Source organism: Euphorbia lathyris, chromosome 1 (assembly GCF_963576675.1).
Source record: "Euphorbia lathyris chromosome 1, ddEupLath1.1, whole genome shotgun sequence".
Classification (NCBI taxonomy): Eukaryota; Viridiplantae; Streptophyta; class Magnoliopsida; order Malpighiales; family Euphorbiaceae; genus Euphorbia; species Euphorbia lathyris.
In genome coordinates this window covers 67,329,583-67,401,671 of record NC_088910.1, presented here as the reverse complement: position 1 = coordinate 67,401,671, position 72,089 = coordinate 67,329,583, and the positions used below count along the sequence as shown (strand labels likewise).

General features: G+C 39.2%; 2 protein-coding genes across 2 annotated transcripts; both read left to right on the top strand.

The window, feature by feature from the left end:
- Positions 1–46,114: 46,114 nt before the first annotated feature.
- Positions 46,115–48,066, top strand: LOC136200749 (monolignol oxidoreductase AtBBE-like 15). The gene has a single exon (XM_065991178.1). The coding sequence runs from the start codon at positions 46,228–46,230 to the stop codon at positions 47,869–47,871; it is 1,644 nt and encodes a 547-aa protein (XP_065847250.1). The 5' UTR covers positions 46,115–46,227; the 3' UTR covers positions 47,872–48,066.
- A 3,271-nt stretch (positions 48,067–51,337) lies between these two features.
- Positions 51,338–52,894, top strand: LOC136209178 (berberine bridge enzyme-like 22). Its single transcript, XM_066000610.1, has one exon. It carries the CDS (start codon positions 51,338–51,340, stop codon positions 52,892–52,894), a length of 1,557 nt encoding a protein of 518 aa, XP_065856682.1.
- The last annotated feature ends 19,195 nt before the right edge of the window (positions 52,895–72,089 follow it).

Here is a 72,089-nt window from a genome sequence, read left to right as displayed (position 1 = left end):
CGTTCGCCAACCATTGAGTATAAAGTACCTCCTCAATGGCATCCGCCCGTTGGAGCTTGGTGATCTCTTCTTCTATCACCTTCTGTCTTTCAAGCCCATGGTTCTTTCGCTTCTGAGCTACGGGAATTACATCTTTATCAATGTTAAGCTTGTGAGTGATCATGTCTGGACTGATCCCGGGGAGGATCTCATCCTTCCAAGCAAAGACATCCTCCGCTTCATGGAGTACCTTGGTGATTGCGTCTTTAATTTTGCCCTTGAGCCCCTTGGCCATTCGCACCTATTTTTCATCCGCCATGAGGTACATTTCTGTCTCGCCCAAGGCCATTGTGACGAGCTCCTCCTCACCCTCCTCCTTAGATTGAGGGCGAATCCTTAGTGATGCCGAATACGTCTCCTGAGCCACCTTTTGGCTCCCTCTGATCATTACACCTCCCTTGGCCGTGGGGATGTAAAGCGTTAAGTGGCGTATGGAGATAAGGGCTGCTGCTTCGGAGATAAAGGGCCGTCCAAGGATGATATTGTAGGCTAACTGACCATCCAAGATAGAAAATTCCAGATCCCCTTTCCAAACCTGATCATCGTCTGCAAGCTCGCAATCCAGAGTGACTTGGCCTTTTGTCTGGATGGTGTGTCCAGTCACTCCTAGGATATCTACCACAGTTGGCTCCACTTGGACCGGATCAATCATGAGTTTGGCGAAAGCTCCTCTAGTGATGACATTGCACAAACTTCCAGTATCAATCATCACTCTTTTCATCTCCCAGCCTTCCACCATCATAGTGACGACCAATGCATCCGCATGAGGAGAGATTTCAGGACCTACATCGGCAAAGGGGCGATTTAACGATGTCCTGTCAAGAGCGGTGGTCTTTGCCTTCTTCAGCACTGGTTGATATCCAGGTCCGCCTGCTATGACATTAATGGTACCCTTTCCTTTCTTCTTTTGGTCCTCTCTGGATCTATCGCCATCTCCCTTCTTGCCATCATTTTGGATGAACCGATCCAATTTGCCTCTCTCAATGAGACGCTCGATTTCCCGAGCCAACTCCCAACACGCATCGGTGTCATGGCCATTTTTCCTATGATATTTACAATAATTTTTAGGATTTTTACCAGTATTGGTGTACTCCCCCCCTTTTGGTTCGGGGTATGAAATGCTCCGTTTGTGTTGACTGTTCTCGATCCACATAAGTACTTCACTTTTAGAAGCATTGAGAGGCGTGAAAGAGGTGACAAATGCCGATTTGTTCTTAGAACCTTTTCGCTGACCTCTAGAGGAGGAATCCTGGTGCTTGTCCTTTTCCCTATCTCGATGGCGAGAATCGCCTCTGTCCCTTCTATGCGGAGATAGAGATTCGCGGCGAATGTCATCTACCTCCATAAAGTCCTTGCAGCGCTCTATTAGTTCTGCCATGCTGGTAGGCTTCTTGCGAATTAGATCCTCCTGTAAACTTTTACAAGTGGTATTTTCTACCAGAGATTCCACTGCCATGGAGATATCTACATCCACAATTTGTATACACAATTTGTTGAAGGAGTTTATATAATCTCGAAGGGATTAATTCGCCTTCTTCTTTAATTCAAAGAGCTTCCTGGATTTGACCACTGGAGGGATACAGCCAGCGAATTTAGCGCAAAACTCTCTGCTTAGTTGGTCCTAACTATCAATCGAGCAAGGAGGCAATGATTGGAACCAGCCATAAGCGGGACCTCCTAACGTGGTGACAAACATTTTGCATAGCACTGGCTCGGTTGCACGATTGAGGCGAAGCAATATTCGGTATTTTCTGACATGTGCCTCCGGGTTGTCAGCACCTGTGTATATAGCGAGATTAGGTATTTTAAAATGCCTATCCGTCTCCTCCGCTTCAATCCAAGCCGTGAAGGGCGAATCACGATTGGCGAATGGGTTATGCCTGGCATTCTCCTCATTCATGCGGAGCACCGCTGCTCGAACTCTGTCATCAAAATTCTCCGGATCCGCCCTTGGGCGACCCCTCCGTGGAGATCTGCTTGGAGAAGATGACGAACTGGATCCCGAAGATGGATCCGAGGGTGATTGTCCGTCACGTCCGCCTCCGCCTACATGCCCGCCTCCACCTCCACCTCCTTCGCCTGGGGGAGCCTGACCGTTATCTCCTCCAGCGCCTCCTGAAGGAATATGCTCATTATTTCCCTGGTGTGGTGGTGGTGGTGGCAGCCCACTTGGATGTGGTGTGACTACTGGCCTTTTACTCTTCCTACGTCTAGTAGATGGGGGTGACCTGCCTCTACGGGAAGATCTCGGTTTTCGGGGCGAAGGTGATTCAGACCGCCTACTTTTCTCCTTTCTACGCTTCTTATGCTTCCGCCCTTCTGATCCACCCATGGAGAGGTTTGTCCGCAGTCGCCTTGGGATATCTGATCCGCCTAGATCAATCCTCTGGCTAGTGGATCCGCCCACCAGAGTTTGAGTGGTTCTTTGACTCCCTCCTGCGCCAGCAGGAAATAACTCTCGATTGATCGGTCGTTCTCCTAACGCCGTCGTGGTGGTTAATTGTATGAATCCTAGGCTAATTGTATCCTGTGACATTATCATTCATCTTTAATAATATTTTAGCTCTTATTTTGTTCTATGATTAATTGTTTAATCTTTGTCTTACGCTTTATTCAATTGGTTTAACTATTCAAAATCCCCAAAATCGAGTAGGCACATATTGTGAGCTGAATCTGACCTAGTCAGAGCCTAGGAGATTGACGACCTCTTAGTTGATTAAGCCCAAATTGCTGAGCCTTAGACCTAGTTTCGGCCTTACAAGAGAATCACGCACTAGGAACTTCAGGAGGGTAAGTAGTGTTAATCGCCTTGAATACAAGTGACTTAGATTAGGTTTTTAATCAATAGACCTAATAACCTAACCTCATTATTATCGTTCATACCATGTTCCTTCGGGTAATTGCATTAGTGAAAGATCAATTAGGAGTAGTTTAACTTAATTAGGCGTAGAATAACTTAGTTAGAACTAGATAACTTAGCTAGGAGTAGCGTAGTTCAACCTAGGAGTAGATTAACTTAATCAAAACCAATTCAAACCCCAGAAAGCCTAGATAACACCTGAGACCTAGTAATTCGATACTTGTGGTAAATAAGTCCTGTGGATTCGATACCTGGACTTTCCAGATTTATTACTTGATAACGACGGGGTACACTTATCCCTTAGTGAGTCTTCTGCACCGAAGGCGCATCATAAACGCAAGCCTTAGTTTCACTCGATTAGATCTTAGAAGGTTTAGAGTTAAACTAAGTCAATAGATGCAACCCTTACGGGGGAGTAATTTCAGAAGAATAGGAAAGGTCAACTTTCATGGGAGCTCAACGCTGAGTTCGAACTAAATACTTTTGCCAAACATCAAAATGGGGGAGTTTGTTGAAACACCTTTCCACATGATTTTGTTTTGACAAAATTATTTATGTTAATCCCATGATTAAACAATTAAATTTAAGTGCTTTGGTTTAATTGTACTAATATGTTTGTTCAATGTTGAGTAAGTAAACTGACTAGAACAGGAACTAAGTGTTCATAAAAAGAAAGACAGAACAAAGTCAGCATAAGCAGATCACACAGCAGAAGCTGAGTGGAATACAACTCAGCGTTGCAAGAGAAATGTCTTCTTTAGAAAAGCTTGAAGGCGAAGCTGCGGAGTCAAGCTGAGCAACTTTCAAAGTCGACCGCTAAGTCAAGCTGAGTAAAGATCAAGTCAACGTCAATGATCCGTTTACTATAAGAAAAGGTCCGACAAATCTCTGCAACAAAACAGAAGCCTCGGAAATATGGTCAAGGATCTTTTCGAGACGCATGGACCGTCTGGATTTTGGCTAGAAGACAAACCTGGCACTAGAAGACGAACCTGGCGCAAGAAGACGAAACTAGCAAACCTAGCCCCTGCTAAAAACAGACGACAGGATTGGCCTGCAATTCTGGAAGCTGACCTATCAATGATGAAAGAAGACCGTTTACTCCCAACGGATATGTCGGAATTCAAATTATTTGAAGCTTTAGAATTCACTAATTCAAAAATCCAAAAGAGAAGCTGTCTGAATAGAAAAAGCAAGTTTTTACACCCAATTCCAATCATTGTGCAAAAGTCTAGAGTGAATTGTATTCATCTAAAGTGTTCTTCGTTTTGTGAGAACAATCTTGTATCAATTGTAAAGGTTAGAAGAGTGAAGCTAAGTACTCGGTTATAGTACTCAGTGGTAGAGAAATTCTGGATACTCGGCTATAGTATTCAGTGGTAGATAGGATGGAGTAAACGAATAGAGGACGGTACTCTTGCATACTAAGTTGCTATTGTAAATGGTTTGTGCTCTACCTTTAAAGAGCTCAGTAGTGGATTGAAAAAGCCTGGAGGGATTCTGGGGACTGGACGTAGGCGGCGAGGCTGAACCAGGATAAGTCTGCTGAGTAATCTCTAACCCTTTCTCTTGATATATATGTGTATGTATGTGTTGCCTGCTTAAATTACTCAGTAAATAATTTGTACAAGCCGATGCTGAGTAATCAGAGTGCTGAGTTGGAAGCTGACCTAAAGTGTTACTTCCCAACTCAAAATTGAAACAGCTCTAGTCAGTATCTGATTAAAGCTGTCTCACAGTGCACTCAGTCTTGCTGACCTGAAACTGAGTTAAAATATCAAATATTTAATTAAGTCAGCATTATTAAGCGAAAAGGTTATATTAGTTCCTACCCCCCCCCCCCTTGGAACTAATCCTATTACATTACACGGGACCAACACTTTCTTTCCCTAGGTTGCTTGGTTTTCTTCTTCTTCTTCTTCTTCTTCTTCGAAGGAATCATTTGGTCAGTCCGAGGGTTTTCACCAAGGATGCTGACCTCGGGCATTGGTTGGTCAAGCCGACCATGTGTTTGTTCCTGAGACTTCGAGGAAGTCTCATGATATTCCTGCTCAGCAGGAGATGGAGGATTAATGTCGGAGCGGTTGTCATCATATTGCTCATCAGACATATTCTGGGAATCGTTCGACATGGTGTTCTTGAGGATTTTTGAGAGAGTTAGAAGATTAGGGAATTAAGAGAGAGAGATCGAGTGCGAAATGTTTCAAGTGTAAAGAGGAGTTAGTGGGAATTCTTCCACTATTTATAGCCGGTGCGTGTTGATCTGATAGGTCAGAATGGCGGTTCAATTTTGAATCAATCAACGATATTTAATTCTGACATTAATGACACATTCGGCGCATGGGTTTCTAATCATTACGCTTACGTCATCCTAGGTGGCTACTTAGATATGCGTGCAAGTATTCTACTCAGCATCTAAGATACTAAACGTTTGGTGTTCTGAGTACTTAGTTTAGCGTAGAAGGGGTTCCTATCATGTGGAGTAACTCAGCATTTTATCAATCACTAAATATATATAGCAATTCATCAAATAGTGATTTCATAGCATTCATATCTACTCAACATATGATAGTTACTCAACCTGTAATAACCACTCGGCATGATATAATCACTCAATATACTTAGAATTTTATTGAAGAGGATTAGACATACCGATAGCTTCCCTTAGTATGCTGAACTGCTCACGAGCCAATGGCTTCGTGAAGATATCTGCAAGCTGTTCACCTGTTGGAACATAGGTCAGCTTGATCTCACCCTTGAGTACATGATCTCTGATGAAGTGATGCCTTATGCTGACATGCTTCATCCTGCTGTGTTGGATTGGATTTTTAGATAAGTCAATGGCACTTTTGTTATCACATTTGACTTCAATTGTTTTGGTTTGAACTCCATAATCATCCAGCTGTTGCTTGATCCATAGGACTTGTGCAACACAGCTTCCAGCAGCAATGTACTCAGAGTCAGTTGTTGACAGGGCAACTGACGACTACTTCTTACTGAACCAAGACACTAGACAGCTTCCAAGGAAGTGACATCCTCCTAAAGTGCTTTTCCGCTCAAGCTTGTCTCGTCCATAGTCAGCGTCAGTGTATCCAACGAGTGTGAAATCGTTCATATTGGGATACCATAAACCTGCATTCACTGAGCTTTGCAAATATCTAAGGATTCTTTTTACAGCTATGTAGTGAGATTCCTTAGGGTCAGCTTGATATCTTGCACAGTAACATACTGAGTACTGTATATCTGGCCTACTTACCGTTAGATAGAGTAGAAAGCCTATCATACCTCGATATAATTTGCTGTATACTGACTTACCTTTTTCATCAGCACAAAGCACAGTGTCAGTACCCATTGGAGTAGATATTTAATTACAATTTTCCATATCAAATTTCTTCAATATCTCCTTAGCATACTTAGTCTGACTAATGAAGATGTCATTCTTGCCTTGTTTGATTTGAAGTCCAAGGAAGAAGTTGAGTTCTCCCATCATTGACATCTCAAACTCAGTTTGCATCTGCTTGCTAAATTCCTTGCACATTGACTCATTAGTAGCACCAAAAATAATATAATCTACATATATTTGTGCCAACAGGGTATCTTTACCCTTTTTCTTAATGAATAAGGTTGTGTCAGCTTTTCCTCTGACATAATTTCTGGTCAGCAGAAAGCTGGTCAGTCTTTCATACCAAGCACGTGGTGCTTGCTTCAGACTGTACAGAGCCTTTTTGAGTTTATAGACATGGTTTGGGAATTTTGGATCCTCAAACCCTGGAGGCTGACTAACATAAACCTCTTCATTTATAACTCCATTAAGAAATGCACTTTTAACATCCATTTGGAACAATTTAAAATTCATAAAGCTAGCATATGCACACAATATTCTTATAGCCTCTAATCTAGCTACGGGTGCAAAGGTCTCACCATAGTCAATACCTTCCTGCTGACTGTAACCTTGAGCTACAAGTCTGGCTTTGTTCCTGACTACGTTTCCCTGTTCATCTAGCTTATTACGGAATACCCATTTTGTTCCTATGGTCTTTTGATTCTTTGGTTTAGGCACTAAATCCCATACTTCATTCTCTTGAATTGGTCGAGCTCCTCTTGCATCGCATTTATCCAGAATTCGTCGTTCTCAGCTTCTGAGAAGTTTCTTGGTTCGAGGACTGACACGAAGGCTACGTTGCTGAGGTATCTCCTGAGTTGATTTCTGGTCATCAGGGTGTTCTCAGCGGCATCAAGAATGCTACTTTCTGAGTGTCCTCTTGGAACCTTGATCTCTTTAGGTAGTGTAGTGTCTTCAGGGATAGGTGTTTGAACATTTTCTGCAGGATTATATTGGTCAGCAAAGATAATTTCAGGTTCGTTCTTACCTTTGGTCAGCCCTTGAGGTAGTGACTCAGTGGCTCCATTTTGGTCAGCGGAAGCTGAGCATGTGTCATCTTCAATAGGCTGACTTGTTTTCCCTGCAGGGTCAGTTTCATCGAACTCAACATGTACAGACTCTTCTAAGACCTGAGTTCCTTTATTAAACACCCTATATGCTTTGCTGTTTGTTGAGTACCCTAAGAAGATAGTTTCATCAGCTTTAGAATCAAACTTAGCAAGGTTGTCTTTAGTATTTAAAATAAAAAATTTGCAACCGAAGGCACGAAAATATCCAATATTGGGTTTTTGTCCTTTCCAAAGTTCATAGGGGCTTTTCTTAAGTATAGGTCTAACTAGAGCCCTATTGAGTATGTAGCAAGCTGTGTTGACAGCTTCACCCCAGAAATACTTTGGAAGCCTATTCTCACTCAGCATTGTCCTAGCTATTTCGACTAGGGTTCTGTTCTTCCTTTCAACTACCCCATTTTATTGAGGAGTTCTAGGAGCAGAAAAATTGTGGTCAATACCGCTGACTTCGCAGAATTCATCAAATTGTTGATTTTTTAATTCTCCGCCATTATCACTTCGGATGTGAGCTAATTTTAGGTCTTTGTCATTTTCAAGTTTTCTAATCAGTGTTGAGAACATCTCAAAAGCTTCATCCTTGCTACTCAGCGGGATGACCCAAGTATACCGAGAAAAGTCATTTACAATGACCAAGGAAACTCTCTTACCACCCAAGCTCAGTGGCTGGACTGGTCCAAAAAGATCCAAATGTAGTAACTCTAATGGGCGCTTGGTTGAGACTACATTTTTACTTTGAAAAGACTTTTTGGTTTGTTTACCTTGCTGACAAGCATTACACAGTTGATCCTTCTCAAACCTGAGTTTGGGTAATCCCTCAACTAATTGCTTTCTTGCTAATTTAGCAAGGAGGTCCATGTTGGTCCCTTATAACGTTACAAGTATAGTTCCAAGGGGGGGTTAGGAACTATTTAAAAATTTTAAGTTAGGGCAGACTTCTTTTTCGTGAGAAAAAAGGTTTTAACAGCGGCGCTGAGTGAATAGCAAGATACTGGCTTAGTCAACTGGTGACTAGGTCAGTTTCTTTACTTGAGTCAGGAGATAGCACTTAGAGTCTATTCCTGAGCTCAGATATTCAATGCGCACAACTCAGCTTGACCTCTTTACTTGGTCAGTTTTTGTTTAAGCAAGCAATAAATATATAAAGGAGTTTAAGGTTAGAAATGTGTTACTCAGCAGATTTATCCAGGTTCAGCCTCCAAGCCTACGTCCTGTCCCCGGAACACGTTCCGAGATTTCGAATTCTCTACTGAGCTCTTTAACGGTAGAGCATCAAACGTTTTACAATCTTAGCAACTGATGCGTCCCCACCTGGGTTAGAGATGGGAACTCACTAAGGGATAAGTGTACCCCGTCGTTATCAAGTAATAAATTTCTGGGTTTAAGTCCAGGTTATCGTCCACAGGATTTATTTCTGCAAGTACCGAATTACTAAGTCTCGGATGTTATCTAGGCTTAAGGGGTTTGAGTTGGTTTTGTTTAATTAATCTACTCCTAGGTTGGATTGCACTAATCCTAACTAGATTATCTAATTCTGACTAAGTTATCTAATTCTAGCTAAGTTATTCTAAACCTAACTAAATTACTCTACCCCTAATTAAGTTAAACTACTCCTAAGTGATCTTTTGTCAATGCAATTATCTAAAGGATCATGGAGGGATACGATGATAATGGAAATAGATTGTTTAAACAATTGAATTAAAACCTAAGTCACTTGTGTTCGAGGCGATTAACCCGACCTATCCTCCTAAAGTTCCTAGTTCGTGATTCCCTTGTAAGGCCGAAACTAGCTCTAAGGCTCAGTAATTTAGGCTTAATCTTCTATAGGGTCGTCAATCCTATAGGCACTGACTAGGTCAGATTCAGCTCGCAATATGTGCCAACTTGATTTTGGGATTATCGAATGAGTTAAACCAATCAAACAAAGCGTAAGACAAAGATTCAAAGCATTAAAACAATTGAAGAAACAAAACTATTATATTAATCAAAGATGGAGAACATTGTCACAGAGTTACAGTAAGCCAAAGATTCATAGCATGTATCATAGGATAAACAAGTGATAAAAGAAGAAAAATCCCTTTCAGGGAACCTGTCAACCAATGCAGGCGTCTTCCTAGGACTTAAGGATGGAGCTCGAGCAATCCTCGGTGAATGGAGCTTCGGAGGAGTCTTCAATGGAGGTTTGAAGGTTTATAGAGGAGGTGGAGAGGATTTCTCGAGGTGGAAGATAAGAAAATTACAAAAACAAAAGATTCTGAATTACAATTGAAAAACCCTATTTATAGACGCGTCTCGTGCCTCGTTTTGACCTATATTCGTGTTCTAGTTGGTGTAGGAAGACGTGGGGTCGAATGTGGCTTCGTGGGGGCGGAATTGGTCTTTTTGACCAATTCCCGCAAGTCTGCTCGCCGAGCAGGAAAGGCTGCTCGCCGAGCAGAATTGCGACGACCAGCCCCTGCTCGCCGAGCAGGCGCCTGGTGGCCTGCTCGCCGAGCAGGCGCCTGGCGCCCTGCTCGCCGAGCAGGCCTCTGGCGGCCTGCTCGGCGAGCAGAAATGGCCCGGGGGGCCCTGCTCGCCGAGCGTTTTCGCCCGAAGCGCGCTCGATCCGTGCCGGATGACTTCCAAACCCTTTTTCGTCCGAACTTACACCTGCACACGCATAAAAACTCCAGAAAACATTAGTCCAAAAGCCGAATTGATCCCTCAATCGCTTTTTTTGAGCAAACGCTTCGTTTGGTGCGACTTTTGACGGACCAATTGGCTTCAAAAGATAACGGAATTCTAATATGCGTGTTATTTCGGCCGTATTTGCCTAAATTGATCACAAAACGAGCCTAAACGACGAAAAGTAAATAGAATGCTTCCAATTTCTAACTAACTCACACAAAAGCATTTAAATGCGAGAATTGCTCGCTTATTAGCCAAATAAACCCAAAAACCGTCCTAAACCCGTACCCAAAGATAGGGGTTTTTGACCCCTATCAAACCTCCTCGCACTTAAAACTTTACTTGTCCCCAAGTAAACTAAAAAAAACTAAACCCGCCATCACAAGCAAGCTAGAAAACTTCCCAGTTTGACTCGGTGCTTGACACAATTTCGAGCATCTGTAATTACATGCATTCGGAAATACAACGTAGAGACACGATATCCAAAAGCCGCATTTCAATTACAATAGGTCATAGTTTTAAGTAAAAGGACACATGTTCAATTGAACGAGCTTGAGGGGATCGCTAAGTAAAACACCTCACCATAGGTAGTTCACTCATTCACACAATTTTGGTGGCTAAAGTGTTTACTCTCGGCTTATATTCTTGCTTAGGATTACGTTGATATTGAACGTTCATCCGAATTCCTCTACTATGCTATATGACTCCGATGATATCAAAAACAGCCTCTAATTGGGGTTGTAATGTGGTTAGAGGGTTAAAGGTACAACAAAGGTTAAGTGTTCTAGCGCTACAACAACAAAGTTTAAATGGCTTTAGCAAATATGAAGTGATTGAGCTTTTTATTCGTCCCTTATTGTTTTCTTTTTGGGATGTTTTCTTTGAGACGTTTTTGATTTTTCTAAGAACTGGGGAATGGAGTTCTTCCCTTTTGTTCGTCTCTTTTCTTTTCTTTTTCTTTTTCTGTTTTTCTTCTTCTCTTTTTTTTTCTTTTGGAATAGTGATGCTCATTCACTTCTTAGCCTTTTGGCTTGCTACTATAATGCCATAAACAACGATAAAGCGCTAGAGAAAAACAAAGGCTCAATTTGAGCTTTGCAAAAACAAAGGTTAAGTAGCGAACCAAGTTGTGGTTCGCAAAAACGGGTTAGAACGAAAGAAAAATCTACAAACTACAAAAATGTCGGCTCAAAGGGGCTTCCTAGAGTGGATGAAAAAGAAAAACAAGGTAAAGAAAAGGTTAATTCTAATGAGGCTGATTCATCGTTTATCATCTCAAATCATCGCATGTAGGTTCAACACAGTATTAGGTGCAAAATCTGTAATCTTCCACAAGTCAAAGCATTCACACAAAAATGTCAAGAAAAAGAGCTTTTTGATGTTCGCTCTTAGGCTCAAATTCAGCTCACAATTCTTTGGGTTTCAATTTGTGTTTACTAGTTTTTCCCAAACTCAAGTTTAATATCACATGCCTTCAATTCTTAAGTTATCTACCTAAGTAATGATTTTAGCATTTCTTCAAAAGTAGGGTCTAAATGCAAACTGTAGCTCATGCTTTTACAGATACAAGAGTTGTGTCCTACGCCTAAACTAGTTGTCATGCAATTTTAGATTCGGTTTTCAGCCCTTAAAGACAAATAACGAAGTTTAGATTCGAAGGAGGTTCACGGTTTTAGGTCCTAAACATGCAAAAACATAATAAAACGCCAAAACGCAAACCTAAACTAGACACGACGTGGCAAAAATTTAAAAATTTATACAATTTTTGTAAGTTTGTCTACCCCTCCTCCTCACACTTAAAATATGCAATAAGTTCCAACATTGCATTATAGATCATGAAATACGTGTGTAAAAAGTTAGGGTGGAGGAGATAACTTACTGATCGACCGGGGGGTAAGGCCAAGGCATGTTGTAGCGCTCGCAGTAATCAGCCGCTACGTATTCAAGACCCGAAAGCCTTCGGTCCATATTCTGCTCAAAGTTGGTGAACCGTTGGTCCATCTGTTGAACAGTGTTAAAAGTCCAAAGGTTAAGATCCCGCATTTCTGCCATCATGGTGTTGATGGCTTGGAACTGGGCCTCCGTCCCCGATGCTTGGTGTTCCCTTTGGTCTCCTGCCGTTGCAGGTTCTTCTTCCTCAGGTTCTTTATCCCTTCTCTGTTGTGGAACTCGTGCTCTTTTTCTTCCTCCTCCGCTGGAGCTCGCTCCTCCAGTTGGGTTCCTGTTTAAAACTTCTTGAAAAGTAGATTTCCCCAAAAACTTGGAGTTTAGCAGAGTAGGATAAATAGCAATTTCGGGATTATCTAAGTTCTTTGAATTGGCTCTCAAGCAGGTTGGTCACTAGATGCCCAAGGCCTAGGGAACCACGTTTTCTACTTGTTTGGCTCGAGAAGCCTTCAAACACGGCCTTGACAGTGTCCACGGGTTTGTGGTTGGCCACACACCATAATATGAGCAATTCCGTCTTTGAGACTTTATTGCTCTCGTTTTTGCCCAACAAGTTATGGGCCACAAACTTGTGGACGAGATTATAAACCCCCATTAAGGCTGCTAGTGTGGTAGCATCAATGCGGTAAGGTTTACCGTTTAACCTAAAGGAATGCTTCCCACCGCCCAAGGGTAGCTCCTTTTTCCAAGTTGTCAAGAATTCTATGGTGAAATTGTGATAAACCGGAGTCTGGGTTGTGGCTAGTCTATACCAGCCGTGGAATTTGAGGAGTTCATTGAAATCCTTCTTTAGACCTAGACTCGATAAATAGGTTTGATCGACAATTATATGTGTAGCAAGGTCTTGCTTGGAAAACCTATCATACAAAAGACCCTCACGCTCATCAATAAGGCCAAAGGGTGGATCATACTTAGCTTGGAGGCTTTCATCGAACTCGACCTCCGATTCGGCTTCGTTCTCGACGACGATCTTAGCTTTTCCTTTCCGACCCATATTTCCTGAGGAATAGACCAAAAATGGGAGAGTTAGAAAATATTCTCAAGCTTCAACATAAACCCCCAATAAATCATTCATAGGCATAATCATAGCTTTAGGCACTTAGGGACTAAATCATAAGCATTTGGTCTTCTAAGTGTTTTACCCGAAATTCACAAAATTCATGCAAAATTGGAGATACCCAATGACTAAAACACAAAAAGAATGCAATTCCCAACCTTTTTGACAAGTTTCTAACTATAGATTGAATAGTTGAACTTTGAGCTTAAATGAGGATTTTGCCCAAATTGAGCAATTTCTCCAAATATTCACAAATTAGGAATAAAAATCACACCCAAACTACAGATTAATCATTATGTTAACATAAATTGCAAGGAAATCAAGAATTTAGAAGCAAACAAGACATTAATTTGAGAAAAGGGGAAAAAAAACCCAAAACTTAGGTTTTCCTTAAATCTCAAAAATTATCACCCTAAGCTAAAATCTAGGCCTATAAACATGTTAGAAATAAAAAAAAAAGTAAAGATTCATACCTTATATCTTGAATTCGGGTTAGAATGAAGGATTTGGGGGGTTAGGTTTTGAAGAAGCAAAAGAGAAGGAGAAGAAAAATGGTGGAATAAAAAGAAAAGAAAGAAGAGAGAAGGAAAGAAGAAGGTGGGGAAAGGGATGATGAGTCATCCCCCCCCTTTTTTTTTCTTTTCTTATTCTTTTCCTTTTTCCATCTCTCTCTTTTTTTTTTGGCTCGGGATTTTTTTAAAATCCCGAAGAGCCCTTGTCGGCTGAGCTGGCTGGCTCGGCCGACCAACCCGGTGAGTTGGGCAGTGCCCAACTCGCCCAGGCTGGGCGAATTTTTTTTTTTTTTTTTTTTATAGAGTACGGGGGAAACAAAGTTTGACAATTAAAACAAACAAGATCAAAATTCAATTAACCAAAATAACAAAAGGAAATAAGAGCAAAATAAAAGAAGAGAAAAGAAAATTGCAGAATCAAATTGTTCAAACTTTGGATTAAAACCGAGGAGAACCCGATTTCTCCCCCTTACTCAATCATTTCTCAGGATCTTTGGATTCTTCTCCGTTGTGCTCGGGAGAGAACCCTGTGGCCTTTCCTGCCTGTCCCTATTAATCTGAGCCACCTGATTGCTCAAGTCCTTGCAAAAGGCTTCGTTGTTGGCAAGCCTAGCTGAGATCTCCTTCAGAAGGGTGATCACTTCGTCAGATTCCTTAGGGTGTTGCACTGGCCCTTGATTATGCTGTTGGTATGGGGGCATGCCAAGCCCCTGCTCTCTATGCTCTTGAACAAATCCGTTAGGAGGTCGAAGCACATTCTGGTTTGAATTCCCGTAAGAAAGGTTCGGGTGCTGAGCCCTCCTGTAGTTGCCATTGTTGTTGTAGGAGTTGTAGTTGTTGGGGTTACCGTTGTTGTAATTCTGATTGTACTGCGGCTGTCCCCCAACGTAATTCACCATCTCCACCCCATCTCCAGCGAAAGGGCTACCTGCTTGACAATCCTTACCATTGTGTTCGCCGCCACAGTGCACACAGGTAGGAGGTCGGCTAAGTGTAGCCAACAGTACATCCATCTTCCTACTCAAATCTGCAACAACTGGATTCTGCTCCTGTTCTTCCACAGCAAATACCCGCTGCCTAGTGGGGCCGGCGAGCTTCTGTTCTTGCCACTGCACACTCTTTCTGGCCAGCTCATTGATCATGTCATATGCCTCTGCTGCTGTCTTCCTAAACAAATCTCCACCCGATGCGGAGTCAACAATGGCTCTGTTGGTGGGTGTCAGTCCGTGATAGAAGAAGCTCACTAACTGATGCTTGGGTATGTCATGATGAGGGCACATGCGCAGCATTTTCCTAAATCGAGTCCAAGATGTGTGGAGCGCCTCATGTTCAGGTTGGTGGAAGGATGTGATCTCACCCCTGAGCATTGCTGTTTTCGAGGGAGGGAAGTAGTAGGACAAGAACTCTTTCTCCAACCCTGCCCATGTTGTGATTGAACCAGGCTCTAGTGTTCTCAGCCATTCCAAAGCTTGCCCTGTCAAAGAGAATGGGAAAAGTTTCAGCCTAGCAGCATCTTGGGGGACCCCGTTGGTCCTTGCAGTGTCTGCGCACATTAGGAAGCGATCCAGATGATCATTCGGGCTTTCATGTGCTTCTCCTCCAAACAATCCAGTCTGTTGGATCAAGTGAATTATACCAGACTTGATTTCGTATGTGTTTGCCGGAATGTTTGGAGCAGCAATGCCTGACAGATGCTGATGTCGGTGGGGTGCCAGGATCTCACTCATCAGACGAGTGTCGCTCTCTGGTCTGGTGTTCTCATTGTTCCGTTCATTGTCAGTCATCTTGACGGGCTCGATAGGCTCGATGATCTCGTCTTGCTTCAGCTTTCCGATCTGTTTGCTCCTACGAAGAGTACGTTCAAGTTCAGGGTTAAGAGGGACAACCGGTATTTTTGCTGATCTCGTAGGCATACGCTGAGAAAAGATAAATACAGAAATAAATGAAAGCTGAAAGAAAATCATACAAATCATACAGTTTTGTACAAGTATAAGAATGGTACAGATAAATATATACAGACACGTATAGGTGAAGTTGATAGCTACATATTCGTACAAACAAATATATACAAGCGTAAGTATAAATAAGGATGGCTATCATAAATGAATATATATAAATAAGTGTATACAAACAAATATAATCGGTATAGGTATGTAGTACAAAGAATCATGATTATAAACAAGTATATATGATATTAACAAGGAAAGTATTCACAATGGAAGGTTTGAAGGTTTTTGGAGGAGGTGGAGAGGATTTCTCGAGGTGGAAGATAAGAAAATTACAAAAACAAAAGATATTTAATTTACAATGGAAAAATCCTATTTATAGATGCGTCTCGGGCCTCGTTTTGACCTAATTTCGTGTCCTTGTTGGTGTAGGAAGACGTGATGCATGCGATTGGAGGAGGTGGAGAGGATTTCTCGAGGTTGGATTGCACTAATCCTAACTAGATTATCTAATTCTGACTAAGTTATTCTAACCCTAACTAAATTACTCTACCCCTAATTAAGTTAAACTACTCCTAAGTGATCTTTTGTCAATGCAATTATCTAAAGGATCATGGAGGGATACGATGATAATGGAAATAGATTGTTTAAACAATTGAATTAAAACCTAAGTCACTTGTGTTCGAGGCGATTAACCCGACCTATCCTCCTAAAGTTCCTAGTTCGTGATTCCCTTGTAAGGCCGAAACTAGCTCTAAGGCTCAGTAATTTGGGCTTAATCTTCTATAGGGTCGTCAATCCTATAGGCACTGACTAGGTCAGATTCAGCTCGCAATATGTGCCAACTTGATAGGGGTCAAAAACCCCTATCTTTGGGTACGGTTTTAGGACGGTTTTTGGGTTTATTTGGCTAATAAGCGAGCAATTCTCGTATTTAAATGCTTTTGTATGAGTTAGTTAGGAATTGGAAGCATTCTAATATACGTGTTATTTCGACCGTATTTGCCTAAATTGATCACAAAACGAGCCTAAACGACGAAAAGTAAATAGAATGCTTCCAATTTCTAACTAACTCACACAAAAGCATTTAAATGCGAGAATTGCTCGCTTATTAGCCAAATAAACCCAAAAACCGTCCAAAAACCGTACCCAAAGATAGGGGTTTTTGACCCCTATCAAACCTCCTCGCACTTAAAACTTTACTTGTCCCCAAGTAAACTAAAAAAAACTAAACCCGCCATCACAAGCAAGCTAGAAAACTTCCCAGTTTGACTAGGTGCTTGACACAATTTCGAGCATCTGTAATTACATGCATTCGGAAATACAACGTAGAGACACGATATCCAAAAGCCGCATTTCAATTACAATAGGTCATAGTTTTAAGTAAAAGGACACATGTTCAATTGAACGAGCTTGAGGGGATCGCTAAGTAAAACACCTCACCATAGGTAGTTCACTCATTCACACAATTTTGGTGGCTAAAGTGTTTACTCTCGGCTTATATTCTTGCTTAGGATTACGTTGATTTTGAACGTTCATCCGAGTTCCTCTACTATGCTATATGACTCCGATGATATCAAAAACAGCCTCTAATTGGGGTTGTAATGTGGTTAGAGGGTTAAAGGTACAACAAAGGTTAAGTGTTCTAGCGCTACAACAACAAAGTTTAAATGGCTTTAGCAAATATGAAGTGATTGAGCTTTTTATTCGTCCCTTATTGTTTTCTTTTTGGGATGTTTTCTTTGAGACGTTTTTTATTTTTCTAAGAACTGGGGAATGGAGTTCTTCCCTTTTGTTCGTCTCTTTTCTTTTCTTTTTCTTTTTCTGTTTTTCTTCTTCTCTTTTTTTTTTCTTTTGGAATAGTGATGCTCATTCACTTCTTAGCCTTTTGGCTTGCTACTATAATGCCATAAACAACGATAAAGCGCTAGAGAAAAACAAAGGCTCAATTTGAGCTTTGCAAAAACAAAGGTTAAGTAGCGAACCAAGTTGTGGTTCGCAAAAACGGGTTAGAACGAAAGAAAAATCTACAAACTACAAAAATGTCGGCTCAAAGGGGCTTCCTAGAGTGGATGAAAAAGAAAAACAAGGTAAAGAAAAGGTTAATTCTAATGAGGCTGATTCATCGTTTATCATCTCAAATCATCGCATGTAGGTTCAACACAGTATTAGGTGCAAAATCTGTAATCTTCCACAAGTCAAAGCATTCACAAAAATGTCAAAAAAAAGATCTTTTTGATGTTCACTCTTAGGCTCAAATTCAGCTCACAATTATTTGGGTTTCAATTTGTGTTTACTAGTTTTCCCTAAACTCAAGTTTAATATCACATGCCTTCAATTCTTAAGTTATCTACCTAAGTAATGATTTTAGCATTTCTTCAAAAGTAGGGTCTAAATGCAAACTGTAGCTCATGCTTTTACAGATACAAGAGTTGTGTCCTACGCCTAAACTAGTTGTCATGCAATTTTAGATTCGGTTTTCAGCCCTTAAAGACAAATAACGAAGTTTAGATTCGAAGGAGGTTCACGGTTTTAGGTCCTAAACATGCAAAAACATAATAAAACGCGAAAACGCAAACCTAAACTAGACACGACACGGCAAAAATTTATACAATTTTTGTAAGTTTGTCTACCCCTCCTCCTCACACTTAAAATATGCAATAAGTTCCAACATTGCATCACAGATCATGAAATACGAGTGTAAAAAGTTAGGGTGGAGAAGACAACTTACTGATCATCTTGAAGCCGGAGGATTTGGACACCCGAAGTGTCTTTACCGAGATAAAGTTTAAGTCGGTGTCCATTAACTTTTTGGGTGGTTCCATCTTTCAACATGATCTCAACCATACCGGAGGGATGTGCGTCAAGAACTGAAAATGATCCATACCATCTACTCTTGAGCTTGCCTGGGAAGAATCTCAATCGGGAGTTATAGAGTAGCACTTGGTCGCCTTTTTGGAAGGTTTTCCGCTGTAACTTTTTATCATGCACCCGCTTGGTTCGTTCTTTGTACAATTTGGCATTCTCGTAAGAGTTATATCGGAGCTCATCCAGTTCGTGCAGTTGTGTTAACCGTAGATCACCTGAAAGTTTAGGGTCAAAGTTTAGAAATTTTAGCGCCCAATAAGCTTTGTGCTCTAATTCAACAGGCAAGTGGCAAGATTTCCCAAAAACCAGACGGTAGGGGGACATTCCTATGCGAGTTTTGAATGATGTCCGGTATGCCCAGAGAGCATCGTACAGTTTAAGACTCCAATCTTTTCTAGCATTCCCTACCGTTTTCTCAAGAATGCGTTTTAGCTCTCTGTTTGACACTTCTACCTGACCACTTGTCTGAGGGTGGTAAGGTGTTGCGACCCTATGGGCTACGCCATACTTTTGGAGCAATGTGTCAAACTGCTTATTGCAGAAATGGGATCCCCCATCGCTAATGATAGTCCGGGGTGTACCAAATCTGGTAAATATATTCTTTTTCAGGAATTTTATCACTACTCGAGCATCGTTTGTGGGTAGGGCTTCAGCCTCTACCCATTTAGAGACATAATCAACCGCAACAAGAATGTATTGGTTGGTGTGTGACATAGGGAAAGGTCCCATAAAGTCTATGCCCCAAACGTCAAATAGCTCACAGACGAGTATGCCTTGTTGAAGCATTTCATTTCTCCTAGAAATATTCCCTACTCTCTGACATGCATCACAATATTTAATATAATTATTGACATCACTATGCATTTGTGGCCACCAAAGTCCACTTTGGAGAATTTTAGCCACTGTCCTATCTGGCCCGAAGTGGCCGCCTGGTTCCCTAGAGTGGCACATGTTAATCACTGACTCTACCTCTTCCTCAGGTATACATCTCCTAATCATGCCATCAGTGCAGAATCGAAATAAATAGGGCTCTTCCCAAAAATATTGTTTGCTTTCAAACAAAAACTTACGTCTTTTGTTTGTATCTAAATCAAGAGGAAGAATGTTACCGACTTTGTAGTTCGCGATGTCTGCAAACCAGGGGAGAGTTTTTACCGAATATAGTGTTTCATCCGGGAATACTTCCTTTATTGCCCCATGCTCTAAGGATTGCTGATCTGACTCTAACCTGGATAGATGGTCCGCTATCACGTTTTCTACCCCTTTTTTGTCTCTGATCTCGATGTCAAATTCTTGGAGTAGTAAGATCCAACGGATCAGCCTAGGTTTTGCATCTTGTTTGCTCATCAGATATCTCAAGGCTGCATGGTCAGTAAAAATAATTACCTTAGATAACACCAAATAAGATCTGAATTTGTCAAAGGCAAATATTACGGCTAGCAATTCCTTTTCAGTTATTGAATAATTCTGTTGTGCATCATTTAAGGTTTTGCTAGCATAGAAAATTGGGCGAAAAAGTTTATCCACCCTCTGCCCAAGACAGGCTCCTACAGCCAGATCACTAGCATCGCACATTAACTCAAAGGGAAGGGACCAATCCGGGCTTACCATAATGGGTGCTTCAATTAATTTCTTTTTCAGCAATTTAAATGCAAGCATACATTCTTCATTGAAATTAAAATCAGCATCTTTTAGCAATAATTGAGTGAGGGGTTTAGTGATTTTTGAAAAGTCTTTTATAAATCGTCTATAAAACCCCGCGTGTCCTAAAAAGCTCCTAACTAATTTCATATTAGTAGGAGGTGGCAGTTTTTCAATCACCTCATTTTTTGCCGGATCGACCTCGATCCCCTTTCCCGACACCTTGTGTCCTAATACTATGCAGTTTTGGACCATGAACTGGCACTTTTCCCAATTAAGTGCCAAGTTCTTATCTTCACAACGTTCTAAGACTCGGTCCAAGTTTTCAAGACATTGGTCGAAAGTAGGTCCTACAACATTAAAATCATCCATGAAAATTTCTAGGAACTCCTCGACCATGTCAGAAAACATAGCCATCATACAACGTTGGAACGTGGCAGGGGCATTACATAATCCGAAAGGCATCCGTCTATATGCAAAAGTCCCATAGGGGCAAGTGAATGTTGTTTTCTCTTGATCCAAAGGGTCCACAGGGATTTGCATATAGCCAGATAGCCCATCTAAAGTGTAGAAAAATTCGTGCCCTGCCAATCGTTCCAACATTTGATCAATAAATGGTAAGGGAAAGTGGTCTTTACGGGTGGCCTCGTTTAATTTCCTATAATCTATGCATACACGCCAACCCGTAACCTTTCTAGTTGGGATTAATTCTCCTTTTTCATTTTCCATTACCGTTGTTCCCCCTTTTTTGGGCACACATTGAACCGGGCTTACCCATTGACTATCAGAAATTGGAAAGATGATACCTGCGTCGAGGAGTTTTATAACCTCGACTTTTACCACCTCTTTCATGTTAGGGTTGAGCCGTCGTTGAGGTTGGGCAGATGGCTTGATCTCCTCCTCAAGAAAAATTCTATGTGTGCAGATTTTGGGGTCGATACCTTTGATGTCGTGGATTGACCATCCAAAGGCTCCTTTATGTTCCATCAGCACCTCCACCAATTTTTCTTCCTGTTCAACTGTCAACAAAGAAGAAATAATAACGGGTAAATCTGTGGGAGGTTGAAGAAAAACATATTTCAGGTTGTTGGGCAAGGGTTTAAGCTCCAATTTTGGAGGTTCCTCCAACGAGGTCTTAGGTTTAGGTTTGATCTCACGATCAAGGTCCTCTTTTCTACCCTTAACCCAATAACATTTTTCAGGTGGGAGATCTTCAAATGGCTCACTTGAGTTTTCACATGTCTCACCACCTAGACCGAGTTCTAAAGAGGCATTTCTTATATCGAGATCAACTTCCTCAACACATTCATCTATAAGTGCATCCACAAAGTTACAACTTTTGGAGCGTTCTTGAGGAAATTTCATAGATTCATAAACGTTAAATGTTACCTCTTCGTCCTGCACCCTTAGGACCAATTTACCTCCATGGACGTCTATTAGTGTCCTACCGGTTGCAAGAAACGGTCTCCCGAGGAGAATGGGGACGGAGTCATCTTCTTCCATGTCGAGGACCACAAAATCGACCGGGAAGATCAGTTTGTCCACCTTTACAAGCACATCTTCAACTATGCCTTTAGGCCGTGCAATTGACCGATCCGCTAGTTGCAGTGTCATGTTTGTTGGTTTAGGTTCTCCGAGCCCCAATTTCCTGAAAATTGATAGAGGCATAAGATTAATACTTGCTCCTAAATCACATAATGCCCTATCTATGTGCATGTTGCCTATCCTACACGGCATGGTAAAGCTCCCTTGATCTTTAAGCTTGGGGGGTAATTTATGGGTGATTATGGCCGAGCATTGTTCTGTTAAAGCCACTATCTCGTTTTCCCCAAACTTCTTCTTTTTCGACAACATGTCTTTAAGAAATTTTGCATAGTTCGGCATCTCCTCTAGTGCTTCCATTAATGGAATATTTATTTCTAATCTACTAAGGATTTCCGAGAACCGGGCAAATTTCTTATCTAGGTTGGCCTTTTTCTGCTTCTGAGGGAATGGCAGTTTTGGTGTATAAGGCCTAACCACTTTTCCTACAGCTTTTTCAGAGGCTGAAGTTTCAGATGCGGGATCGGGGTTGCTTACCACTTCCGGTTCCCTACTTACCTGAGGTGACAGAGGTATTTGCGATGGAGATGCCACGAGTGTATCCACTTCCTTGCCGCTCCTTAGGGCGATGGTTTGAGCCGCCTCTTCTTGCAAGAGGAACGCCTCGTGGCATTCCCTTTCTTCTTGTCTGATTGTGGCGAGTTGGTCACTCAGGGTCCTGCATGCCTCCTCGTTGGCTGCCAGTCGGACGGATATCTCTTTTAGGAGAGTCATTATTCCTTCTGAGTACCCTGTTTTCCTGCCATAAAAATCAGAGTTAGAATGAGGACATGGAAGGGTATCCATAGGTGCCACGTAGGGTGCCGGTGGATATCGTGTATGCTCCTGATCGTAGTAGTTGTAAGTTGAGGGTTCAGAATTATACCTTTGATGATTACCCAAATAACTTACATTCTCACCTCTAGGTACGTAATAGTTGATGTGGCATACCCTACCGGGGTGATTCTGGCCGCATCTCTCGTAGAATGGTATCCTTGGTTGGTTATTTTGGTTGTATGAAGCCACCAGGAAGTCCATTTTTGTGTTGAGATCGTTCATGGACGGGTTTGATGCTCTGTTGTCCATAATTGCTGGAAGAACGATCCAATTTAAGTAATAGTATATCAACAAGTATATATATCTATACAAATATGAATGATATTAACAAGGAAAGTATTCACAACGAATGCCTAAACTAACAAGTTGACCTTTGGTTCGATATTGCAGAAGAAATAAATCCCCGGCAACGGCGCCAAAAACTTGATGCGTCCCCACCTAAGGTTAGAGATGAGGACTCACTAAGGGATAAGTGTACCCCGTCGTTATCAAGTAATAAATTTCTGGGTTTAAGTCCAGGTTATCGTCCACAGGATTTATTTCTGCAAGTACCGAATTACTAAGTCTCGGATGTTATCTAGGCTTAAGGGGTTTGAGTTGGTTTTGTTTAATTAATCTACTCCTAGGTTGGATTGCACTAATCCTAACTAGATTATCTAATTCTGACTAAGTTATTCTAACCCTAACTAAATTACTCTACCCCTAATTAAGTTAAACTACTCCTAAGTGATCTTTTGTCAATGCAATTATCTAAAGGATCATGGAGGGATACGATGATAATGAAAATAGATTGTTTAAACAATTGAATTAAAACCTAAGTCACTTGTGTTCGAGGCGATTAACCCGACCTATCCTCCTAAAGTTCCTAGTTCGTGATTCCCTTGTAAGGCCGAAACTAGCTCTAAGGCTCAGTAATTTGGGCTTAATCTTCTATAGGGTCGTCAATCCTATAGGCACTGACTAGGTCAGATTCAGCTCGCAATATGTGCCAACTTGATTTTGGGATTATCGAATGAGTTAAACCAATCAAACAAAGCGTAAGACAAAGATTCAAAGCATTAAAACAATTGAAGAAACAAAACTATTATATTAATCAAAGATGGAGAACATTGTCACGAAGTTACAATAAGCCTAAGATTCATAGCATGTATCATAGGATAAACAAGTTATAAAAGAAGAAAAATCCCTTTCAGGGAACCTGTCAACCAATGCAGGCGTCTTCCTAGGACTTAAGGATGGAGCTCGAGCAATCCTCGGTGAATGGAGCTTCGGAGGCGTCTTCAATGGAGGTTTGAAGGTTTTTGGAGGAGGTGGAGAGGATTTCTCGAGGTGGAAGATAAGAAAATTACAAAAACAAAAGATAATGAATTACAATTGAAAAACCCTATTTATAGACTCGTCTCGGGCCTCGTTTGACCTATTTTCGTGTTCTAGTTGGTGTAGGAAGACGTGGGGTCGAATGTGGCTTCGTGGGGGCGGAATTGGTCTTTTTGACCAATTCCCGCAAGTCTGCTCGCCGAGCAGGAAAGGCTGCTCGCCGAGCAGAATTGCGACGAGCAGCCCCTGCTCGCCGAGCAGGCGCCTAGTGTCCTGGCCCTGCTCGGCGAGCAGGCCTCTGGCGGCCTGCTCGGCAAGCAGAAATGGCCCGGGGGGCCCTGCTCGCCGAGCGTTTTCGCCCGAAGCGCGCTCGATCCGTGCCGGATGACTTCCAAACCCTTTTTCGTCCGAACTTACACCTGCACACGCATAAAAACTCCAGAAAACATTAGTCCAAAAGCCGAATTGATCCCTCAATCGCTTTTTTTGAGCAAACGCTTCGTTTGGTGCGACTTTTGACGGACCAATTGGCTTCAAAAGATAACGGAATTCTAATATGCGTGTTATTTCGGCCGTATTTGCCTAAATTGATCACAAAACGAGCCTAAACGACGAAAAGTAAATAGAATGCTTCCAATTTCTAACTAACTCACACAAAAGCATTTAAATGCGAGAATTGCTCGCTTATTAGCCAAATAAACCCAAAAACCGTCCAAAAAGGTAGAACCAAGTCCACTATCACATGCATCACTCGAGGTAAGTGAAGAACCAGAAGCGGTAAGCAACCCCGGTTCAAAATCTGAAATTCTAAATCATGTGGTAGAGATAAAAGATCAAATCAAAACTTGTGTATCTCAAGTACCTTTTCCTCAAACATTAAAAAAGTTTGGTTTGCTCCCTTTTGGATTCTCTTGGTAGGTCGAAGAGAATGAAAACTTCTGAGCATGAAACAAACCTAAACTTTTCTAATGTTTGAGGAAAAGGTACTTGAGATACACAAGTTTTGATTTGATCTTTTATCTCTACCACATGATTTAGAATTTCAGATTTTGAACCGGGGTTGCTTACCGCTTCCGGTTCTTCACTTACCTCGAGTGATGCATGTGATAGTGGACTTGGTTCTACCTTTTTGTCATTCCTCAAAGAGATGGCTTGAGCTGATTCCCTTTGTGGGATTTCTATGTTTTCCTTTATGCTTGGGAGAGCATCTCGGGATTGCTTTTGCATCTCTTGGTTTATTTGAGCCAGTTGGTTGCTCAAGTCCTTGCAAACCTCCTCGTTGATTGTAAGTCGGGCTGATATTCCTTTCAAAAGGGACAGCACCTCATCTCGTGAGCTAGAGGGTTGTGGAGGAACTTGGCTTGCTTGTTCGTAAGGGAACATTCCCAATTCGTTTTCCCTGTGCTCATTAACAAACCTATTTGGAGGCCTCAATATTTTAGGGTTCCCGTAGGACAAATTTGAGTGTTGAGGTCTACCATAAAAGCTGTAAGAATTGGGGTTAGAATTATACCTTTGGTGATTACCCACAAAACTTACACTTTCATTGGTGTTGAGGCTCAGATTTGCCATCAAGATATCCATTTTCTCATTTAAGTCGGCCATGGAGGGATTGGGAGCCTCATTCTCCAGGGTATGAATGTATTGTCTTGATGGGATAGTAAACTTTTGAGCTTGCCACTCGACTTTTTCTTGCCAATTCATTGATCAGAGAATGCTGAGAAAAAGTGAAGTTCTAGCACAAAAGTTGATAAGTAATAGTATACAGATATGAACAAGTATAGAAACGTATAAAGAAATCATATATCAACAAGTATAAACGATATAAACAAAGATATTCACAATGAATGCCTAAACTAACAAATCAACCTTTGGTTCGATATTGCAGAAGAAATAAATCCCCGGCAATGGCGCCAAAAACTTGATGCGTCCCCACCTGGGTTAGAGATGGGAACTCACTAAGGGATAAGTGTACCCCGTCGTTATCAAGTAATAAATTTCTGGGTTTAAGTCCAGGTTATCGTCCACAGGATTTATTTCTGCAAGTACCGAATTACTAAGTCTCGGATGTTATCTAGGCTTAAGGGGTTTGAGTTGGTTTTGTTTAATTAATCTACTCCTAGGTTGGATTGCACTAATCCTAACTAGATTATCTAATTCTGACTAAGTTATCTAATTCTAGCTAAGTTATTCTAAACCTAACTAAATTACTCTACCCCTAATTAAGTTAAACTACTCCTAAGTGATCTTTTGTCAATACAATTATCTAAAGGATCATGGAGGGATACGATGATAATGGAAATAGATTGTTTAAACAATTGAATTAAAACCTAAGTCACTTGTGTTCGAGGCGATTAACCCGACCTATCCTCCTAAAGTTCCTAGTTCGTGATTCCCTTGTAAGGCCGAAACTAGCTCTAAGGCTCAGTAATTTGGGCTTAATCTTCTATAGGGTCGTCAATCCTATAGGCACTGACTAGGTCAGATTCAGCTCGCAATATGTGCCAACTTGATTTTGGGATTATCGAATGAGTTAAACCAATCAAACAAAGCGTAAGACAAAGATTCAAAGCATTAAAACAATTGAAGAAACAAAACTATTATATTAATCAAAGATGGAGAACATTGTCACGGAGTTACAATAAGCCTAAGATTCATAGCATGTATCATAGGATAAACAAGTTATAAAAGAAGAAAAATCCCTTTCAGGGAACCTGTCAACCAATGCAGGCGTCTTCCTAGGACTTAAGGATGGAGCTCGAGCAATCCTCGGTGAATGGAGCTTCGGAGGCGTCTTCAATGGAGGTTTGAAGGTTTATAGAGGAGGTGGAGAGGATTTCTCGAGGTGGAAGATAAGAAAATTACAAAAACAAAAGATTCTGAATTACAATTGAAAAACCCTATTTATAGACGCGTCTCGGGCCTCGTTTTGACCTATTTTTGTGTTCTAGTTGGTGTAGGAAGACGTGGGGTCGAATGTGGCTTCGTGGGGGCGGAATTGGTCTTTTTGACCAATTCTCGCAAGTCTGCTCGCCGAGCAGGAAAGGCTGCTCGCCGAGCAGAATTGCGACGAGCAGCCCCTGCTCGCTGAGCAGGCGGCTGGTGGCCTGCTCGGCGAGCAGAAATGGCCCGGGGGGCCCTGCTCGCCGAGCGTTTTCACCCGAAGCGCGCTCGATCCGTGCCGGATGACTTCCAAACACTTTTTCGTCCGAACTTACACCTGCACACGCATAAAAACTCCAGAAAACATTAGTCCAAAAGCCGAATTGATCCCTCAATCGCTTTTTTTGAGCAAACGCTTCATTTGGTGCGACTTTTGACGGACCAATTGGCTTCAAAAGATAACGGAATTCTAATATGCGTATTATTTCGGCCGTATTTGCCTAAATTGATCACAAAACGAGCCTAAACGACGAAAAGTAAATAGAATGCTTCCAATTTCTAACTAACTCACACAAAAGCATTTAAATGCGAGAATTGCTCGCTTATTAGCCAAATAAACCCAAAAACCATCCTAAAACCGTACCCAAAGATAGGGGTTTTTGACCCCTATCAGCAACTGAGTATAACAAGAGTACCTTCCTCTATACCTCTACTCAATCCTAATCTCTCGCTGAGTACTATAACCGAGTACTCAGCCTCTCATTTCTAATCTCTAGAAATGATAAGCGTTTGTCCTAAACAATGATTGCTAAGACACCTTAGATGATTGAATAATCACTCTACACTTTTACACAAAAGATATGAAATTTAGTGTAAGATTGCTTTGCTTTTTCTTGCAGAACTTTGCGTAGAGATTTGCTCAGCGTAATGGATTGATCAAGTTCTGTGTGGAATGAAGCAACTGAAGGGGTCTATTTATAGAGACGTCTGAGGCATCGGTCATTTCGAATTTCGAAATAACCGTTGGAGGGAAACGACTTCCTGTCGTTGTCATCCTGTCTTGCTCAGAGCTCTCGACCAATCAGATTTGAGTATCTTCTGTCCTCGGTCAGCTTTTGGTCAGCTCGGCAGAATGTCTCTCCATTTATGGTAAGGTCAACTAGACAGCATTCTGTGTCGTCTGAACTTTACCCAAAGTGGAAACACTTTGTCTGGAAGTTGTTCTTAGCTAGCTGCTGTCTTGTACTCTTTGTCGAATCAACTCATCAGCTTCGTCCCAAAGTTGTTCCATGAAGGTCTTCTAGATCCTTCTTCCGCTGAGTTGCGTTTTGTACATAACGACAGCGTTTTGACATACGCGGGCCGAGTTGCCTTAAACTGTTTGACTTGGGCTTTGACTTCCGTATTGGGCTTTGGGCCTTTTAATCTTTGTGTCTTATAAACAATTTAACTCAACATTGAACAAACACATTAGTAGAATAAATCAAAGCATTTAAACTTAGTGTGTTTAGAATATGTTTTTAATTATACTTAAACAATTTTGTCAAATCAAAATTATGTGGAAAGGTGTTTCAACAAACTCCCCCATTTTGATGTTGGCAAAACTATTCAGCGAAGAACTCAGTATTGAGCTCCCCCATGATAGTTGACCTAATCTAACTTAGCAAACTCCCCCGTCAGGGTTGAGCTACTGACTTAGTTTTACTCTAAACATTTGAAGGTTTAATCGAGTAAGTCTAAGGTCAGTTTTCAGATATAGGTCAGCTAATGGAACATATTCTATTTTACTCAGTGTTTAAGCGGAAGTTATAGCATTCAGAGGGCGCTGAGTAATTTGTTGTTCAATGAGTCTTATAAGACAATGTTAAATAAACATACAAGTCAATGTCAAACATGTTATCAGCATTAGGTTCAATCAATAAGTTTTATAAGCATTAACCATAGCTGATGTAATTGAAGATACATAATGACTTAATACTCAGCATCATAGATAATAACTCATAACTCAGTTTTTGGATAAAAAGATGCAAGTATTGATATTACTAGAAGTAGTCAGCGTATACAACAAAAGAAAAGCATAAACATAGAGACTACAAACTTAGCATAACTGAGCTAGCCTAATTTCTATTTCTTTTTCTTTTGCTTGGACTGACTATGCTCATGCTGTGTTCTAGCTTGTTCTTTCTCCCCCGTTTTGTCAGCATTGGGAGGAGGAATCCTAAAGGCGTCGGTTAAGACGGCTCTGGTCAGTTCCGTGGACAGCGCCTTAAGTCTATCGGCTCTTTCATTGACACCATCAAAAATAGCAACTCCATCATCTGAGACCTTGGCGGGTATATTAAGTGCAGCAGCGCTGATCATGCTTACTATGAAAGCTTGAGATTTACCTATCCAGGTAAGTGCTTCGGACAGACCAGCAACGACTTGATGAAATGTCTTCAGTAAGGATGTGTCGTAGTATTGACGCTGAATATTGCTGTGACGTACATGGTTGAAAGTTTGTCTGGTGACAGACAGTATTTCATTTTTCTTCATGGCGTCAGTGTCCATCTCTTGTTTGTTCAAGTTCAACAGTCGAACAGCCTCATCAATTTGCTCCACTGAGCATTGAGAATAGGAGACCATTTGCTCGTTGGTCTTGATTTGCTCGGTGTGAAGCTGAGCAAAGAGCATTTTAACTTCATCAGAAGTGGCATATCGCGTGTTCGCAGCAGACAGGGTCTGAACTTGACCTTGAAGAGAATTGAGATGTTGAACAATTATCAGCTGGAGCTCAGCCAGCTTTGTGATGGAATCCTGCTTAGGTTGTTGTGCTTGAAAGGAGACTATGACACTCAGCAAATCCTTGAATCCCTTAACTTCATTGAGAAGCTGAGTTACTTGGGAGAGCTGAGTTGTCTCAACAGTAGAAGACCCAGCAGCAGGTGGAGTGGTTTGATGAAGGTCTTTGATTAATGTTTGCACCGAGTCAATGATTCTTTTACCAGACTCGGTGGCATGCAAGTAGCTGAGAGAGCCTTCATGAACTTGCCTAGTTTCCTCAGTATGACCGGTTGGAAGAGGAGTCAGAGGAATAACATGGTCAGTGACTGGAAGTGTGTTTCCAATCTGCACTTGAGTCTCGGGTAGAACTGATTGATCGACAGAAGTGTTGATTGGTGAAGAAGTAATCCGAATGCTGTCTGTGCTGACTGGAGCAGGAATGTCCTGAGTTAGCACAATGCTTGTTGTAACAGCATTGACGGGAATTGGCTCCACTTGGCTTGTAGAGTTAGCAGAAGCATTCAAGTCGGCGTGTTCCTTTGGTGAAGAAACAGAGGCTTGATTTTCAAGGGAAGCCGATGGAGTAGAAGATGGTTGTTTTCTGAAAAATTTCAGCTTGAGTTTAGAAGGGTCTTGGGTCGGCTTCTGGATAACAAAGTCAGGGACAGTTGGTTTCTGAACAGGAGGGTCAATGACAGAGTTCTGACTTGCCTTGATTAATCTTCTTCTTGGAGGAGGAGTGTCAGCTTGTATAGATTCTCTTGAGTGAGAGGGAGAAGTTTCCTCTTGATCAGCATTAAGCTAGTCAGCTTGTTCTTGTTCTTGATTAACATTGGATTGGTCAGGTTCTTGTTCATTTCCAGCAGCCAACTCAGTATTGGTTGGCTCAGCTCTAATCTCACTAGCTGTCTCCTCAGTGTCCTCAGCGTCATCCTGACCGCTTGCTTCTTCTTGTTCTTCATCTTCTTCACTATCGCCATCTAGCTCTTCCTCAACTTGTGCAATGAACTGATCGTCCAGATGCACATCATCTTCTTGATGCTCAGCTACAGTTCCTAGACACTGTGTGTAGTGAGAATCACCAGGAACAACGACGTCAGTAGGAATAACATCAATAGGAGTCAGTGTAGAAGACTTCTGCTTCTTTTGAGGTTGCTCATCAGCATTTGTTCTTTCCTCAATTTCAGGCTCATCTTGCCTGCTCCTTTTCTCAGCTGACTTAGGTCTCTCCTGACCTGGTTCAGCAGCTGACTTCGGCTTCTTGGCCTGAGGCTCAGCCTTCTTTGAAGGAGTCCCAACAGCTTTCCTCTTGCGGGCAGCTGGAGCCTTTGTCCTTTGGCTTTGCTTTGGAGCTGTTTCCTCAGCTTGTTGTTCAGCAGCAGCTTTTCCTTTCTTTAGTGGCTGATTGAACTTCAAAGCCCTCAGTGAAGCCGCGGTTATCTCAGATCCTCTAGCCTTAGTTTCCTCAGATAGATCAATTTGATGATCTAAGAGGATTCTGGTGATGAGTGATCCCAGCCTGAGAGTTCCAGTGCTCCTTAGGAACCCAGCAATCAAGAATACTGGCATGTTGATCGGCTTGTATGTCAGCATATGCCATATGAAGCATTGCTCAAAATTCGTTGCTGAGGTGGTGCAGTTGATCTTGGGATAAATGAAGTAGGTCAGCAGATAGTGAGCCATCTTTTGGTGCTGACCCATTGAGGTACTTGAGACTTCTCCAGAGTGGCCATAGGGTTTACAGAAGGTGGTATCGTACCCAGTACCGTCATGATCTCCAGATCGCCTCAGTTTTGTTCCCTCATTCTTTAACTTCAGCAAGTTAGCGAGATAAGTAGGGTTTATGAAAATGGTCTTTTCCTTTACCATAGTTACCAGATAGTCCTGGTTATCATCAGCAACTCGGAGATTGTGGTAGAACTCCCTTACTAGGTCAGGATAGGTGTGATCTCTAATGGAGAACAGCTCTGTCCAGCCATTCTTCGATATCCATTCGCAGAAGGGTTGCTCGGATGTCACAAAGGCCTCAGAAACCCATCGTGAGAAGTCTACTTTCCATTCGCTAATGTCTTCAAATACCTTGGTATAGGTTCTGGCCTTGGTCGGCTTACCCTTAGTTGAGGTAGCTTGGCCAGCTTTGCCTTTGCTCGGCGTAGTGACCTTGGTAGTTTCAGGCACAGTAGTTTGCCTGGAGGGTTCATCAGAGCTGGTCTTAGGGTGACCGGCACTGGAGATGTTAACGGAAACTTTAGTCATAGTTTCAGAACAAGATTGGGAAGCTTTGAGAGTTTTTTTTAGAGAGAGAATGCTTTGCCAAAGAATTCGGTAAGTGTAAAGAAAATAAAAAATGGGGATTTACCCATTATTTATAGCGGTGAAGAGTGGATCTTATCGAATCCATTTGTCATTTTTGCCTTGGGATTGTCAACCGACAAAGATCCTGGCTTTTATGACACATTCGGCGCATACGTCATCCTAGGTGGCTATTCGCGTGCTTTTGCATTTAATGCAACGGATCTAACACTCAGCGTTTAGAATACTAAGCGTTTTATATTCTGAGTGGTCAGTAGTATATGAAAGGATGATTTCTCAGTTTGAGATTACTACTCGGTGTGCATATTTACTCAATATAGATATGTATTTTGCGTTAAGTACTCAGCATAACAATCACTCAGCATGCATTTGCATAAATCATTCAGCATAGTAATTCACTCAGCATAAATTTACATTTTAGAACAGGAATTTACTGAAAAGGATTAAACATACCAATGGCTTCTCTCAGTATGCTGAACTGTTCACGAGCCAGTGGCTTTGTGAAGATATCCGCAAGCTGCTCATTTGTTGGGACGTAGGTCAACTTTATCTCACCCTTGAGTACATGGTCTCTAATGAAGTGATGTCTTATGCTGATATGCTTCATTCTGTTGTGTTGAATTGGGTTCTTTGATAGATCAATTGCACTTTTGTTGTCGCATCTGACCTCAATTGTCTTTGTTTGAACACCATAGTCTTCAAGCTGTTGCTTAATCCATAGGACTTGAGCAACACAGTGACCAGCAGCAATGTACTCAGCTTCAGTGGTAGACAAGGCTACTGACGTCTGCTTCTTGCTGAACCAGGATACAAGACAGCTTCCTAAGAAGTGACATCCTCCAGAGGTGCTTTTTCGTTCTAGCTTGTCTCGACCATAGTCAGCGTCAGTGTATCCAACGAGTGTAAAGCCATGAGTGTTGGGATACCATAAACCTGCGTTCACTGAGCTTTGCAAATATCTAAGGATTCTTTTTACAGCTATGTAATGAGATTCCTTAGGGTTAGATTGATATCTAGCACAATAGCATACTGAGAACTGAATGTCCGGTCTACTTGATGTTAAGTAAAGTGGAGAGCCTATCATACCTCGATACAATTTGCTGTCTACCGACTTACCATTCTCGTCAGCGCAGAGGACAGTGTCAGTGCCCATAGGAGTGGATATTGGCTTGCAATTTTCAAGATCATATTTCTTCAATATCTCCTTGGCATATTTAACTTGACTGATGAAGATGTCATTCTTTCCTTGTTTGATTTGAAGTCCAAGGAATAAGTTGAGTTCTCCCATCATAGACATTTCAAACTCAGTCTGCATTTGCTTGCTAAATTCTTTGCACATTGACTCATTAGTAGCACCGAAAATAATATCATCAACATATATTTGAGCCAGCAAGGTATCTTTACCCTTTCTCTTAATGAATAAGGTTGTATCAGCTTTGCCTCTGACATAATTTCTAGTCAGCAGGAAACTGGTCAGCCTCTCATACCAAGCATGTGGTGCTTGCTTGAGGCCGTACAAAGCCTTTTTGAGTTTATAAACGTGGTTTGGGAATTTAGGATCCTCAAACCCTGGAGGTTGATTAACATAAACTTCCTCGTTTATAACTCCATTAAGGAATGCACTCTTAACATCCATTTGAAACAGTTTAAAGTTCATGTAAGATGCATATGCACATAAAATCCTAATAGCCTCTAGCCTTGCCACTGGGGCAAAGGTCTCACCGTAGTCAATACCTTCTTGCTGACTGTAGCCCTGAGCTACAAGCCTTGCTTTGTTCCTGACTACATTTCCTTGCTCATCCAGCTTGTTGCGGAAGACCCATCTTGTTCTAATGGTCTTCTCACTCCTTGGATGTGGCACTAGCTCCCATACATCATTTCTTTTGAATTGGTCAAGCTCCTCTTGCATTGCGCTTATCCAGAATTCATCTTCCTCAACATCAGCGAAGTTCTTAGGTTCCTGAACTGAGACGAAGGCTACATTACTGAGGTACCTCCTGAGTTGGTTTCTTGTCATCAGGGTATTCTCAGCGGCATCAAGGATTGCACTCTCTGAGTGCCCTCTTGGAATCCTTATCTCTTTGGGTAGATTGATGTCTTGTGTTGTCTGTGTTTCAACAATCTCTGCAGGTGAGGACTGGTCAGTGAAAAAAATATTTGGTTCACTTTTACCTTTGGTCAGCCCTTGAGGGAATGACTCAGCGGTTGTATCTTGATCAGCGGGTGCTGAGTGTGGATCATCCTCGGTCAGCGGCAGATATCTTCCTGCAGGGTTAGTTTCGTCGAACTCAACATGTACTGACTCTTCTAAAACTTGAGTTCGTTTATTGAAAACTCTGTATACTTTGCTGTTTGTTGAGTAGCCTAAAAAGATAGCTTCATCAACTTTTGAGTCAAATTTAGCTAGGCTATCTTTGGTGTTTAAAATAAAACATTTATAGCCAAAGGCACGAAAGTATCCAATGTTGGGCTTTCGTCCTTTCCAAAGTTCGTAGGGGGTTTTCTTTAGTATAGGTCTAACGAGAGCCCTATTAAGAATATAGCACGCTGTGTTAACAACTTCTCCCCAAAAGTACTTTGGAAGCCTATGCTCACTCAGCATTGTCCTGGCTATTTCAACCAATGTTCTGTTCTTCCTTTCAACAACCCCATTTTGTTGAGGCGTCCTAGGAGCAAAAAAGTTATGGTCAATGCCGCTGGCTTCACAGAATTCAACAAACTGTTGGTTTTTGAATTCTCCACCATTATCACTTCGGATGTGAGCCAATTTTAGGTCTTTATCATTTTCAAGTTTTCTAACCAAATTTGAAAATGTCTCAAAGGTCTCATCCTTGCTACTCAGCAAGATGACCCAAGTGTACCGAGAGAAGTCATCTACAATGACCAAGGAAAATCTTCTTCCACCCAGACTCAGCGGTTGGACTGGACCGAAGAGATCCAAGTGTAGTAATTCTAACGGTCGCTTAGTTGAGACAATGTTTTTGCTATGAAAAGATTGTTTGGTTTGTTTTCCAGCTTGGCAAGCGTGGCATAATTGATCTTTTTCAAATCTAAGTTCAGGCAGTCCCTCAACCAATTGCTTTCTTGCTAATTTGGCCAGGAGGTCCATGCTTACATGACCAAGTCTCCTGTGCCATAGCTAGGAATTTTCTTCCTTTGAAACTAAGCATACAATTTTTGAAAACTTTTTCTCTAAGTCTAGCATAAAGACATTATCAATCCGAGGGGCAATTAAAATTAACTCATTTGTTTTTCCCTCGTATATTTTACATCCAGTAGCATCAAATATAACTTTTCTCCCATTGTCACATAGCTGAGCTACGCTGAGTAAGTTATATTTGAGTCCGCTGACTGGGGAGACTGACTCAATAGTAGGATCACCTCCGATGGTTCCTGACCCTACTATCTTACCCTTTTTGTTGTCTCCAAAACTTACACTTCCTCCTCGTTTACGCTCAAACGTGATGAACTGAGTTTCATCACCAGTCATGTGCCTCGAGCATGCACTGTCAATATACCACATCTTTGACTTCTCAGCACACCTCAGGCTTACCTGCATTGTAACTAGTTACTTTTAGGTACCCAATTCTTTTTGGGTCCTTGCTTGTTAGGTTCAACATGTAAAGCATCATATTTTATTTTATGGCGGCATACTTGGACAGTATGGCCATTCTTTCCACAGAAGTCACAGCTGACCTTCCGTTTAGGATTTTTCACTGACTGGTCAGCACCCCAGTGCTGAGCGTGCCAGCACACCTTTGTGGTGTGTCCTTTCTTCCCACAGAAGTCACACTGGACATTCCGCTGGGGATTCCATCTCTGCTGACCAGTACTGAGCAATCAGAGGAATATTTCTTTTGTTTTGAACCTTTAGTTGGTTCTGGATATTTGTGACGTCCTTTCTCAGTTTCTTTGAATCTGATTGGACTTCAGAGACAGACTTATGTATGATCTCCATATTATCATGCAAAGTTGAGTTGTCCTGAAGAAGGAATCTGAGGTCACTTAGCTTGACCTCTTCAACCTCGTCACAGCGCCTGCTGAGTGCTCTAATTTTCTTATTACACTTTTTGACAAGTGTATAGAGGTCACTCAGGGCATTACCCATTTCGTTTCTGAGCTGAGAAAGTGATATTACCTCATTTGATTGCTCCTCATCGTCAGATGCAATGGGGGGGTCAGCATGCTCAGAGACGCACGGCTCAGCAAGTTCATCAGCCATGAAGCATATCTTTGCTGACTCGGTGGCCTCAGCTTCTGTTGATGAAGACTCATCACTGTCGCTCCATGTAGCCACCATTGCCTTTTTGCCGTTCTTCTTATCTTTCCTCAGTGTGGGGCAGCTTGACTTGATATGGCCAGTTTGATGACATTCAAAGCATGTAATGGGCTTTGAGTTGTCTTTCTTGTATTTGCTGTCGCTGGACTCAGCTTTATACTTATCAAACTTTCTATAAGGCTTCTTAGAATATTTGTCATTCTTTCTGAACAGCCTTTTCATCTTCCTTGTGAACATAGCCATCTCTTCATCATCTGTTGAGCTCCCATCAGTGGAGTCAGCTTTCATGACAAGAGACTTCTGCTTCTTGTCTTCAGACTTTTCCTTCACCTCGAAGTTTTTCATCGATATCTCATGGGTCAGCAGCGATCCGATGAGTTCGTCATATTTGTAGGTGGTTAAGTCCTGAGCTTCCTCAACAGCGGTCTTCTTTGCTTGCCAGTCTTTAGGAAGACTCCTGAGTATCTTTTTGACTTGTTCTTCCTCAGTGAAGATCTTCCCAAGTCTCTTGAGCTCATATATGATGTTGGTAAACCTTGCATTCATGTCAGATATACCCTCATCATTATTCATTTCGAACAGCTCGTACAGTCTCATCTGCTGGTTCACCTTGGACTCCTTTACTTTATTGGTTCCTTCGTACGTGACCTCCAGCTTCTTCCAGATCTCTTGCGCCGACTCACAACCTGAGATTTTATTATATTCTGTAGCATCGAGCGCACAGTGAAGCATATTTATAGCCGAAGCATGATTTTGTAGCTTCTTGAGATCATCCTCTGTCCATTTGGCCTCAGCTTTAACAACTGTTAGGCCAGCCACAACTTCGACAGGTACAAATGGACCTTGGACTATGGATAGCCAGGCACTCATATTTGTAGCCTGAATGAAATTTTTCATCCTATTCTTCCAGAAGGTATAGTTAGACCCGAAGAATAGGGGAGGCCGAGTAATGGACAGCCCCTCAGATAAGATCTGAGTTGTTTGGTTTCCTGGGAGAAATTGAGTACTATTTTCGCACATAGTGGGGATCAGCTCAAGGTTGTTAAACCTTTTACAGTGAGCTTTTAGGCTCTGATACCACTTGTTGGTCCCTTATAACGTTACAAGTATAGTTCCAAGGGGGGGGTTAGGAACTATTTAAAAAATTTAAGTTAGGGCAGACTTCTTTTTCGTGAGAAAAAAGGTTTTAACAGCGGCGCTGAGTGAATAGCAAGATACTGGCTTAGTCAACTGGTGACTAGGTCAGTTTCTTTACTTGAGTCAGGAGATAGCACTTAGAGTCTATTCCTGAGCTCAGATATTCAATGCGCACAACTCAGCTTGACCTCTTTACTTGGTCAGTTTTTGTTTAAGCAAGCAATAAATATATAAAGGAGTTTAAGGTTAGAAATGTGTTACTCAGCAGATTTATCCAGGTTCGGCCTCCAAGCCTACGTCCTGTCCCCGGAACACGTTTCGAGATTTCGAATTCTCTACTGAGCTCTTTAACGGTAGAGCATCAAACCTTTTACAATCTTAGCAACTAAGCATAACAAGAGTACCTTCCTCTATACCTCTACTCAATCCTAATCTCTCGCTGAGTACTATAACCGAGTACTCAGCCTCTCCTTTCTAATCTCTAGAAATGATAAGTGTTTGTCCTAAACAATGATTGCTAAGACACTTTAGATGATTGAATAATCACTCTAGACTTTTACACAAAAGATATGAAATTTAGTGTAAGATTGCTTTGCTTTTTCTTGCAGAACTTTGCGTAGAGATTTGGTCAGCGTAATGGCTTGATCAAGTTCTGTGTGGAATGAAGCAACTGAAGGGCTCTATTTATAGAGACGTCTGAGGCATCGGTCATTTCGAATTTCGAAATAACCGTTGGAGGGAAACGGCTTCCTGTCGTTGTCATCCTGTCTTGCTCAGAGCTCTTAGCCAATCAGATTTGAGTATCTTCTGTCCTCGGTCAGTTTTTGGTCAGCTCGGCAGAATGTCTCTCCATTTATGGTAAGGTCAACTAGACAGCATTCTGTGTCGTCTGAACTTTACCCAAAGTGGAAACACTTTGTCTGGAAGTTGTTCTTAGCCAGCTGCTGTCTTGTACTCTTTGTCGAATCAACTCAGCAGCTTCGTCCCGAAGTTGTTCCACGAAGGTCTTCTAGATCCTTTTTCCGCTGAGTTGCGTTTTGTACATAACGACAGCGTTTTGACATACGCGGGCCGAGTTGCCTTAAACTGTTTGACTTGGGCTTTGACTTCCGTATTGGGCTTTGGGCCTTTTAATCTTTGTGTCTTATAAACAATTTAACTCAACATTGAACAAACACATTAGTAGAATAAATCAAAGCATTTAAACTTAGTGTGTTTAGAATATGTTTTTAATTATACTTAAACAATTTTGTCAAATCAAAATTGTGTGGAAAGGTGTTTCAACAGTCCATGCTTACATGACCAAGTCTCCTATGCCATAGCCAGGAATTATCTTCCTTTGACACTAATCATATATTCTTTGAAAACTTCTTTTCTAGGTTTAGCATGAAAACGTTTTCAACACGAGGTGCAGTTAAAATCAACTCATTTGTTTTTCCCTCGAGTATCCTACACTCAGTGGCATCAAATACAACCTTTCTACTGCTGTCACACAGCTGAGCTACACTCAGTAGGTTATATTTAAGACCCCTGACTAGGGAGACTGACTCAATAGTAGGGTTACCGCCAACAGTACCTGATCCTACTATCTTACCCTTTTTGTTGTCTCCAAAACTTACATTTCCTCCTCGTTTATGCATAAGTGTGATGAACTGAGTTTCATCACCAGTCATATGCCTTGAGCATGCGCTGTCAATGTACCATAGCTTTGACTTCTCAGCACACCTCAGGCTCACCTGCAATTGAACTAGTTATCTTTAGGTACCCAAGTCTTTTTGGGTCCTCGTTTGTTAGAGTCAACAGGTGATGCATCATATTTTATTTTGTGACGGCATACATTTATAGTGTGGCCATCTTTTCCACAAAAGTCACAATAAACTACCCTTTGGGGGTATTTCCGCTTTTGGTTAGCACGATTGTGCTGAGCATGCCAGCATACCTTTGGGGTATGTCCTTTCTTTCCGCAGAAGTCACATTGGACATTCTGTTGAGTATTCCACCTTCGTTGACTAGTACCTGAGTACTCAGCTTTTGGATGGAACCTCTTCTTAGCCGATGTATTCAGCTGATTCTGTATTGATGTGGTCCTTCCTCAATTTCTTGGAATCTGATTGGACTTCAGAGACAAACCTATGCATGATTTTTAGATTCTCATCTTGCCTAGTGTTGTCCTGAAGGAGATGTCGAAGGTCACTGAGTTTAACCTCCTTGATCTCATCACATCGCCTGCTGAGTGCTCTTATTTTCTTATTACACTTTTTGATTAGTGTATAGAGATCACTCAGGGCATTAATCATTTCATTTCTGAGTAAGGGTAGAGATATTACCTCAGTTGTATGTTCCTTATGATCAGATTCATCAGAGAGGTCAGCTTGCTCAGAGAGACAGTGGTCAACAGCTTCGTCAGCCATGAAACAGATATTTGCTAACTCGGTGGCATCAGCTTCTGATGAGGTTGACTCATCACTATCACTCCATGTGGCCACCATTGCCTTTTTGCTTCCCTTCTTATCTTTCTTCAAGGTAGGACAGCTTGATTTGATGTGCCCGGTTTGATGGCATTCAAAGCAAGTAACAGGCTTTGAGCTGTCCTTCTTGTGTCTGTTGTCGCTAGACTCAGCTTTGTATTTATCACTTCTTTTGAATGGCCTTTTGCTGTATTTGTCATTTTTCTTAAACAACTTCTTCATCTTTCTGGTGAACATGGCCATCTCCTCATCATCTGATGAGTCAGCTTCGGTTGAGTCAGCTTTCATGACAAGAGATTTTTGCTTCTTGTCCTCAGTTTTTTCTTTGGCCTCAAAATTCTTCATGGAGATCTCATGAGTCAGCAGAGATCCAATGAGCTCATCATACTTGTACGTGGTCAGGTCCTGAGCTTCTTCAACAACTGTCTTCTTTGCTTGCCAGCTCTTGGGGAGACTTCTTAGAATCTTCTTCACTTGCTCTTCTTCAGTGAAGTTCTTCCCGAGTCTCTTAAGCTCATTGATAATGTTGGTGAATCTTGCATTCATCTCAGATATGTCCTCATTATCATTCATTTCAAACAGCTCGTACAGCCGCATTTATTGATTCACCTTGGACTCCTTGACCTTACTGGTTCCTTCATAGGTAACCTCCAGCTTCTTCCAGATTTCCTGTGCTGACTCGCAACCTAAAATCTTATTGTATTCTGCAGCATCTAACGCACAGTGAAGCATATTGATAGCCGAAACATATTTTGTAATTTCTTAAGGTCATCTTCTGACCACTTAGCCTCGCTTTTGACAGTTTTTACACCGTCAATGATTTCATAGGGAACAAAAAGGCCTTGGACTATAGCTAGCCATGCACTCATATTTGTTGCCTGAATGAAGTTTTTCATCCTGTTCTTCCAAAATGTATAATTAGATCCAAAGAACAGGGGAGGCCGACTAATAGATAATCCCTCAAGGAGTATCTGAGTTGTTTGATTCCCTGGAAGGAAATGAGTGCCGTTCTCAGCCATTACAGGGATCAGCTCAAGATAGTTTTATCTTGAATAGTGAGCTATTGTGCTCTGATACCACTTGTTGGTCCCATGTAACGTAATAGGATTAGTTCCAAGGGGGGGGGGGGTTAGGAACTAATCTGACTTTTTCGCTTAATAATGCTGACTTAATTGGATGTTTGATAGTTTAACTCAGTTTTAGGTCAGTAAGGTTGAGTGTGATGTGAGACAGCTTTAATCAGATGCTGACTAGAGTTGTTTCAGTTGTGAGTTGGGAAATAACACTTAAGTCAGTTTCCAACTCAGCACTCAGATTACTCAGCTTTAGCTTGTACAGATTATTTACTGAGTAATTTTAAGCAAGCAACACACACACACACACACACACACACACACACATATATATATATATATATATATATATATATCAAGAGAAAGGGTTAGAGTTTACTCAGCAGACTTATCCTGGTTCAGCCTCTCCGCCTACGTCCAGTCCCTAGAATCCCTCCGAGCTTTTTCAATCCTCTACTGAGCTCTTTAAAGGTAGAGCACACCCCGTTTACAATAGCAACTGAGTATGCACGAGTACCGTCTTCTATTCGTCTACTCAATCCTATCTACCACTGAACACTATAACCGAGTATTCAGATTTTCTCTACCACTGAGTACTATAACCGAGTACTCGGCTTCACTCTTCTAACCTTTTACAAATGATACAAGAATTGTTCTCACTAAATGAAGAACACTTTAGATGAATACAATCACTCTAGACTTTTACACAATGATTGGAATTTGGTGTAAGAGCTTGCTTTTTCTTTTTCAGACATCTTTTATTTTGGATTATCACTTTGTGAAGATTTTGCTTGTCTATATATCTCTTGTATGTGTCTTCTATTGATCCAAATGATGATTTGGCCTATTTATAGCAATCTTTGGGGTGCCAATGATTTGAATTCCGACATAGCCGTTGTGGAGATAACGGTCTTCTTTGTCATCACGTGGTCAGCTTCCAGAGCTGCAGGCCAATCCTGTCTTCTGTTTTTAGCAGGAGCCATGTTTGCCAGATTCGTCTTCTTGCACCAGGTTTGTCTTCTTACGCCAGGTTTGTCTTCTTGCCAAAAGTCAGACGGTCCATGCATCTCGAAAAGGTCTTCAAAAACGGATTTCCAAGACTTTTGATTTGTGTGAGACTTTGTCTGCCAAGTTGATGGATCATTGACGCTGACTTGGTTATTACTCAGCTTGACTCACCGGCTTCGCCTTCAAGCTTTTCTGAAGAAGTCATTTCTTTCGTAAAGCTGAGTTGCATTCCACTCAGCTTCTGCTGTGTGACTTGCTTATGTTGACTTTGTTCTGTCTTTCTTTTATGGACTTTCAGTTCCTGTTCTCGTTAGTTAACTTACTCAACATTGAACAAACTCATTAGTACAATTAAATCAAAGCACTTAAATTTAATTGTTTTAATCATGGGAATAATTTTGTCAAATCAAAATTATGTGGAAATGTGTTTCAACAAGATCAAGTGTCTACCTTGAGTCTTTGTTAGGTTCTTAAGCACCCGTAAGTTTAACGTTGTAAAAATTTCTCAATTAAGCTCTGTAAAAATTGAGGGGTGATTTTTTCTCAATATAGCTCGTTAAAAATTGAGATAGAGTTTCTCAAACACTCGGTAAGTTTTAAGAGGAGTGGATATGGGGGAGACATTTACTTGGGTAGCTTTGAGGTTGTAAAATGCCTCCAGGCTTCGATTCTTGCCCGTTAAAAAAGAATCACAATGGAAAATCTCAAGATATTCTCTTAGGGGCAAGACGTAGGCCTTAGTTGTTGAACATGGATAAATCGTGTGGCTAAGTTTTTTTTATCCCTACTCTCTTTATTTATAGTCTTTATATTTTGTTTGCAAATATTCCATTGTGATAATATTTATTATCTTTCCTTAAAAATGTTTCAAAGACAATAACAAATATCTTTTATTAAAAAGTACTTAATTTTCTTCAAAAAAAAATTTATTTAATTTGCACATTTATCTAATTCCGTAAATATTTGTATAAGGGTGCAATTGAGCAACTTTTTAATAAGTAAAAGATATAATTTTTAAAAGGCTATAAATCATATTCACCACCATCTAGCATTTATATTGTCATATCGGGCCAACAAGTAGTATCAGAGTCAATCTCTTTTTACTCAAAGTTTAAATACTAAGAGAGATCTATATGACTAATATAAATTTCTCCGGAAATATGTCTACACAACTTATTCCCGAAGGTTTATCAACCACGAGACCTCCATTATTTGTAGGAACAAATTATTCATTTTGGTAAAATTGCATGAGAAATTTCATTCAATCTATTGATATATTTATTCGAAAAATTATTAGAGATGGTCCAAAAACTCCTTCAAAAATTGTTGATCGAGTTACGATTGATAAAGAGGAAAATGAATTTGCAAACGATGATTGGAAAGATTTATAATTAGATGATAAAACTATTAACATCTTACATTGTGCTTTAGATATTAATGAATATCATCGTGTTTCAGGATGCACAAATGTTAAGGAAATATGGGACAAGCTAGAGTCACATATGAAGGCACTAAGAAACAAAAAGATTTAAGAGTGAATCTTTATTTGAGAGAGTACGAATTATTTAAAATGGAGGTAAATGAATCCATTTCTGAAATGAATACATGATTTACCACCATTGTAAATAATCTCAAAACTTCAGGTCAGTCATTTCCAGATGAGGAGCTCATTAAGAAAGGAATAAGAACAATGCCCTCAAATTGGGACCCAAAATTGACTGCCATTGATGAAGATAGAGATCTCTTGAAATATTCATATGAATAATTTCTTGGATCTCTACTTACACATGAGATAAAAATGACATTAGTAAATGAAAAAGAGCATGATGTTAAAAAGCTTAAGTCCATCATACTAAAAGCCAATCAGAGTAATGAAAGTTCATATGAGGATTCTGAGAGGGAAGTAGTCATGCTATCTCGAAAATTCCATAAATTCTTAAAAAAGAGAGAAAAGAATTTCAGAAAATATCTTAGAAAGAATTTCCAAAAAGATGACAAATTCAAAAGAGAAACTCCTAACATAAAGCCTAATTTTCTTATCTAAAGCCTCAAGATAAGACAAAGACAAACGAGTTATGGTGGCTACATGTAGTGATAGTGATGATTCATCTTCAAGTGATGAAGAAAAACGATAAAAGGCACACATATGCTTCATGGCACACGAGGATCAAATCTCTGAAAACATCTTTGAAGATGGTGATGAAGATTCACCTGAGGTAACCTTCAGTCTCTTATCTAAAAATGAATTGACTAATGTTTGTTGCAATGTATATAATGTGTCACAAGAAACTCTATCAAGATTCAGAGAACATAAAAAGAAATCTTATATTCTTAAAAAGAAGAACACTAAACTACTACATAAGGTAAAGTTCTTGTAAATATCAATGTTGAATTGATTAAAGAAGTTGACACATTAAAGAGAGAAAAAGAGAAGAATGAGTGTCTGTTAAATGACTTTTCTAAAAGAAAACGGGATCTTGATAATTTCTAGATTCTTAGAGATATTTTCATGATAGATTAGGTATTGGGTTTGCAAACCAAAACTTCGATCAATTCAAAAGAAATACTCTCAAGAGAAGTTACAATAATAATTTCAAAAAGGTGAAAGCTAAAAATTATCATTATTATAACAATCAAGGACATATCATAGGATTATGTAAATTTAAAAATGGTAAGCTAAAAGTAAAATGGATTTAAAAAAAAGAGAATAAAATGTCTTCTGCTAACCCCAAATGACCCAAAGAATTTTGGTACCGAAAAATATGTGATCGTGTAGATATCCTTTACAGGCACACATAAGTGTAAAAAGCTTATATGAGAAAAAGTGTTTGTTCAAGACACAATACGAGAAACTAAGACATGGTCAAACCCTGTGAAAACATAAAAGGTGTTTCGGGTACATCTTGTACACTTTTACTTCTAACTTTGAAAATTCATTAACATAGTTAATCTACGGATATACACATCTTCTAAATATACTGCTGTAACGGATGCACGTGTGATTCTGAAAATCACGGCATCTAACACGGGTATGAATATGCATTATATTAAGGTCTCTTTTGACTGGTTCATATGGTTTCATCGGTTACTATTAAGGAATGAGGTATCTAAAGGTTGTAATGATGAAACTAACAACCAATTTAATAAACTTAAAAGCAAATTGAACTATCTAAAATAATAATAGATATTGCAGCTTGACATTTTACTTAAGAATGGGTGGCTCACCGGGTCCTAGAACTTCCCCAAACGTTAGGATATAGGTCACAGACTTAAGTGGTACCCATTTTTTGGGGCCAGTTGATTCATCAGTTACACACTGCTTAGTGGATTTCGACTTCTATGACCATCAACTTGTTGTTTTAATCAACCAACATCCTTTGTGGGTTCTTGATTCAAAAAAAAACATCCTTTGTGGGTTCTAGATTAGTTCTTAGTTAGGCATCGTAACTTGGCTTCTGATTCATCCTGCATCATGTTTTTTATAAAAAAAAGGGACAATTTGGAACTGTCAATTTTGTAGCATGGCTCAATGACCGTGTTGTCCTACCAATTTGAAGTTTGAGAATAAGTCGAAGGAATTGCGTCCTCGATGCCTCTAATAATTGGATGTGCCTAATAGAATTAGTTTCGAGCTCCAACTTTCTTGAGCAAAACCTTGGATTGAACCATCTACTAGATGGTTCAATTAGTGTTTCGTTCCTACACCCAAGTTAGAGGAATGATTTATACATTAGTATTGTTGCGGGCCTTCACTAGATTTCTTTTGGTTTCGCATTGTCCAGACATTTCACCATCTTTAAGGTCCCAACAAGCATACTCTCACTCAAAACCTTTTTATAAAATCAAGGTCAACCCTCGAGATGATCCCGCCAGTGAGCTTCCTTGCGTCCTACGAGTTTACTCGCTTGTTCACTCAGACACGTGTCAGACTCCTTGGTATGTATTAAAGTGAGGATCCATCATGATCCTCATTGAACTAACTTCCAAAAGAAGAGGCCAGTGCGGTACTAGTTGAACTTGAGATTCCAGAATAAGATCATGACAGTGCTCGACATGACTGACATGTCAGAAAATAGAGTCGACACTTAAACTTAGTGTAGAAATGTTTTCGAGATTCATGGTGATAACTGAATGGATTTTAGAAAATAAGATATAGTTGAAGAAAGTCAATACACATTGAGCATATAGTTGCGAGGAGAGTATATGAGGTATTCGCATATTTATTGAAATACATATACATATACATGGGCAATTGTTTCTAGAATGATTGAAGCAAAAGTTGGTTGTAAGCATGAATTTGATTGACTGAAAGTTAATACAAACAAGTTGCTTCTTTATGTTGGAGATAATGCGTAAAAGCAAAGAAGGAAAACAAAAGAATAATGATATTTACCTTCACCAAGAACAAAAGTAAGAGAATATGAAAGAATCTTATCTTTCAACCAGAAATAGATTTTGTAATTAATTCAACAAAAGGACATTGAGTTAAAATGATTAACCCAAAAGTTATGTAAAAATACAGAAGTTGAAGTTAAGGTGACGTTAGGATGAGGTCATCTTGGTGTCTATAAGAGAAGAGAGTATGGTAATGGTTCAAGATCAAAACAAGAATATGGTAATGGCTGCTTATTTCCATATTGTTTCAATTGTGGTAATCTTGGTTGTATCTTGTCCATCATCCACATTTTCATTTTCTGTAGAGAGTTTCCTCCAATGTATGAAACTCAACACTGAAACTATAGTTCCATTCTCGAGTTGTTTCTACACTCCAGAAAATTCTACCTCTTTCTCTTCCTTTTTACAATCTTCAGCTCAGAATCTCCGTTACCTACTTCCTTCTGCTCCCAAACCCCAATTCATCTTCACACCTTTGCACGAAACACATGTCCAAGCCGCTGTTATCTGTTCCAAAACTCTCAATATTCATCTCCGTATCCGTAGCGGAGGCCATGATTACGAAGGCCTTTCTTATGTTTCACAAATTCAACAACCTTTTATCATTTTAGACCTTTCTAAGCTTCGTTTGGTTACTGTTGATATTCAAAGTAACACCGCCTGGGTTCAAGCAGGCGCCACTGTGGGCGAAGCTTACTACAGAATTTACCAGAAAAGCAACACGCACGGCTTTCCTGCCGGTCTTTGCTCCAGTTTAGGCATCGGCGGTCATATCACCGGTGGTGCTTATGGTTCAATGATGAGAAAGTATGGTCTTGGAGCAGATAATGTAATTGATGCTCGTATTGTTGATGTTAATGGCAGAGTTGTTGATCGGCAGGGAATGGGTGAAGATGTTTTCTGGGCGATCAGAGGCGGAGGAGGAGGCAGTTTCGGAATCATACTTTCTTGGAAACTCAACTTGGTTCCTGTTCCATCAACTGTAACTGTTTTTACAGTTCCGAAAACATTGGAAGAAGGTGGTACTAAAATCCTACATAGATGGCAACAAGTTGCTCCTAACATTGACGAAGATCTGTTCATTAGAGTAATAATTTCAAAAGGTAATTCTACGGTATCTACAGCCTACAATGCCCTGTTTCTTGGAGATGCAAACAGGCTACTTAACATAATGAAAAAGGATTTCCCTGAATTGGGTTTGACACGAAAGGATTGCATCGAAACAAGCTGGATAAAATCGGTACTATACATCGCGGGTTACCCAATTACAACACCGGCGGAAGTTCTACTACAGGGGAAATCTTTATTCAAGAACTACTTCAAGGCCAAATCTGATTTCGTAAAAGAAGCAATACCCGAAACAGGTCTTGAAGGGCTATGGAAGAGGGTATTAGAAGAAGAAGGTCCTTTAATGATATGGAATCCATTTGGAGGAATGATGGGTAAAATATCGGAATCAGAAATTCCTTTTCCTCATAGGAAGGGAGTAAGTTTCATGATTCAATACTTGACATCATGGCAAGATGGTGAAAAGAAGACAGAAAAGCATATGGATTGGATTAGGAAATTGTATAATTACATGATGCCTTATGTTTCAATGTTTCCAAGAGGTGCATATGTCAATTACAGGGATCTTGATTTGGGTATGAATAAGAATAGTAACACTAGCTTTCTAGAGGCAGCTTACTGGGGGACCAAGTATTTCAAGGATAACTTCAATAGATTGGTTAAAGTGAAAACCAAGGTTGATCCTGATAACTTTTTCAGACATGAACAGAGTATTCCTCCTCTGCCTCTTTCCCTCAGAAAAGGAACAACAGGACCAATTTAAGACTCTCCTATCATTATAAACTTATACTTTCAGGGTTTTGTTCAATATTGTATTTTGCACTTTGTCCTGTGATGATTTCTGTTTTCAACTACCATACATATACATATGTAATGTAACCATGCTCCTTAAACTTTATCTGCTATCTCTCTTCACTTCCATTTTTATTTTATAATAACTACATTTTTATTTTTATCATGCTAAAATCGCTATTATGATTTTTTACCAATTCTCTTCTACAAAATTAACATTTCATGATTTGACTCTCTAACTCCTCAATCCGCATTATTCATCACCTTAATTTGTTCAAAACTGACATATTACCTCATGAATTTGCATACATTCATTCAATTCGCCTCTTAAACTTACTTAATACCATATATAGTTTAAATTGTCCAAAAATCAAATTTGTTCTACCACGTGCAGTTAAAGATTAATCATGTTATTTTTGCCGAAATTAATATTCATCATCTCATGGTGAAAAAACAATGTAAGACTTACTTTGTCAAAAACAAAGTAAACATAGAAGGTACTAAAAGCTATGGAAGAGGTTATTCTTATTTCATTTTTGGCTAAGCAAGTCTTACTTTGTGTGTTTTCACTATTGGATGACTTTTACACCTCATCATAGAATGTACCAAAAACTATTATTGGACCTTAACTGTCAGCTTACACATTTAGTTCAAATGGTTCTATAACACATTTAGTTTAAAAACACATGATGAAATGAGCTTGTGTTAAATATCAATATAAAAGTTATTACTGGACTATAACTATCAGTTTAACCTTTTGGTTTAAACGATTTCATGGCAACTTAAATAAATTCGAAAGCTAATGAGATACTTTATAAGTTTGTAGTCAATCAATTCTTTTGACCGAGTTTAAAAGGCTCCTAATATATTAAGCCTACTTTAATTTGTTCTACTAATACCATGTGAACACCCATGATGTCACATTGATCAATAATTTAATGGCATATGACACGTGATATAATTAAATATAATACTTTTTTTTTTTTTTGAGGAAAAAAAAACAACGTTAAAATATAAATTTTATTGATTTCTTTTATATATAAAATATTGATTTTAGAATTTGATATATTAGTAGATGGGTTGTTAAATTATAACATTTAGATCAAATTTATATTCTATGGTTACTTTGTATAACTATTATGCATTTTTTACTATTGGATGATTGATATGAAATCAATCCAATGCTGATAATCATGAATAAAACAAAACAACTAAAAAAAAAAAGTTGGTTTTAACAATACTTTTCTACCAACACTTTGCTAAAGTGTCGATGGGCTCAACTAAATACATGCCTGAAATGTATTAATTGACTATCTTGGTTCTGAAACTCATTCTCTCTTCGCCTTCTCCAAGTTGTCCTACCAGTTCATTGGTTTGTAGCTATCACTTCATCTTTATCGTTTGATTTTTTGGAAGATCGTTGTAGGCGCGATTGTTTGGTAGTTTCAAACTATGTCTTCTTCACGGTGTTTTTTCAAGAAACCTAGATCAAGGTAAGTCTCAATCTTTATATATACTTTTTTTCTTCTTTTTCAATTACTGTTTAGAATTTGTTTTTTTCTTCCCTTTCTAATGTTTTGCTTTTTCTTTCTTTTCAATTGCTTGTGAAATGCCAAGCCTCGTACGTACCATCGCATACATCAAGTTACTAACAACATTCGCATATGGAATACTTGATATATATTCCCGTTCTTTATTATTTTTTGGAGATAGAGATGCACTAAGCCTGAAATGAGAAGCAAGTAGAGTACTAACTGATTTTTTCTTCTCATCTATACAAAAATGACTTAGTTCTAATCAAATAAAGTCTTCCACATTTCCTACCTTTATTTATATTCATACCGGAGAATCTTTTTGGCCCCACCCAAATATTTCATTTCGAACTCTTGATTCAGTTGAGCCTTCAATTCCTCAATCTCTCATTTATTCATAAGGAATTATGGATTTGATTGAGAAATACCCATTATTGGTTCCAGAGGATAGTGAAGACTCCCTTTTTACTAAACCTAGTTGAGGCAAACTTTGATTCATTATCACATACTTCACTTTATTTAATTAATTAATAACTCGTAATAATCATTAGTTGATTCATTATCCCTTTTTAGATCTTCTTCTTTCTTCTTCAAATTCTAGCTACTTATGAAATTGATTTCTGAGTAGTGATGTTTGAGCAGAAGAAGAACAGAGAGTTTGAAATGTTTAAGATGATTTGGGGTTGAAGATTAGAAGAAGTGGTGGTTTTCTTTGCAATGGAATCTATCGATGGATTTAGAAGTGGACGGTGATGAGATGGTTCATTTGGAAGATAGAGAAAAAAAATTAAGAAATGGGAAAGAGAAAGAAATGAAGAAAATAAGGAAATTGGGGTATAATGGTAATTGAACATAAGGTGAGTCCCACATTTTGTAAGGAATGAGTTGAAAAAGGTGGCATGGCAAGTTTGATTGGTCATTTTTACTTGATGTACACCATGTTGGAAGTTACCTATAAGGTCGTACATATTAGTGTGACAAAATCAAGGTTGTACATCAAAGTGTGAAATGGGGCAAAGGTTGTACATCATTGATGAAATTTAGCCAAATAGAATATATTCAACTTCTATTAAATATTAGAATTCTATTTTAGAATTTTATTAAATATAAAAAAATAAAAGTATATATATAAATAATAGCCCTGACGTTTACATCTGGGAGCAATTTTACCCTAACGTTGACAAGTTTGGTCAATTGGAGAAATTATTCATCAAATTGTCTTCTTAATCATGAATTTTTGTCATCTACACTTCACATGTGCGTCATTTTATCACTTATTAGTAATAGATCACAATACATGATTAAACGTGAAAAAAATTTAAAAAATATATATATATATATTGTATTTTGTATGAGTTGGACAAAAAAAATTAAATATTTCAAGGAATTTAAAAATAATAATCTCCAATTTTATTATTAAATCACAAAAAATATGAAATCTTTTTTTAAAATCAATTTACGTGTAATTGATATAGAATAATGAACAAAATATCTCTGTTTTATAATAATGTTTAAAATTGATCCAACTTATTAGTATTATGGATAAAATTGCACCATATAAAATGTTAAAGGATAAAATTATAAACGTTAGGAGTATTTTTTTTAGTTTATCCCTAATCGCAATGAAATAAATAAATACAGACTTGTTAAAGCATGGAAGTTATTAGTAGGAAAATGGAAAGTATCTTGGGTTGGATTGCCGAATGATAACATGACAGAATCAAATTTTCTTCTTCTTTTTGTTTTATGCTATTCTATATTGAAATCATCGACTCCCATTTGTCTCCAATCCATGGGAACTCACTCACTCACTCACTAGACCGATTCTTCCATACCAACACAAAATTGGCCTATATATATATATTGAAACATTGTTTATAACTAATCCTAAATACACAAACAAAAATGAAACACATATTTATATTTATACTACTAATCATTTCATGTGCAAATTCTATTCCAATCCATAAGGAGTTTTATAAGTGCATTTCAACCCATTCCATTACCTCTACTAAATCTATTGAGATCATCTTCACTCCTGAATCATCCCTATATTCATCCCTTCTGAAATCATCTCAACAGAATTTAAGATGGATAAATTCTACTTCTTCCAATCCTCTTCTCATCATTACTCCATTCCAGGAATCAGAGATTCAAGCAGCAATTATTTGCAGCAGAACACTTGGCTTACAACTAAGAGTTCGGAGCGGCGGCCATGACTATGAAGGATTATCTTATCTATCACAACTCCCATTCGTCTTGATCGATCTCATCAACTTTGGAGCCATTGAGATTGACATGGAAGACCAGACAGCATGGGTTCAATCAGGGGCAACAATAGGCCAGCTATACTATGCCATTGCCAAGAAAAGTGGAGTACATGGATTTCCAGCCGGGTTATGCCCAACTGTAGGAGTTGGTGGCCATTTTAGTGGAGGAGGCTTTGGTACTATGGTCAGAAAGTATGGAGTTGCAGCTGATAATGTTGTGGATGCTTACTTGATTGATGTTCATGGCAGGATTCTGGACAGGAAAGGAATGGGAGAAGACTTGTTTTGGGCTATTAGAGGAGGTGGTGGAGCTAGTTTTGGAGTCATTCTTTCCTGGAAAATCAATCTTGTTCAAGTTCCACAAACTGTTACAGTTTTTGCAGTTACAACAACCTTTGAATTTGGTGCTACCAAACTTATCCACAAATGGCAGCATATTGCAGATAAAGTAGATGAAGATCTCTTTATCAGGATCATCATGCAAAATATCGGTGATGGAAAAGGAGTCCAAGTAATCTTCAATTCGTTGTTTCTTGGAGGAATTGAAAGAGTGATACCTTTGATGAATGAGAAATTCCCAGAATTGGAAGTGAAAGCTGAAAATTGTTCAGAAATGAGTTGGGTTGAATCTACTGTTTACTTTGCTGGATTTCCTAATGGAAGTCCAGTAGAGGTGTTGCTTGATAAGACAGAGCTATACAAAGCAAGTTTCAAGGCAAAATCAGATTTTGTAACTATCCCAATATCAGAAAAAGGAGTGGAAGGAATAGTAGATAAATTGGTGGAGGAAGAGGTAGCATTTGTAATAATGGATCCTTATGGTGGAAGAATGAGTGAAATATCAGAATCAGAAATAGCATTTCCCCATAGGAAAGGTGTTATGTACAACATACAATACCTTGTCAAGTGGGAATGGGAAAGGGAAAGGGAAGAAAAGAAGCATATTAAGTGGATAAGGTGTTTGCATAGGTATATGAAACCTTATGTTTCAAGGTCACCAAGAACAGCTTATCTAAACTATAGGGATCTTGATTTGGGAAGAAATAAGTTAATAAACACAAGCTATGCAGAGGCAAGTGTATGGGGTATTAAGTACTTTAAGGGAAATTTCAAGAGGTTAGTCCAAGTAAAAACAAAGGTAGATCCTCATAATTTCTTCAGAAATGACCAAAGTATTCCATCCCTCAAATGATGTGTAGTGTAGTGTCCACATAAATAAATTGATGATGAAAGATGGGAATGCTTTTATTCAATCATTCATAATATGTTGAATTTTACACACTACACTAAGAATGTACCACTCAAAGGAATTACAAAGCCCAAATATAACCGTGATTATTCAATCATTCACTCTGATGTACATTTTTTCTTTTTTCTTTTTTCCTCAATCATTTGCTCACACTGAAGAACTTCAACAACCCTTTATTAGCAGGCTAATCACATGAAACTCATAAACTCTCTCAATAAATACAAGACAATCAACTCACCAAATTTTATCCACAACAAAATCAAACATGATCATTTTATTATGAAAATATCATTTAATCAATCAATCCATTATTTTTAGAATAAATTATCTCTTAATAATATTTTAATAATTAATAAAAGGAATGTTATTATTAGAGACAACTACTATCAAGTACATGTTGAAACATTGATAAATAGATTTTAGGTCTAATATGAAAGATGATAGATTTTAGGTCTAACATGAAAAGAGATTGTGCGACGGTTGATTTGCTTGTCGCTTAGTATGCTCATAATGCAACTGTTCGAGCATGTTTTTTATGCATTTCAGTTGTCCATCTTTATTCACCATATATATGTCGTAGTTCTTCATTTTTTTAGGGACGTGTCAAGAGAAGTTAATGCTTATTGATCATTACTTGTTAATAATGATGGCGATCGTCACTTCACTTACTTCTCGAGTAGTATAAAACGAGAAGGAGGTTAAGCGAGCCTATTTTCTTTCCTTATTCACCTGCTCTGCCTTTTGCTCCTTTGTGATTTCATCTTACTGGAGATTTTCCTCTTAAGAATAAGTAATCTTTGATCTCTTTCTTCTTTCTCAGTTCTTTTTTTTTTATTATGGCTCCTAAGAAGCAAAATCCTAATAAACCTTTCGAGATTCATAAATATGATGGAAAGAATACTTAATCCCGGGGCAGAGGAGAAACCTTCCACCTTAAATGCTGAGAGGTTGTGGTTGCTTCTCACGGATCATCCTGGTTTAGGGGGGGATGGATGTGTGCCTCCCTTCCTCCACCTTCCTAGTGAACACCGGCCGTTATGGTTACTTGGGTATTTATACCTAGCATGTTGAGTTAGGATTGTGATTCCCTCTAATGAGCAGTGTTGAGGACTTTCTTAAGGAAAGTTCACTGTGCTCTTCCTAGATTTCTCCTAATTCTTGGGTAGAACTTCTAGCCTTTGCAAAGATCGCTTAGGACATGGGAATTGAATTGAATAGGGCCACCTTTTGTCGTCTTTGGAAGCCCAAACTGGGAATCATGGATGAACTTATTATCTAGGATATGCATAGGCGGACAGACCATTTTCTTATCTAAGAAGAATGACAACTTCAAAGGTTTCAAGATGATGTGGTTTTTTCTTCATCCGTATAAGGATGGTGCATACATCCCCTATTCTAGTGGCTTTCCATTCCGAATGGATTACAATTCAACTCTCGGAGATCATGATGGTTGGAGAGAGGAAATGAAGCTTGCCGAAGCTGAGGAGAGAGTTGTTGCTCAACTTATTGAGTTTGATCTTGAATGGGATTATGTCGAAATGATTAGGATACTTCAGGATAATATGCCTTGTGTCGAAATGATTTTCTTTTCCCTCTCACCGCGCTCTTTTCGATTAAGCAATTTTTACAACGAGATTTTAGTTGACGTTTTGGCTTCAAAATATCGCTTATTTGACCCAAGGCATAGGCAAGGGCATCTCCAGCATTGGGCCAAGGCATCAGCAAGAGTTGTGGAAGGAGGCAATGAGGATCGGGCCCGATGGGCGGCTAGTGGTGAGTGAGACATATCAATTCCCACTGGCCACGGGCTTCAAGTCAGCATAAGAAACACTATAGGTGGATAGGGTCACCTGGCGTCGAATCTCTTCCAACCCCTGGGCTAATTTTCGGGACTGGTTTAAGCAATCCACCCTAGTCCACTAGGGACTAGGATAATCGGGCATCCGGCCTTTGGGAAGGGAGGCGGATGTCTCTGTAGGGTGGAACCCCTAAGGACACTTTGGGTCCCTGAGTTGGTCTATATGAGTCCTTTATGAAGTGAGGTTTATCCACAGGTGGAGGCATCCTATGAGCACGGACGTTTTTCTGGCCCTAGTGATGATACTATCTTACTTGATTACGGTTTACGTAGGTGGAGACGATGTCACATTATGTTGGAACACGAGCCAGGATTCGAACCACATCTTCTTGTTTGAAATCCATTTTTAGTCAAACTATGTCGTTTTTAAAAGCTAAAAATGCTGCATATGCCATGTCAGTAGCCGATCGGCTACTGGTGTCGTCGGTCGGCTACGAAGGATGGTTTCCAGCAGCTTTTAATTTGAATTTTGGCAGTTTTCTGCCCAATCCAATATAAAATCGGCAGAAAACTGCAAGGACAAAAGGGACGGCACTTTTTTAGCAAGAAAGACATTGTTTTTTACAGAGAAAGGCAAGTTTTTACATCGGACATCATTTCAAAGAAGGAAAAAAGAGAGAAAAAAAATAGTTTAGAATTTGTTTCTAAGCTTATTTAAAATCACTTTTTTGGTCTTCCGGGATCCTTGCTTATTATCAACTTTTGGGTTTGGGTCTCTATTCGAGTTCCTAGAATCTTCGTGTTCGTCGGTCTACCACGCTACAAACCAGAAAAACGCTCTAAAGGTAACTTCTGAAGGGTTTTAAAAGCCTTTTCCTTTAATTTGCAACTTGTTTGGTTCTTTTTGCACTTGTTTTGGGGTTTTCTGCCATTTTCGAAAGTGTGTTATCCGAAACAGGTAACCGATTGATGATGTAGCCGTTGATCGGTGACACATGTTGCCTATCAGCTACCTAGTTCCTGATCAACGACAGAAACAGACAAACATAATTCTATCTTGGTTCGGGTAGAATAGGAATATGTTATTTTCAATAAATTTATGTTTATTGTATATTTATATATTCTAATGTACATTTATATGGAATAAAACCAATCTTGGGTTAAGAGGGGTATATTGGTCCTTTTAGGATATTAAACCGGTTAGAAATTTATACTAGGTTATGGACATAATTGCATGATGAATGTTAGATCTCATATGCTTTGATGAGTCCTACTTGATCGAGTCCAGCATCGTACTTAAATCCGAATGCGGCTAACGTTAATTTTTTTTACAGGTTTAATAGATTTCATAGGACTAGAATTGATGTAATAGGGCTATTTGTGTTGAAAAAATAGGCTAACGTATAGCAACGGAAATATAAAAATTTTAACCTATTTCCATAAACCATAAGATCCGTTAACCGTTATTTCATATAAAGAGGGATAAGAAGAAATACCTTTTGATGTTCTATCTACCGTTGTAAACGAAGTGCCCACAACTCTTACTTCGAGTTCCCGAGCACAGAACAAAACAAATATAAGATCAAGTTAGAATCAACCGTTGAATAGCAACCAAAGTAGATTGCCTCTAATTAATCAACACAAGATCAAGGATAAAGAAAGAAAGATGAAATCAATTGAATCGGTAGGAAGCGGTGGATTGTTTCATCCTCAACAAGGGGTGTCGAAATTCTCTCTCCCGGTTGTACTGTGTATTTCGAAAATTTCAGTAGGGATTTGCTTAGTGGATTTCGAAAATCCTATATGAGGGGTTATTTATAATCTCTTGTATCTAATCCCTAGTTAGATAGAATTAGGTTATTGAAATAAGAATTCTATTCGGAATAGAATTCGTAATTATTATCCATTAATATATCTAATATATGAAGGATAATAATAATAACCTTATTGGATAATAATAGGAGTAATTTAATCTAATTAAAACTCCTAACTTATTTATCCTTTAATTAATTTAATTCATAATCCTAATCTAATTAGAATAGATAAAATCAAATTAATTATTTATGTATTTACATACATAAATTTCGACCCCCTCTATTACTGGGCCTTACTGGGCTCAGTTGGGCTTCCATCAATTAATTAACATCTGTCTCTCTTTTGGGTTCCAAGTTTTATGTGTGACCCATTAGGTTCTTATTGCTTCTAGCCGTATGCAACTATTAAAATTAATTTTCAAAGAATTATATTTAATCTTTGCATAACGGAATGATGTACAGAGTATGTGATTAGCAAGTCTGTAATCATTCCCCTAGAGCTATAAGAAGACAGGTTGATTCTGTCGTTGACCTTTCAGTATTAGTTACGGTATAATTCGATCCTTTATCAACTACGTCCTTGAACTGAATCTTATGACTATGGGTAATGTCAAGTCACATATAGCGAGACATTCGTTTTACTTGTACAGGCCGAGTCAACTCAAAATAGATAGGTTAAGTGAAATCTGTATTTCAAGTCTTAAGATATCACCTTGCAAGGATTTAGAGTCGAGTCTTCCACAAGCGATCCATGGACATATCTCCCATTTATCGAGAGTGATAAATGCTCAATCCAATATATAACGATCCCGCAATCACTTCCTGTGATACCCAACGTCTGCTGTTCATACCCCAGAGTCATCTCTATTAAGGATCATGTTACACCAGAGTCAAAGCGTCACATTCCGTAATCCAGAATACCAATTAATATTCCTTTGAGTCTGAGGATTATTTACACCTATTAATACCAATGAGATGAATAGGTGACAAGGATGAATCTACCCATCCTGTTATCTCAAGTCGGGTCCCCAATCCTAATGAACTACTTTTCATCGGATCCATGTAATTGTCCAGATATCTGTATATATGAAGCTTGTGAGATCAGCTTTCTGTCGGACAGAAGACATTATTACATGCAAGTCTCAACAGTGATATATCAATCCTAAATATATCACTTGACTTGGGGTGGTTTTAAGTTTATTAGTTTATTATAAAGTTTTGTCTCACTTCATGCTTGTATGAACACTTTATAATCACTTTAAAACAAACTTACGGATTTCCTTTTATTAGACTTTATTTAGTGCTTAAAAGGGATTGCCTTTATATAGTTATAAAACATATATCTCATTAAACAAATGATATAAAGAATAGTTCATTTACATTAAGTTTGTATCCTAGAACAATTGTCTATAGGACACTAAACCCCAACATACTCCCACTTGGACTAAAGCCAATTGTTTCTAAAACTTATCCCAGTATAAGTTAAATGACGATCATGTATTCTCTGGGTTAAAGGCTTTGTCAACGGATCTGCAACGTTGTCCTCTGTAGGTACTCTTTCTATTCTCACATCTCCTCTAGCCACAATCTCTCTAATGATGTGGTATCGCTTAAGGTAATGCTTGGACGCATTATGAGACCGTGGTTCCTTTGCTTGCGTAATGGCTCCATTGTTATCACAATACAGTGTAATGGGATTTACAATGTCAGGCACCACACCAAGTTCTGTAATGAACTTTCTAATCCAAACCGCTTCCTTTGCTGCTTTCGCAGCTGCGATATACTCTGACTCGGTCGTAGAGAAAGCTATGCTTCCCCTGCTTGGAACTCTTCCAACTGACCGCGCCCCCATTCAAGATAAACAGGTATCCTGATTGGGATTTAAAATCGTTCTCATCTGTGAGATGACTTGCATCTGAAAATCCTTCTATTTTCAGATCCCCTTCTCCATACACTAGGAACATATCTTTAGTTCTTCTCAAGTACTTAAGAATGTTCTTGACGGCAATCCAGTGCTCGTCTCCCGGATTTCCTTGGTAACGACTCGTTACAGATAACGCAAACGCTACGTCAGGTCTAGTGCATAGCATAGCATACATAATCAAACCGATTGCGCTGGCGTACGGGACTACAGCCATGCGCTTCTTATCATCATCGGTTTTAGGACATTGATGATTGTTTAACTTTACTCCATGTAGCATGGGTAAGTTACCTCGTTTTGATTCAAGCATGCTAAAACGCTTTAGCACCTTTTCGATGTATGTAGCCTGTGAAAGACCAAGCAGTCTTCTTGATCTATCTCTGTAGATCTTTATACCAAGTATATAAGCTGCTTCACCAAGGTCTTTCATTGAGAAGTTACCAGATAACCATACTTTTACCGACTGTAGCAGAGCTATGTCATTTCCCATTAGTAATATATCGTCCACATATAATATTAGAAATGCTACATAGCTCCCACTTGCTTTCTTGTAAATGCAAGCTTCTTCGCAATTTTGTTCGAAACCAAATTGTTTTATGGTTTCATCAAAACGCTTGTTCCAGCTTCTAGATGCTTGCTTGAGTCCATAAATGGATCTCTAAAGTTTGCAAACTTTGTTTGCATCCTTTGATATGAAACCTTCAGGTTGCATCATATATACATCCTCAAGCAGGTTTCCGTTTAGGAAAGCTGTTTTCACATCCATTTGCCAAATCTCATAATCGTAGTGAGCGGCAATAGCAAGCATGATTCTGATTGATTTGGACATAGCCACAGGAGAGAAAGTTTCGTCATAATCAATTCCTTGCTTCTGACGATATCCTTTCGCTACTAACCTAGCTTTGTAGGTGCTAACCTTTCCATCCATGTCTGTCTTCTTTTTGAAGATCCATCTGCATCCAATGGGTTTTATCCCTTCGGGTGGATCAACCAAAGTCCACACTTGGTTGGTGTACATGGAATCCATTTCAGAATCCATGGCCTCAAGCCATGCTTTAGAATCTGGACTAGTAAGAGCCACTTCGTAGTTTTCGGGTTCGTCGTCTAACACGAGAACCTCGTCATCGTCTCCCACTAGAAAACCATATCTAACTGGGAGTTCATGAACTCTTTGTGATCTACAAATAGGTGGCACTGCAGTCTCATCTAATGGGACTGCTTCGGGCACCTCAACCGCCTCTGTTGTTTCAGTCGGTGTTTCTTCTTCTCGAACTTCTTCAAGTTCAATCATGCTTCCCTTTTGTGTTGCTTCGACAAACTCTTTCTCTAAGAAGGTTGCGTGTTTGGATACTATCACTTTCTGATCATCTGGATGATAGAAGTAATATCCCACAGTATCCTTAGGGTATCCAATGAAGAAACATTTATCAGATTTAGAATCTAGTTTGTCGGACGCAATGCGTTTGACAAATGCTGAACAACCCCATATTCTCATGAATGAGAACACGGGTTTCCTACCAACGAACAATTCATATGGTGTGGAAGTAGCGGATTTAGTTGGTACTCGATTTAGGGTGAAGAGGGCAGTTTCTAAGGCATAGCCCCAGAATGTCTTTGGAAGTAATGCTATGCTCATCATGGATCGTACCATATCTAGTAGGGTACGGTTCCTCCTCTCGGATACACCATTGTGTTGTGGTGTATAGGGAGGTGTCCATTGTGAGCAAATCCCACATTCAGTTAGATAATTCAAAAAATCATCTGAAAGATATTCGCCACCTCGATCAGATCGAAGTGTCTTTATTTTCTTTTCTAGTTGATTTTCCACTTCATTCTTGAAGCATTTGAATTTCTCAAAAGCTTCAGATTTGTGCTTCATCAAGTAGATATAACCATATCGGGTATGGTCGTCTATGAAGCTAATGAAGATCTTGCTTGGACTGACATAGGACCGCATACATCTGAATGAATGAGTCCTAGAGTGTCTGATACACGTTCACCTTTATTGCTAAAGGGTGTCTTTGTCATTTTGCCTTTTAAACATGCTTCGCATGTTTCCAATGATTCAGGATCAATTGAATTTATAAGCCCATCTTGATGTAGCTTAAGCATGCGTCTTTTGTTTATATGGCCTAAACGACAATGCCACAAGTAAGTTGAATTATCTAGCTTATGTCTTTTGGTATCAATTGCAAAAACAGGAATTTTGTCATCTAACACATAAATCCCATTTTGTGATATTCCTGAAAAATAAAAGATCGAATCCTTATAAAAATTGCAACTCTTGTCTTTTATTGAAATATGAAAACCGTCGTCAACAAGATGGCTAATAGAAATAATGTTACGAGACATTTGCGGAACGTACAAACAGTTCCTTAATTCTATTACAAGCCCAGAGGGCAAATTTAAAACATAATCTCCAATTGCGAGGGCGGCAACTCTTGCTCCATTTCCTACTCGCAAGTTTATGCTTCCTTTCTTCAATTCCTTAGTCTGATTTAGTTCCTGCATATTTGTACAAATATGAGATCCGCATCCGGTATCAAGTACCCAAGATTCAGACTGTGAAATTGTATTTATTTCAATATAGAACATACCAGATGTTGAAGTCCCGGCTTCTCCCTTCTTGAGGGTAGCTAGGTATAAAGAACAATTTCTCTTCCAATGCCCCATATCACCACAATAGTGGCACCTTCCTTTGGGCTTCTTCAATTCCTTTCCCATCATTTCGGTGAGCACAACCTCCTTGCCTTTATCAGGATGGTTTGGATCGGGAGAGATCCCTTTCCTCTTCTTTGATCCTTCAATAGCAAGGTCTGATATCTCCTTGTTTTCTTTTATATTGGGCTCGACTGTCTCGAGCATATTAGCAAGCTCTTCAAGAGAGGTTTGCAAGCCACTCATTTGGTAGTTCATGATGAACTGTGAGTAACTCTCGGGGAGGGACTGAAGAAGTAAGTTCTCACTTAGTTCACGGTCCATCGCATCTCCAATACTAGAAAACTTGGTGATAAGGCTGATCATCTTGGCACAATGTGCCATTACAGATGTGTCCACCTGCATCTTGCATCTATATAACTGCTTTGTTATTTCGAAGCATTCGCACCGAGTTTCATTCACAAATAACTCTTTTAGGTGCTTGACCATGGAATAGGCATCCATATCTACATGCAGTTGCCTTTTTACTTCCGGTGTCAAGGATGCAAGTATGATGTCTCCAGCTTGATCGTCATCAGCCTTATGCTTCAAGTAAGCATAAAATTCTTGGTAGGGAGCATCATCCTTTGGGTAAGGGGGTATCGGTGTATCAAGTACATACCCTTTCCTCTCCAACTTCAAAACAATTTTGAGGTTGCGGAACCAGTCGGTGAAGTTTGAACCATTCAATTTGTTATCGGTAAGAATGTTTTGCAGATTGGTTTTAGTCATGATTTTAAGAGTGATTATATAAACCTGAGAGTGAGAAAGAGTAAACGTATGTTATTCATTTGCTTTAAAGTGTATCAATCTAAAATTATAGGCCTTTTGTTTATTTTAGATTGCTCCCACTATTTTGCCAAATTAATAGCCCTCCATATTAATTCGAAGAATTTCACAAATCCTTTAGTGAGCTAGGATCCTAACTCCTGAGATTTCGCCTTGAGTTTGCTCAACAAGCTAGTCTCATTCGTTAGGTAGATTCATGTAATCAATCACATCTTTAATGTGATTCCTAGGTTATTGGGTTACTAACCACATTAGTAACTAATATGCTATTCATATCAATCCCAACCATATTGCCCATTAGTTTATGACAACATGAGTTTGCTCATCCAATTATCATAATCTAATTTAAGTATTACCCCATATTCATGAAAAGTAATTTTCGATAATTCAGGTGTTACCGTAAGACCCCGAGCTTGAGTTTGCTCAACAACCCAAAGGCCCCCAGTACTGCTGGCTGAATTATAATATTAGGGAGGGGCAACCGATTTTAATAACTTGTTTATTTACTTAACTTTTTAATGAGGGATTTTATTTTAGGTCTCATAATCTAACTTAGTCTTGATTTGCTTTAGCATACATCAGACACATACATTGCCGTTATGGACATATCATCTAAATTATTCCGTCGAGCCAGAGACGGAATAAAAGGCCAAACCTAAGGAAATACTAACTATTACATATTTCTCTTTAGGTCCTCCGTCTTCTCCATGGCGCCTTGAAATTACATATTAATTTCTATACTACTAAAGAAAACTTCAATTGAATTGAAGGGAATTAGATGAGAGGAGAAATTACAATAGATAGTAGAAAGGCAGGACACGCAGACCCTATTTCAAAAATACCAAAAGACTAAAAGAGGGTCCAAATATGTCCATAACTCCAAACATGCATAGACTCAATTAAATAAATTTAATTGGTTGATTACATAACTATTTTATGTAATATTTATGTTAATCACATTAACTTATCAAATTAACTTTCATCCAATTTTACTTCTAATAGTTTCGTATCTTCTATATTAATTTTTTTAGATTAATACAACTATACAAAACTTTAATTATGCATGTCCCAATTATTTTGATTTTAATTCATTTAATACTTTTGATTTACAATAGGGTAAAACAAACTTTTAAATAAATTTTCATTCGATAACCAAAATAGAAAACTATCAATTTCTGAAACTTATATATTTAATTATATAGAAAACTGATTTTAAACAATTTAAAATTCAAGTTGGTCTCGGGCCGGACCCGAGGTTGGGCTGCTGCTGATTGGCAGCAGCCCTAGGGCGGCTGAACCGCCGCTGCCTTGCGGCAGCGGCGGCCAGGCGCCGCACGCGGCTGCTGCCGCGACGCAGCAGCCGTGCGACAGCGGCAGGCGCGACCCGAACTGCTGTCGTATTTAAATTTTTTTTTAATAATAATTTTAAATATATATATATCAGTTCTAAAACGGTTTTAAAACGATTTTCAGAAAATAGGAAAACCTACTATAGATTTTCGTTTTATCTTTAGAATTAATAAAACTGATTTTATCAATCTAACTATAAAACCAATAGATTTTGTTATAATGATTATCAACCAAAATAATTAGGCACATACGTATAATCTGTTTTAATTAACAAGTAATTAAAACTTATTTATCTTTAGGATTAATTAATCAAAAACTATTTGTTAATTAACCTAACCATAAATATTTATTCAATCCTATTGAAAAACTTCTAAATTTTCATATATGAAATAACGGATTTAACGATGGCTCTGATACCAATGTTGAAAAAATAGGCTAACGTATAGCAGCGGAAATATAAAAATTTTAACCTATTTCCATAAACCATAAGATCCGTTAACCGTTATTTCATATAAAGAGGGATAAGAAGAAATACCTTTTGATGTTCTATCTACCGTTGTAAACGAAGTGCCCACAACTCTTACTTCGAGTTCCCGAGCACAGAACAAAACAAATATAAGATCAAGTTAGAATCAACCATTGAATAGCAACCAAAGTAGATTGCCTCTAATTAATCAACACAAAATCAAGGATAAAGAAAGAAAGATGAAATCAATTGAATCGGTAGGAAGCGGTGGATTGTTTCGTCCTCAACAAGGGGTGTCGAAATTCTCTCTCCCGGTTGCACTGTGTATTTTGAAAATTCCAGTAGGGATTTTCTTAGTGGATTTCGAAAATCCTATATGAGGGGTTATTTATAATATCTTGTATCTAATCCCTAGTTAGATAGAATTAGGTTATTGAAATAAGAATTCTATTCGGAATAGAATTTGTAATTATTATCCATTAATATATCTAATATATGAAGGATAATAATAATAACCTTATTGGATAATAATAGGGGTAATTTAATCTAATTAAAACTCCTAACTTATTTATCCTTTAATTAATTTAATTCATAATCCTAATCTAATTAGAATAGATAATATCAAATTAATTATTTATGTATTTACATACATAAATTTCGACCCCCTCTATTACTGGGCCTTACTGGGCTCAGTTGGGCTTCCATCAATTAATTAACATCCGTCTCTCTTTTGGGTTCCAAGTCTTATGTGTGACCCATTAGGTTCTTATTGCTTCTAGCCGTATGCAACTATTAAAATTAATTTTCAAAGAATTATATTTAATCTTTGTATAACGGAATGATGTACAGAGTATGTGATTAGCAAGTCCGTAATCATTCCCCTAGAGCTATAAGAAGACAGGTTGATTCTGTCGTTGACCTTTCAGTATTAGTTACGGTATAATTCGATCCTTTATCAACTACGTCCTTGAACTGAATCTTATGACTATGGGTAATGTCAAGTCACATATAGCGAGACGTTCGTTTTACTTGTACAGGCCGAGTCAACTCAAAATAGATAGGTTAAGTGAAATCTGTATTTCAAGTCTTAAGCTATCACCTTGCAAGGATTTAGAGTCGAGTCTTCCACAAGAGATCCATGGACATATCTCCCATTTATCGGGAGTGATAAATGCTCAATCCAATATATAACAATCCCGCAATCACTTCCTGTGATACCCAACGTCTGCTATTCACACCCCAGAGTCATCTCTGTTAAGGATCGTGTTACACCAGAGTCAAAGCGTCACATTCCGTAATCCAGAATACCAATTAATATTCCTTTGAGTCTGAGGATTATTTACACCTATTAATACCAATGAGATGAACAGGTGACAAGGATGAATCTACCCATCCTGTTATCTCAAGTCGGGTCCCCAATCCTAATGAACTACTTTTCATCGGATCCATGTAACTGTCCAGATATCTGTATATATGAAGCTTGTGAGATCAGCTTTCTGTCGGACAGAAGACATTGTTACATGCAAGTCTCAACAGTGATATATCAATCCTAAATATATCACTTGACTTGGGGTGGTTTTAAGTTTATTAGTTTATTATAAAGTTTTGTCTCACTTCATGCTTGTATGAACACTTTATAATCACTTTAAAACAAACTTACGGATTTCCTTTTATTAGACTTTATTTAGTGCTTAAAAGGGATTGCCTTTATATAGTTATAAAACATATATCTCATTAAAACAAATAATATAAAGAACAATTCATTTACATTAAGTTTGTATCCTAGAACTATTGTCTATAGGACACTAAACCCCAACAATTTGTGCCATTTGATTCTGTTGTAACTTAATTTACTTTTTCTGTATTCATTTATCGTTTTCCCTTACGAATCAATAATTAAACTAGAAATTGTTTAGAGTATAAATGGTATTTTAATAAGAGACAAGTATACGTGTTCATTAATCAGACCCTTTAATTGTTGTCACGAACCTAACTATGAAGAGATGGCATGTTGTGAGCCTGTGGACATTAAACCCGGGTGGCGACTCTAAAATATCACATTATCTCGAAAACATGATAAATGGGCTAATGAATAAATAAGAATTCATAAACCAGAAAGGACACGCTAAGCATCGTCCTTAAAACGTTAATTTTCCAAGATCTCCTCCTTTCATGGAAAAAAGGGTAATCGGGTTTCGTGGTCGCTCACAACTACATACTTTTGTTATCGCCTAACGGGCCAATAACTTGGTGCCGAGTATATGTTAGCCATGTATGTACTGGATTATATTGAGGGTCCATGAGTGAAGTGCAGGGATGGCTACTCACCTCATGAGAGAATATATCACCAGCCACTTGATTAGTGGAATTGAGAAGAGTGTTGGTCCCGTATAATGTGACAAGGTTAGTTCCAGGGGGGATAGGAACTATTTAAAATTTTGTCCGTTAAGGCTGACTTCTTTTCTTTGAGAAAATGTTTACACAGTGGCGCTAAGTAGATGTAAGACACAAGCTTAGTCAACTGGTGACTAAGTCTTTTTCTTTCCTTGAGTCAGGAGATAGCACTCAAGTCTATTCCTAAACTCGGCTTCTTAGTGCACTCAACTCAGCGTGAGTTTGTTACTTAGTGAGTTTTATAGCAAGCAATATATAAAGGAGTTTAAAGGTTAGAAATATGTTACTCAGCAGAGATATCCTGGTTCGGCCTCTCCGCCTACGTCCAGTCCCCGGAACTCGTTCTGAGCTTTTTGTATCCTCTACTGAGCTCTTTAAAGGTAGAGCACGAAACCTTTTACAACAGAAGCTGAGTATACAAGAGTAGCTTCCTCTATTCCTCTACTCACTCCTATAACTACCGATGAGTACTATAACCGAGTACTCAGCTTCTACTTTCTATTCTTCTAGAAATGATAAGTGTTTGTCCTAAACAACAATTGCTAAGACACTTTAGATGAATAAAATCACTCTAGACTTTTACACAATGATTGGAATTGGTGTAAGATTTGCTTTGCTTTTCTCACAGAACTTCAAGTATGAATTTGGTCAGCGTTTCGACTTAATTGAAGATCTGCATGGAATGAAGCATTTGAAAGGCCTATTTATAGTGACACTTCAAGCACCGGTGATTTCGAATTTCGAAATAACCATTGGAGCCAAATGGCTTCCTGTCGCTTTCACTCAGTGTCGTGCTCAGTGTCGTTGGCCAATGAGATTCTTGCATCTTCTGTCTACGGCAGGGCTCAGCAGCTTTTCGTTAGATGAACAGAATGTTTCGACATTTATAGTAAAGTCTTCCAGATAGCTTACTGCATCTTCTGAGCTTTACCGAAAGTAGAAATACTTTGTCTCTAAGTTGGTTCTGTTCTGCCGCTGACCTGACTACCTTGTCGCTTAACTCAGCAGCTTCGTCTTGAAGCTATTTGGTCGAAGGCTTCTCGATCCTTCTTCATGCTGAGCTGGCGTTTTACTTGATACGACTGCGTTTTGTCTTCCTGGGCCGTGAGGTCTTGATCTGTTGACTTGGGCTTGACTTCCTCTTATGGGCCTTTAGGCTTTTTATCTTAATGTCTTATAAATCAATTAACTCAACATTGAACAAACACATAAGTGTGAATAAATCGAAGCATTTAAATTTAATGTGTTATAATATTTTTATCATTCATATAAATAATTTTGTCAAATCAAAATCATGTGGAAAGGTGTTTCAACAAACTCCCCCATTTTGATGTTGGCAAAAATATTCAGTAAGGAACTCAGTGTTGAGCTCCCCCATGATAGTTGTGTAATGTGTTATCACAGTACAGAGTAATGGGATTGACAATGTCAGGCACCACACCTAGTTCTGTAATGAACTTTCTAATCCAAACTGCTTCCTTTGCTGCTTCCGCAGCAGCGATGTACTCTGACTCGGTCGTAGAGAAAGCTACGCTTCCCTGCTTGGAACTTTTCCAACTGATCGCACCCCCATTCAAGATAAACAGGTATCCTGATTGGGATTTAAAATCATTCTCATCTGTGAGATGACTAGCGTCTGAAAACCCTTCAATTTTCAGATCTCCTTCTCCGTACACTAGGAACATATCTTTAGTCCTTCTCAAGTACTTAAGAATGTTCTTGACGGCAATCCAATGCTCGTCTCCCGGATTCCCTTGGTAACGACTCGTTACAGATAACGCGAACGCTATGTCAGGTCTAGTGCATAGCATAGCATACATAATCGAACCGATCGCGCTGGCGTACGGGACTACAGCCATGCGTCGTTTGTCATCATCAGTTTTAGGACATTGATGATTGTTTAACTTTACTCCATGTACCATGGGTAAGTTACCTTGTTTCGATTCAAGCATGCTAAACCGATTTAGCACCTTTTCAATGTATGTAGCCTGTGAAAGACCAAGAAGTCTTCGCGATCTATCTCTATAGATCTTTATACCAAGTATATAAGCTGCTTCACCAAGGTCTTTCATTGACAAGTTACCGGATAACCATACTTTCACCGACTGTAATAGAGCAATGTCATTTCCCATTAACAGTATATCGTCCACATATAGTATGAGAAATGCTATAGAGCTCCCACTTGCTTTCTTGTAAATGCAAGCTTCTTCGCAATTTTGTTCGAAACCAAATTGTTTTATGGTTTCGTCAAAACGCTTATTCCAGCTTCTAGATGCTTGCTTGAGTCCATAAATGGATCTCTGAAGTTTGCAAACTTTATTTGCATCCTTTGATATGAAACCTTCAGGCTGCATCATGTATACATCCTCAAGCAGGTTTCCATTTAGGAAAGCTGTTTTCACATCCATTTGCCAAATCTCATAATCGTAGTGAGCGGCAATAGCAAGCATGATTCTGATTGATTTGGACATAGCAACATGAGAGAAGGTTTCGTCATAATCAACACCTTGTTTCTGACGATATCCTTTCGCTACCAACCTAGCCTTGTAGGTGCTAACCTTTCCATCCATGTCAGTCTTCTTTTTGAAGATCCACCTGCACCCAATGGGAATTATCCCTTCGGGTGGATCAACCAAAGTCCAAACTTGGTTAGTATACATGGAATCCATTTCAGAATCCATGGCTTCAAGCCATGCTTTAGAATCTGGACTAGTAAGAGCCTCTTCGTAGTTTTCGGGTTCGTCGTCTAACACGGGAACCTCGTTATCATCTCCCACTAGAAAACCATATCTAACTGGGAGTTCACGAACTCTTCATGATCTACGAATAGGTGCCACTGGAGTCTCATCTAATGGGACTTCTTCGGGTACCTCAACCGCTTCTGTTGTTTCAGTCGGTGTTTCTTCCTCTTGAACTTCGTCGAGTTCAATCATGCTTCCCTTTTGTGTTTCTTCGAGAAACTCTTTCTCTAAGAAGGTTGCGTATCTGGATACTATTACTTTCTGATCATCTGGATGATAGAAGTAATACCCCATGGTTTCTTTGGGATATCCAATGAAGAAACATTTATCAGATTTAGAATCTAATTTGTCGGACGCTATGCGTTTGACATACGCTGAACAACCCCATACTCTCATAAATGAGAACACAGGTTTCCTACCAACGAACAATTCATATGGTGTGGAACTAGCGGATTTAGTTGGTACTCGGTTTAGGGTGAAGAGGGCAGTTTCTAAGGCATAGCCCCAGAACGACTTTGGAAGTAAGGCCATGCTCATCATGGATCGTACCATATCTAATAGGGTACGGTTTCTCCTCTCGGATACACCATTGTGTTGTGGTGTATAGGGAGGTGTCCATTGTGAGCATATCCCACATTCAGTTAGATAATTCAGAAAATCATCTGAAAGATATTCGCCACCTCGATCGGATCGAAGCGTCTTTATTTTCTTTCCTAATTGATTTTCCACTTCATTCTTGAAGAATTTGAACTTGTCAAAAGCTTCTGATTTGTGCCTCATCAAGCAGATGTAACCATATCGAGTATGGTCATCTATGAAGCTTATGAAGTATCTGAATCCTCCTCTTGCTTGGACCGACATAGGACCGCATACATCTGAATGAATGAGTCCTAGAGTGTCTGATACACGCTCACCTTTATTGCTAAAGGGTGTCTTTGTCATTTTACCTTTTAAACATGATTCGCATGTTTCCAATGATTCGGAATCGATTGTATCTATAAGCCCATCTGAATGTAGCTTTAGCATGCGTCTCTTATTTATATGGCCTAAACGATAATGCCACAAGTAAGTTGAATTATCTATCTTATGTCTTTTGGTATCAATTGCAAAAACAGGAGTTTTATCATCTAACACATAAATCCCATTTTGTGATATTCCTGAAAAATAAAAGATCGAATCTTTATAAAAATTGCAACTATTGTTCTTTATTGAAATATGAAAACCGTCGTCAACAAGACGGCTAATAGAAATAATGTTACGAGACATCTCAGGAACGTATAAACAATTCCTTAATTCTATTACAAGCCCAGAGGGCAAAGGTAAAACATAATCTCCAATTGCGAGGGCGGCAACTCTTGCTCCATTTCCAACTCGCAAGTTTATGCTTCCTTTCTTAAGTTCCTTAGTCTGTTTTAGCTCCTGCATATTTGTACAAATATGAGATCCACATCCGGTATCAAGTACCCAAGATTCAGACAGTGAAACTGTATTTATTTCAATATAAAACATACCAGATGTAGAAGCACCGCCTTTTCCCTTCTTGAGGGTGGCTAGATACTCCTTGCAGTTTCTCTTCCAATGCCCGTCTTTACCACAGAAGTGGCATTCTCCTTTGGGCTTCTTCACTTCCTTTCCCTTGGACACAGCTTTCTTACCTTTCTTGGGATGTTTAGGATTGGGAAAATGCCCTTTCCTTTTCTTCGATCCCTTAATTACAAGAGCCGGTATGGTCTTGTCTTTCTTCATATTGGGCTCAACTGACTTGAGCATGTTTGCAAGCTCTTTAAGAGAGGTTTGCAAGTCATTCATCTGATAGTTCATAATGAACTATGAATAACTTTCTGGGAGGGATTGAAGAATTAAGTCAACACTTAATTCGTTATCCATCGCAAATCCAATACTAGAAAGTTTGGTAATGTAGCCAATCATCTTGACACAATGTGTCATGACTGATGTGCCCTCTTGCATCCTGCAACGATATAACAGCTTGGATATCTCGTAGCGTTCGCACCTGGTTTGTTTCCCAAACAATTCCTTTAGGTGCATGATGATGGAATAGGCATTCATCTCCTCATGTTGCCTTTGTAATTCTGATGTCATCGATGCAAGTATGATGCATCCGGCATGATCATCATCAGCCTTGTGCTTCTGATAAGCATCAATTTCCTCGATGGGAGCATCATCTTCAGGGACATGGGGTATCGATGTATCAAGTACATACCCAATTTTCTCGAACTTCAAAACAATTTTGAGGTTGTGAAACCAGTCGGTGAAGTTTGAACCATTCAGTTTGTTATCGGTAAGAATGTTTTGCAGATTGGTTTTAGTCATAATTTTAAGAGTGTGTGTTTAAACAAAACCTGAGAGTGAGAAAGAGTAAACGTATGTCATTCATTTTCTTTAAAGTATAACAATCTAAAATTATAGGCCTTTTAATTTATTTCAGATTGCTCCCACTATTTTGCCAAATTAATAACCCTCCATATTAATTCGAAGAATTTCACAAATCCTTTAGTGAGCTAGGATCCTAACTCCTGAGATTTCGCCTTGACTTTAGCCAACAAGCTAGTCCCATTTGTTAGGTAGATTCATGCAATCAATCACATCTCGAATGTGATTCCTAGGTTATTGGGTTACTAACCACATTAGTAACTAATATATCATTCATATTAATCCCAACCATCTTGCCCATTAGTTTATGACAACATGAGTTTGCCCATCCAATTATCATACTCTAATTTAAGTATTACCCCATATTCATGAAAGAACGATTTTCGATAATCCAGGTGTTACCATAAGACCCCGAGCTTGAGTTTACCCAACAACCCAAAGGCCCCCAGTACTGCCGGCTGAATTATAATATTAGGGAGGGGCAACCGATTTTAATAACTTGCTTATTTACTTAACTTTTTAATGAGGGATTTTTATTTAAGTCTCATAATCTAACTTAGTCTTGATTTGCTTTAGCATACATCAGACACACATACATACATACATTGGCGTTATGGACATATCATCTAAATTATTCCGTCGAGCCAAAGACGGAATAAAAGGCCAAACCTAAGGAAATACTAACTATTACATATTTCTCTTTAGGTCCTCCGTCTTCTCCATGGCGCCTTGAAATTACATATTAATTTCTATACTACTATAAGAAAACTTCAACTG

What these genes read in the sequence shown, in the direction of transcription:
- LOC136209178 (XM_066000610.1), top strand. Translation starts at nt 51,338, where the DNA reads ATGAAACACATATTTATATTTATACTACTAATCATTTCATGTGCAAAT.
- LOC136200749 (XM_065991178.1), top strand. Translation starts at nt 46,228, where the DNA reads ATGGTAATGGTTCAAGATCAAAACAAGAATATGGTAATGGCTGCTTAT.